Below are 72,089 nucleotides of genomic sequence, written 5' to 3'. Positions count from 1 at the left end.
GACTTCTAGAGAAAAATAATGAGGGGTGTCACGGGGAATGACTATATAGGTCTTGTAGAGGAGAAACAGGCGCTTCTGTTGCGCTAGGTATCGAAGGGCGCTATGTTCAAAAATCTGAAACTAGAGTTCAAAATTTGAAAAAAATGTCAAAAAATTAGGGGGGTCGGCCTATTCTAGGACTTCTAGAGAAAAATAATGAGGGGTGTCACGGGGTATGACTATATAGGTCTTGTAGAGGAGAAACAGGCGCTTCTTTTGCACTAGGTATCGAAGGGCGCTATGTTCAAAAATCTGAAACTAGAGCTCAAAATTCGAAAAAAATGTCCAAAAAATGGGGGTAGGGTCGGCCTATTCCATGAGTTCTAGAGAAAAATAATGAGGGGTGTCACGGGATATGACTATATAGGTCTTGTAGAGGAGAAACAGGCGCTTCTTTTGCGCTACGTATCGAAGGGCGCTATGTTCAAAAATCTGAAACTAGAGCTCAAAATTCGAAAAAAATGTCCAAAAAATTAGGGGGGTCCGCCTATTCTAGGACTTCTAGAGAAAAATAATGAGGGGTGTCACGGGGTATGACTATATAGGTCTTGTAGAGGAGAAACAGGCGCTTCTTTTGCCCTAGGTATCGAAGGGCGCTATGTTCAAAAATCTGAAACTAGAGCTCAAAATTCGAAAAAAATGTCCAAAAAATGGGGGTAGGGTCGGCCTATTCCAGAAGTTTTAGAGAAAAATAATGAGGGGTGTCACGGGGTATGACTATATAGGTCTTGTAGAAGAGAAACAGGCGCTTCTTTTGCGCTAGGTATCGAAGGGCGCTATGTTCAAAAATCTGAAACTAGAGCTCAAAATTTGAAAAAAATGTCAAAAAATTAGGGGGGTCGGCCTATTCCAGGGCTTCTAGAGAAAAATAATGAGGGGTGTCACGGAGAACGACTATATAGGTCTTATAGAAGAGAAACAGGCGCTTCTTTTGCGCTAGGTATCGAAGGGCGCTATGTTCAAAAATCTGAAACTAGAGCTCAAAATTTGAAAAAAATGTCAAAAAATTAGGGGGGTCGGCCTATTCTAGGACTTCTTGAAAAAAATAATGAGGGGTGTCACGGGGAATGACTATATAGGTCTTGTAGAGGAGAAACAGGCGCTTCTTTTGCGCTAGGTATCGAAGGGCGCTATGTTCAAAAATCTGAAACTAGAGCTCAAAATTTGAAAAAAATGTCAAAAAATTAGGGGGGTCGGCCTATTCTATGACTTCTAGAGAAAAATAATGAGGGGTGTCACGGGGAATGACTATATAGGTCTTGTAGAGGAGAAACAGGCGCTTCTGTTGCGCTAGGTATCGAAGGGCGCTATGTTCAAAAATCTGAAACTAGAGTTCAAAATTTGAAAAAAATGTCAAAAAATTAGGGGGGTCGGCCTATTCTAGGACTTCTAGAGAAAAATAATGAGGGGTGTCACGGGGAATGACTATATAGGTCTTGTAGAGGAGAAACAGGCGCTTCTGTTGCGCTAGGTATCGAAGGGCGCTATGTTCAAAAATCTGAAACTAGAGCTCAAAATTTGAAAAAAATGTCAAAAAATTAGGGGGGTCGGCCTATTCTATGACTTCTAGAGAAAAATAATGAGGGGTGTCACGGGGAATGACTATATAGGTCTTGTAGAGGAGAAACAGGCGCTTCTGTTGCGCTAGGTATCGAAGGGCGCTATGTTCAAAAATCTGAAACTAGAGTTCAAAATTTGAAAAAAATGTCAAAAAATTAGGGGGGTCGGCCTATTCTAGGACTTCTAGAGAAAAATAATGAGGGGTGTCACGGGGAATGACTATATAGGTCTTGTAGAGGAGAAACAGGCGCTTCTGTTGCGCTAGGTATCGAAGGGCGCTATGTTCAAAAATCTGAAACTAGAGCTCAAAATTTGAAAAAAATGTCAAAAAATTAGGGGGGTCTGCCTATTCTATGACTTCTAGAGAAAAATAATGAGGGGTGTCACGGGGAATGACTATATAGGTCTTGTAGAGGAGAAACAGGCGCTTCTGTTGCGCTAGGTATCGAAGGGCGCTATGTTCAAAAATCTGAAACTAGAGTTCAAAATTTGAAAAAAATGTCAAAAAATTAGGGGGGTCGGCCTATTCTAGGACTTCTAGAGAAAAATAATGAGGGGTGTCACGGGGAATGACTATATAGGTCTTGTAGAGGAGAAACAGGCGCTTCTGTTGCGCTAGGTATCGAAGGGCGCTATGTTCAAAAATCTGAAACTAGAGCTCAAAATTTGAAAAAAATGTCAAAAAATTAGGGGGGTCGGCCTATTCTATGACTTCTAGAGAAAAATAATGAGGGGTGTCACGGGGAATGACTATATAGGTCTTGTAGAGGAGAAACAGGCGCTTCTGTTGCGCTAGGTATCGAAGGGCGCTATGTTCAAAAATCTGAAACTAGAGTTCAAAATTTGAAAAAAATGTCAAAAAATTAGGGGGGTCGGCCTATTCTAGGACTTCTAGAGAAAAATAATGAGGGGTGTCACGGGGTATGACTATATAGGTCTTGTAGAGGAGAAACAGGCGCTTCTTTTGCACTAGGTATCGAAGGGCGCTATGTTCAAAAATCTGAAACTAGAGCTCAAAATTCGAAAAAAATGTCCAAAAAATGGGGGTAGGGTCGGCCTATTCCAGGAGTTTTAGAGAAAAATAATGAGGGGTGTCACGGGGTATGACTATATAGGTCTTGTAGAGGAGAAACAGGCGCTTCTTTTGCGCTACATATCGAAGGGCGCTATGTTCAAAAATCTGAAACTAGAGTACAAAATTCGAAAAAAATATCCAAAAAATGGGGGTAGGGTCGGCCTATTCCAGAAGTTTTAGAGAAAAATAATGAGGGGTGTCACGGGGTATGACTATATAGGTCTTGTAGAAGAGAAACAGGCGCTTCTTTTGCGCTAGGTATCGAAGGGCGCTATGTTCAAAAATCTGAAACTAGAGCTCAAAATTTGAAAAAAAATGTCAAAAAATTAGGGGGGTCGGCCTATTCCAGGACTTCTAGAGAAAAATAATGAGGAGTGTCACGGGGTATGACTATATAGGTCTTGTAGAGGAGAAACAGGTGCTTCTTTTGCACTAGGTATCGAAGGGCGCTATGTTCAAAAATCTGAAACTAGAGCTCAAAATTCGAAACAAATGTCCAAAAAATGGGGGTAGGGTCGGCCTATTCCAGGAGTTCTAGAGAAAAATAATGAGGGGTGTCACGGGGTATGACTATATAGGTCTTGTAGAGGAGAAACAGTCGCTTCTTTTGCGCTAGGTATCGAAGGGCGCTATGTTCAAAAATCTGAAACTAGAGCTCAAAATTTGAAAAAAATGTCCAAAAATTAGGGGGGTCGGCCTATTCTAGGACTTCTAGTGAAAAATAATGAGGGGTGTCACGGGGTATGACTATATAGGTCTTGTAGAGGAGAAACAGGCGCTTCTTTTGCACTAGGTATCGAAGGGCGCTATGTTCAAAAATCTGAAACTAGAGCTCAAAATTCGAAAAAAATGTCCAAAAAATGGGGGTAGGGTCGGCCTATTCCAGGAGTTTTAGAGAAAAATAATTAGGGGTGTCACGGGGTATGACTATATAGGTCTTGTAGAGGAGAAACAGGCGCTTCTTTTGCGCTAGATATCGAACGGCGCTATGTTCAAAAATCTGAAACTAGAGCTCAAAATTCGAAAAAAATGTCCAAAAAATGGGGGTAGGGTCGGCCTATTCCAGGAGTTTTAGAGAAAAATAATTAGGGGTGTCACGGGGTATGACTATATAGGTCTTGTAGAAGAGAAACAGGCGCTTCTTTTGCGCTAGGTATCGAAGGGCGCTATGTTAAAAAATCTGAAACTAGAGCTCAAAATTTGAAAAAAATGTCAAAAAATTAGGGGGGTCGGCCTATTGTAGGACTTCTAGAGAAAAATAATGAGGGGTGTCACGGGGAATGACTATATAGGTCTTGTAGAAGAGAAACAGGCGCTTCTTTTGCGCTAGGTATCGAAGGGCGCTATGTTCAAAAATCTGAAACTAGAGCTCAAAATTTGAAAAAAATGACAGCATAACACAAAAAAACTCATCATAAATACCAGACGCGCGTTTCATCTACAAAGACTCATTAGTGACGCTCGAATCAAAATAATGATTGAAAGGCCAAAATAAAGGACGAAGTTGAAGAACATTGAGAACATAACATTCCTAGTAGTTTTGCAAAATACAGGTAAGGCAGTCTATTCCTGGTGTAGAAAAACCTTAGTTTTTTCAAAAATTCAAAACGGTGTTAATTTATAAGATAATATCAATGATAAGCCAAGTCAACACAAGTGCTGACTACTGGGCTGGTGATACCCTCGGGGAAATAAATCTCTACCAGCAATGGCGTCGACTCAGTGGTTGCATTTTAAGTTTTAACTCATCATAGATACCAGTATTTAAATATTATATTTACGCCAGACGCGCATTTCGTCTACAATATATCAGTGAATGTCATGTGAAGGGAAAACAGGCGCATCATTTGCGTAAGACTTTAAAGGGTGCTATAGAAAAAGGAAGATGTGGTGTGAGTGCCAATGAGACAACTCTCCATCCAAATAACAATTTAAAAAGTAAACCATTATAGGTTAAAGTACGGCCTTCAACACGGAGTCTTGGCTCACACCGAACAACAAACTATAAAGAGCCCCAACATTACTAGTGTAAAACCATTCAAACGGGAAAACCAACGGTCTAATCTATATAAGCAAAACGAGAAACGAGAAACACGTATATATTACATAAACAAACGACAACTACTGTACATCAGATTCCTGACTTAGGACAGGTGCAAACATTTGCAGCGGGATTAAACGTTTTAATGGATCCAAACCTTCTCCCTTTTTCTGAAACAATAGCATAACATCACAACATAGAAAAACACACGATAAAATATCAATTGGTAGACTTAACTCAATCAAAAAACGTATGATTACACAATGAACGAATATATTTGATCTGCAATATCTGAATACAAATGCATAGTTAATTAAATATTAGAGACAAAAATTCATGAACAAAAAGCTAACAAACAAATTTAAACAAAGCCATTGCAGGACATCACTGAGAAATATTTAACCCTTCAAAAATATTGATCAATATTCACTTTAGAAAAAAACCGGTTTAAAAAAAAATAATTATAATCTTGAAGTTTATACAAATGTAGTAAGAATAATGCTATGTTCAATTATGTCGAAAGGAACTAAAAACTTTTAATGAAAAACTCAACTGTCAGACAAGAACGCGAAAACCAAAAAAAAACATATCATAGTCAGCAAAGACTAATTTGCAATTTCTTGTCATATTAAGTCATAATTTCCCCATCCGAATAACATGATAAAAGAGTTTGTAAAATGTGTTATGTAAATACTGATAAAAAAATGCTGATTACTGGCTGATTTTCTTTTTCATGTCGAAAAGAAAACGCGAAGATAAAAAGAACTTTAGTGCGAATGGCAGCTGGTATATAACCAAATTGGAATTGAAATTAAAAAACACTCTTTATTTTTTTATGATATAATTTGTTAAAATAGAACTAGTTAAACACTATTTAAATATCACCTGAGTTTGATCAATAATTATCGACTCGATAAGTTCTTATCTGCACATGCAGCTCCTGTACCCGTACACAGCAAAACATGTTTCATCCTCATTGTTTTCAACACTTTAAATAATCAAGTTTATAAAGTTATGTGATTGACACCTTGAAATAGGTCCTCCACAACTCATAACAGCAGCAAGATGGCAGATTATGAGCATGAGAGAGGCAGGAATGTCGCTGTGACAATTGCACGTATTGTCGTTCATCACTTTTCCATTATAAGTCTTTTAGAGAATAAAAATTAGGCAATACACGATATAAAAGACTATCCGAGATCAAAAGGACCCCCTATGTCACCTGCTAGGGAAAATCAAGCATGATGAAGCTTAGTCAGAAAGAAACCCATTGCATACAATACAATCCTGAAAAGAGAGAGGTGGGCATACAGGAGCCTTTTAACAATAATTGTTCGAGATTGAATCATCTCTACTGGTTATTGTGCGATAAGACCATTTCAGGGACGTTTGCTTACGAACAGACACACAGTTATCCGTATCAAATGTAGTGCAGAGCTCGCCAAGATTGGAAATTAACATCGTGGAGGAAGATCCAATGTTCAAATGGAATTCGGTTCATCTTCCTTGGCCAGATCGTAGCCCGGATTTGAACCATATCGAGCATATTTAGGACACCATTGGGCGGAAAGTGCACAAAAGGACACACCAATTCAAATACATCATGAAATAAACAATGCCCTTCATCAGAAATGGTTGCTGCTACCTTAACAACATTTTAGCCGATTCATGGCAGGAATCAAAAGACGTTGAGATGCGGTAATTCGTTTGATTGGAGGCTGCGCAAAAATTACTAATTCTTTGGCGTATAACGACCAACCATGATGCGAACAGTCATCTGAAGATTAATTTTGAAATACCTGACATTGTAAAGTTCGACTACAGTAAAAGTTGAAAAATGCATTTTTTGTACAAAAAACACTACATTTTGTTATTAAAATTGTGGTTGCCAATGTTATCATAAACTATGTTTCAATAATATCCTTCACATATTTTATTATATTTCATCCAAAAAAAGAGGCTGATTTTTAAAGTTTTAAAAAATCAAGGTGCTGCAATACTTTTTTTCCATGTGTATATATAATACAGCCGTGCGTAAGATGGGTCCATTAGGGTTGTTAACTAAGCGTCTTTTTGAAATAAGTCACTCGCCTATTGCAAATAAGCAGTCGATGCTCAACATAAGAAAACAACGACTCGCAACTATGTGAGTTAAAGAACATAGGTTGTTAACTATGCACTATATAACCGACTTCATCTAGTCAGCCGTTTAACAAACCTCATCTTCACAAAAGTACAAATCGGTCTAGGTGTCTCTATAGAAAAGTTTGTTAAACGGATAAAATATTTCGACGTAAATTCGAGAAACGATGCTTGATCGTTGTTCGTTTGAGTGAAACTTGGATTACAGTTCTGTTTCAACAGAATAAAGAATTCACGTTTATTATTCGCATCATTTATGTTTTACTTGCCAATATGACTAAGTGCCGCCCAAGACCAAGAAGTTGTGATGATCCAGGTTGCTTTTCATTCCATATTCAAGTCAAGCATTTTCATAAAACTATGGACGGAAAAGATTACCGAATTCAACAACAAAGAGATCAAAGTACTATGTATAATACACTGCGTTGATGTCTACTCTATCGATCCCGTAAGATTTGAGGAAACTCGAGTTTTTCTCGATCACTGAGATCATACCATGATGGGGAAGATGAACTAATACTTTAAAGCCAAATATATTCGCACTTGCGTGATTGGTACTTTAGATGATCTCTTAACCAACAAAAACACCACCAAACAGAGACCGACTTAGGACATGTGGCCGCAACTTATAAGAAATATGAAAGATAATAAGGTGAAGTGTAACTTGTATGCAGACATACTAATTATACAGCAGGGTCAGTTCCGCGTGATTATCAATTCCAGAATTTTAACAATGAGGAAAAACAGGGTTCCCGAACTTCTGAATACCGCGTATCGCATCTATAATCGTATAATTGGGGTGATGTAAATGATCTCTTGGAGGAATGGAAAGGTATTCTCAGTCATTTATTTCTTGGTTCAAACAATAAGACATGGAGTCACAACCTCTATTTTCAAACACAAAGGTTCGTGGTTCCATCTCCGTTTCTTGGAGACAATTTCAGGGACCAAATTTTCGGCTCTTCATTCACACCATTTGCGAGTATTATCTTCTGGAACAACGATAGTCTGTCGGTAGATACGCGACTGATCACGTGTTAAAAGAGAGCCATACCACTTGCACGTAAAAGACAACTTGTTAGCTTCAAAAAAAGAGCAGCACTCGCACAATAAAAGTAGAAAGGGGTATGATTACTAGTAATTTAACTCATAATAACTTGTTTCCGAAATAACTATGATTAAACTAACATCTGTAGAAGGTCTATATTCTTGATGATTCTCCAAGACTGTAAATGTTATGAGAATGTAAAGGTTACTACTAGTAACCAATGGTTCAGCGGTTTTCTCTGATAAATCAGAGTAACTACTATGAATATATGCTGCATTCTATTAAACAAGAGATGTCGACATGCATCAATTTAATTTGCGTGCCGGTGCTATTGAGAGGAGTGACTTGCGGGTACACATTGTCTAGCCAAAATATGACCAAACCTCAAACTAATTGCAACAGAATGTTCTTCTAGTTTTTCTAGCTGCTTAAAAAAACATAAAAAAAAATCGAAAATGGTTGGATAAAGGGAAATTGTTAATTTTGGGTGAAAACCTGGATTTTTGAAAAATCGCTCAAAACTGGTAATTTGCCGTGACTCAAAAGCAAAAATAGCAACTTGCATAATTTTTAATCAAGTCGATAGATCTTAAAACAGTAATGAATTTTTAAAACTATGATGAACTTCAAAGTACAAGAAGTTGAAAATTTTGGGTGAAAAACTTGGATTTTGATGAAAAATCGCCGAAAACTGGAGATTTGCCGTGACTAAAACATTAAAACAGCAATGTACACAATTTTTAAGCAAGTCAATAGATCTTGTAACAGTTATCTTTTTTTTTAAAGTTTGATGAACTGCAAAGTTCTGGAAATCGAAAATTTTGGGTGAAAGACTTGGATTTTGATGAAAGAAATCGCTGAAAACTGGAAATTTGTTGTGACTAATAAACGAAAATAGCAACGTACATAATTTTTGATCAAGTCAATAGATCTTATAACAGTAATGAATTTTTTTAAACTATGAAAAATTTTAAAGTATAGGAAATAAAAATTTTGGGTGAAAATGTTAGTATTTTAGCGAAAAGTCATTAAAAACTGGGACTTTATGATTTCGTAATAAATATCAAATTACTAGTATATCATGAGTCTTCAAATTAATTTTATATATGTTTAAAAGTGTTTAGATGGATCAAATAATGATCAATTCGTTATTTCAATAGATCTTATAACAACTATAAAAGCCGATTGACAGATATGATACTTTTTTTTTGAAACCAAAATATTTACTCTATATGATAACAAAAAAATGCAATGTTTGACCAAAACCCCTTAATTGTGCTAATAATGTTTTTTGCGTATTCTACATAAATCTTTTGAAGTTGATTGTCACTTAATCTTCCATGTCAACTGTTTTGCTCGAATTTGTACAACCAGTTCCTTTACATTCGCCACAAGCTACTGAACATTTAAGTCCGTTTTTTCTACAAGTAAATCATTTAGATTTGAAAGGAGTTCTATCTGTGAAAATTTTGTGCCTATGATTCCTTTGGTGCGCCGCTGGTGAATGGCACTTTTATTATCTGGACCCGAAGCATATCCATCTGACAAATACAACTATAGTATTACTGTATTTCCGTTCAACGCTGTCAACGTACCTTTGACAAGTTTCACCGAAAGAAAGTCCGCTTTGCCAGTGTATACGATGGAGAAGAGAGCCGCCATCAATGACATACTGAGTTTCGTCGTTTTCGTTCATTTCAATTGAGGGAACGTAGGTGGTTTGTTGTAAGGCAAAATTGCTGTCCCTATCCAATATACCCTCATTTTCCAGTGGCAGTCGAAATTTCCCCGACTATCATCCCTTATGGCCTCTATTATGACAAGACCTACCTCATTTATTGTGAACTAGTTCTTGGCCTGAATATGCATGAAATACTTTCCACTGGACGTTAAGCAACCAACAATCAATCAATCAATCTTGACGTAAGAGCTTTATTTATCAGAAAATGTGCCCTATTGCTCGTGCAATAGCCTTTCCGCTAGTCATATGAGTTACTGCATTTGGTGCAGACACTGTTTCAAGTAGATCAATAATTCCTGATCCTTCCATCAAGTGACCAATGGCGCCTACAAAACTCATTTCTAAATGAAAGCCTTCAAGTCTTAAGATAACTGACTTTAAAGGACTGTTCGATGGTTCATTTTTAATAATGGTTATTGTCTTCAATAGAGGGGTTGATCCAATGTCAAAATAGGTACACCCTGTTGAGCCTTTGCTTGCTTGCCTATGAAGGTAAGTGTTGAATTTATACATGTGAGATCACTAGGATTCATGTTTATCATTGGCAAAAAAACAACAGATGATTTTCCCGGGTAGTCACCGACCATCACTTTTTGCATAGTTGCTGACCAACTGGGTCGGTTGCATGTCAAAGGCAATCATACTTTTGACAGAAGGTCTTACTTCCACGTTGTATCTATCATATTTGGCTCATAATTCATGGTTACGAACTCTGCCTGTAACGATTGTTTAGATTGCATCTTATGACATTCTATGTTAAATTTTGCAAGGTCAGAGACTTCCTTTTGTGTGCGAGACAGCCTAGGGACAGCTTTGTCAAGTCTGAATCCCGGAGTGACAGCTGCAATCATATCCATACCATGAAATGTTCCATGACCACCATCTAAAGTTCGCAGATTATGGTATACATTATCAGCTATGTACTGGACGAAAGTGCCGTTCCCAAACTGTGTGTCGGTTATGTCATGAGCAGCAGCAGCAGCAGCAGCATTAAGTTCAAAACGTTGAACACATGTTTAGAACGAAGCAAAACCAAGAGTGTTCAAAGTGTCCAATTAAAATCATGATCCAAAGTGATGTTGCATTTGTACACTGAGGGTAATTTGAAGCGGTGCAATAAGTGTTCTAGGTCGGGAAGCCTGAATAATAGCCTGGCCAACAGATGCAACTTTAACAGTAGAGTCGTTTTGACTAAATAATGCACGTAGTAATTTTTGTAACGAATCTGGGACAAAGGCAATGTTTTGCTCTGAGTTTATATCAACAAAAGACGGATACACAGCTTTTGAATCGATTGTACCATTTCTGATTTGGCTTGCCCTATTAACAGTGTCACATCCTTTTTCTCTTAGTTGTGTTATTTCTTCACCATTTTTTAGAGACACCCGACAAAAAACACAAGCAGCCATCATTACCTAAAATATGATAAAACTGTTAAGTTGAGATTCAATTATTTTGATTTTGCTTGCATATTATTTTTATCATATGAGATTTGTTTTGAATACAATATCAAAAAAGATATATGTTGATTTATAAACAATTAATTATTCCGATGTAGTGTCTATTCTCAGTTGAAATGTATAATGTTTTTTTTTAATGGAAATTGTCTCATTCTGTCCTCCCCATTTTTTTTAATTTTATCCCAGCCTCCATACAAACATGAAAAATTAAAAAGTAGCTCCCTAACACAACTTGTCTGCATCGATTTTAGTTAGATTGTAGCCTTTTTGGTACTAACGGCGATCCATACTTTTTTCCGTCAGCAGTAAGATTAAAATTTTTTTTTTAACGGGGTTATTTAATTTGTATAATGTATATATACTGAAGTTCAAATATAAAAAAAAACAGAGCTGTTTTATATGTAATTTCTGGTTAAGAGACCTCGACGTCGAGGCAAACCGAAATGAACTCATTTTTGTCGTCTACTACATTTTGACGTTTCCCGTGTATCTACACCTTTCAAAAAACATCCAAAATATGGTAGCTTTAACTCTGAAGAATGTTAAATACGTATAAAACTTTAATATATAAGTTTTATATTAACTTACCAGAATGAAAAGGATGGAACCTAGATGCGTCGTCTGCAGCTATTGACCATTACGAGTTGTCTCCCATATCGTCATTCTCAATCTACGGGCACCTTATCTTTCCATGATATTTGAGGTAAAATCTAGATTTTTTTGGGGGCAAAATTCACGACTTTCCCCTATTTCGATTTTTCTCGATTTTTGATATGTTTCTTATACGTTATGTTTCTATCGAATTCCGCAAAAAACATTTCTGTTGCAATTAGTTTGAGGTATAACCATAGAATGACTGGACTATAGAGGCAGTAACATGGCTATCTTAAAAAAACGATAGTATTGACGGGTAAGTTATAACTAGATGATTGTGAGGATTGAATAAAAAAAAATATAATTTGACGGATTTCTTAATCTTAACGAACATTTACGGATTTGTTTGCTAAATCTCTTCCACCACCTTTTTATAAGAGGAATCTTCTGCAATTTTATCATGATGACCTATATAAATGTCATTTTTTGTGAGTATGAATCTAAAATTTCTCAATTTTTATATCGAAACTATCCAGTTATGTATCCAAAATTCTTCTAAAGTCTTGTAAGTGCTCGTTCATTTCCGGAACAAATGGCTTTTAGCTTTGTATTACTTTTCCTTTCTTAAAATAGAAATAAAGGACTTCTTAACTATGTGAGAGATGTATTAATCATAGAAAGATGTCAAAGTGACGTGACATTACATTGAGTGCGGCACATAGTAAACGCCATGTGTGTGGTATTTACGAGAGGTATGAGTATGATGCAACGTATTACCCTCAATTTTTAAGGTTTCAATATCTACTCTAGTTTGTCTCAACACATCTCACTCCGTGAATCTATTCAATTTCTCTTTCTTGTTCTTCTTGTTTTCCTTACCAAACATTCATCACCTGGATCTCAGCTGCCGTTTTATTTTCGTGAAGTGAACAAATCAATGGTTCTGCATGTTTGAATTTGTGGTCATACTTGTCCAGCTTGTTCATTATTTTATTTTCACGTTTTTTTATTGCTGCATCATATTTTATTTGCATCCATTTTATATCCGTTTCATACGTGCTTTTGAATGAACCAACATTTCATTACAGAATCCGAAATGGCCCTCAGAGGTTTCAGGATGGTGATATTGTGGTTATTCATGTTCCAGTATCTGAAGAAACTATTCTTGATCGTCCTTTTTATCAATGACCCTTTCTGTTGTTACTTTCCCTGAAAAGTATTATTCAAGTTGGATGACCGTTTCCGATGGATTTGGGCTCTTTTTGGTGAGTCGTCCAAGTTCGTCCCAAAGATGTCCCATTGGCGATAATCTGAAGACAATACTGGCCACGGCAACACTCGAATGCGATTATTCTCCAAAATTCATTAAAATGTGTTTACAACGGGCGTTTTCTGTTTAAAATGTAGTTTAACGATGCCTTCGCAGAAACGGAAGAACTAGTGGAGCCAGAATTTCGTTCCTATACCCTTTTGCATTTAGGTTTCCTTCACTAATTGTCAGATCGGGGCGTTCCTGGTAGGTTATCCATCCCATACCATTAATTCGCCACCCTAAAGCCAATTTGTTTCCTGTACGCACGCATCAAAAAGCATGCCTTGTACCTGCGGCAGACCATGTCTTTGCCATCGATAAATGTCAAGTTGAATTTCGATTTAGCGGTAAAAAAGATTAATCTCCATGTTGGTCTATGTCATCGAATCCGTACCCTCTCCATTCAACTCGCGACATCCTTCGATTCTGCGCAAGGATAGATCACTTCAACGAACGACGAGCTCTTAGGCTGCCCAGATGAAGTCGGTTACAAACTGTTTGCGCATATAGCCTATTTTTGTTTCTTCCATGAGTTTCTCCAAATCGATTACGGAGATAAATAATGCGGATTTGCCAATCTTCACATAACTTCGTTTCACGTGAGTTGCAACCTCGGGGACGTTAAAATGTTGTACCAGTATCTCTAAGACGAGTCTTTAGCGCCTTTCAAAGTCATTCTAGAGACATTGAATAGTGCTCGATACATTTAATGATCAAAAGGACAACTCAGTTCCATCTCTATAAAGGTAAATGGTTGAAAAAATGCGTATTTGTTTGAAATCGGAAAATGGCGTAAAGTTATCTTCGAATTTAAAAGAAAATACTAAATGATCATGAATAGATTATTCAGGTCATTAGTCTTAATCGTGAAAATATTACAAACTAATATATTAAATATATTGTACTTAAAAAGCAAAGTAATGTTTCTTTTTTTATATATATACATGGAAAAAAGTATTGCAAAATATTGATTTTTTTAAAACTTGAATAATCAGCCTTTATTTTGGATGGAATATGATAAAATATTTGTAAAATAACATTGAAACATAGTTTATGAAAACATTGGCATTTTAACGAACAAAAAATGTTTGAAAAAAAAAAATATTTATCTAACCACAATTCTAAAAACAAAATGAGGTGTTTTTTTGTACAAAAAACTGCATTTTACAACTTTTACTGTAGTCGAACTTTACAATGTCAGACATTTCAAAATTAATCTTAAGATGATTGTTCACATCATGGTTAATCGTTATACGCCAAAGAAATAGCACTTTGTGCGCAGTCTCCATTTAAACGGTCAACCGCCACTTAACGTCTTATGATTTCTGCCATAAATCGACTAATTTGTTGCTTAGGTAGCAGCAACCATTTCTGATGAAGGGCATTGTTTATTTCATCACGTGTTTGGACTGGGGTGTCCTTTTGTGCAAATTACGCCCAATAGTGTCCCATACATCCTTGATATGGTTCAAATCCGGGCTATGATTGGACCAAGAAAGATAAACAGAATTCCATTTGAACAATGGATCTTCCTTCACGATGCTTATTTCCAATTTTGGCGAGCTCTGCACTACATTGGATACGGATAACTGTGTGTCTGTTCGTAAGAAAACGTCCCTGAAATGGTCTTATCGCACAATAACCAGTAGAGATGATTCAATCTCGAACAATTATTGTTAAAAGGCTCCTGTATGCCCACCTCTCTCTTTTCAGGATTGTATTGTATGCAATGGGTTTCTTTCTGACTAAGCTTCATCATGCTTGATTTTCCCTAGCAGGTGGCATAGGGGGTCTTTTTGGTCTCGGATAGTCTTTTATATCGTGTATTGCCTGATTTTTATTCTCTAAACGACTAATAGTGGAAAAGTGATGACCGACAATACGTACAGTTGTCACAGCGACATTCCTGCCTCTCTCATGCTGATAATCTACCATCTTGCTGCGGTTAAGAGTTGTGGAGGACCTATTTCAAGGTGTCAATCACATAACTTTATAAACTTGGTTATTTAAAGTGTTGAAAACAATGAGGATAAAAACACATGTTTTGCTGTGTACGGGTACAGTAGCTGCATGTGCAGATAAGAACTTATCGAGTCGATAATTATTGATCAAACTCAGGTGATATTTAAATAGTGTTTAACTAGTTCTATTTTAACAAATTATATCATAAAAAAATAAAGAGTGTTTTTTTAATTTCAATTCCAATTTGGTTATATACCAGTTGGCAATCGCACTAAAGTTTTTTTTATCTTCGTCGTTTTCTTTTCGACATACCCTTGAAAAAGAAAATCAGCCAGTAATCAGCATTTTTTTATCAGTATTTACATAACACATTTTACAAAATACTTTTTTCCATGTGTATACATGTACATCTACTTTTATCAGACAACACCCGTACGTGGACGAGGGTACTTATACCGTCTTTAAGGTTGTGGCGCTTGTATTGTCATTGATAAAGTTAACTGGTCTGTATGTAGTTTTACTATCATACTTTTTTAACAATGCAGTATTCTTTGCTGATTTTGGTTATCTGGTACAAAACCTCTGATATGAAAAAAACTTTTGAAAGAATAAAAAGTAGACTGTCTATTAAGTATGTAAGTGTATATAGAACTTTAGGTTATATACCAGCTGGTATTCGCACTAAAGTTCTTTCATCTTCGTCGTTTTCTTTTCGACATACCCTTGAAAAAGAAAATCAGCCAGTAATCAGCATTCTTTTTATCAGTATTTACATAACACATTTTACAAACTCTTTTATCATGTTATTCGGATGGGGAAATTATGACTTTATATGACAAGATTTTGAAAATTAGTTTTTACTGACTCTGACATGTTGGTTTTTTTTTTTTGGTTTTCGCGTTCTTGTCTGACAGTTGAGTTTTTATTTTTTTTTAGTTCCTTTCGACAAAATTGAACATAGCACCTTTTGAAGTCTTACGCAAACGATGCGCCTGTTTTCCTTTCACAGGACATTCACTGATATATTGTAGACGAAACACGCGTCTGGCGTAAATATAAAATTAAAATACTTGTATCTATGATGAGTTAAAACTTAAAATGCAACCTCTGAGTCGATGCCACTGCTGGTAAAGATTTATTTCCCCGAGGGTATCACCATCCCAGTAGTTGGCACTTGTGTGTTGACTTGGCTTATCATTAATATAATCTTATAAATTAACACCGCTTTGAATTTTTGAAAAAAAACTAAGGTTTTTCTACACCAGGAATAAACTGTCTTACATGTATTTGGCAAAACTGCTAGGAATGTTTGGTTCTCAATGATCTTCAACTTCGTCCTTTATTTTGGCCTTTTAACCATTATTTTGATTCGAGCGTCACTAATGAGTCTTTTGTAGACGAAACGCGCGTCTGGTATTTATGATGAGTTTTTTTTGTTATGCCGCTGCTTGGTGACCCCCCTAATTTTTTGACATTTTGTTCAAATTTTGAGGTCTAGTTTCAGATTTATGAACATAGTGCCCTTCGATACCTACCGCAAAAGAAGCGCCTGTTTCTCCTCTACAAGACCTATATAGTCATTCCCCGTGACACCCCTCATTATTTTTTTTCAAGAAGTCCTAGAATAGGCCGACCCCCCTAATTTTTTGACATTTTTTTCAAATTTTGAGCTCTAGTTTCAGATTTTTGAACATAGCGCCCTTCGATACCTAGCGCAAAAGAAGCGCCTGTTTCTCTTCTATAAGACCTATATAGTCGTTCTCCGTGACACCCCTCATTATTTTTCTCTAGAAGCCCTGGAATAGGCCGACCCCCCTAATTTTTTGACATTTTTTTCAAATTTTGAGCTCTAGTTTCAGATTTTTGAACATAGCGCCCTTCGATACCTAGCGCAAAAGAAGCGCCTGTTTCTCTTCTACAAGACCTATATAGTCATACCCCGTGACACTCCTCATTATTTTTCTCTAAAACTTCTGGAATAGGCCGACCCTACCCCCATTTTTTGGACATTTTTTTCGAATTTTGAGCTCTAGTTTCAGATTTTTGAACATAGCGCCCTTCGATACCTAGCGCAAAAGAAGCGCCTGTTTCTCCTCTACAAGACCTATATAGTCATACCCCGTGACACCCCTCATTATTTTTCTCTAGAAGTCCTAGAATAGGCGGACCCCCCTAATTTTTTGGACATTTTTTTCGAATTTTGAGCTCTAGTTTCAGATTTTTGAACATAGCGCCCTTCGATACGTAGCGCAAAAGAAGCGCCTGTTTCTCTTCTACAAGACCTATATAGTCATACCCCGTGACACCCCTCATTATTTATCTCTAGAACTCATGGAATAGGCCGACCCTACCCCCATTTTTTGGACATTTTTTTCGAATTTTGAGCTCTAGTTTCAGATTTTTGAACATAGCGCCCTTCGATACCTAGTGCAAAAGAAGCGCCTGTTTCTCCTCTACAAGACCTATATAGTCATACCCCGTGACACCCCTCATTATTTTTCTCTAGAAGTCCTAGAATAGGCCGACCCCCCTAATTTTTTGACATTTTTTTCAAATTTTGAGCTCTAGTTTCAGATTTTTGAACATAGCGCCCTTCGATACCTAGCGCAACAGAAGCGCCTGTTTCTCTTCTACAAGACCTATATAGTCATACCCCGTGACACCCCTCATTATTTTTCTCTAGAAGTCCTAGAATAGGCCGACCCCCCTAATTTTTTGGACATTTTGTTCGAATTTTGAGCTCTAGTTTCAGATTTTTGAACATATCGCCCTTCGATACCTAGCGCAAAAGAAGCGCCTGTTTCTCCTCTACAAGACCTATATAGTCATTTCCCGTGACACCCCTCATTATGTTTCTCTAGAAGCCCTGGAATAGGCCGACCCCCTAATTTTTTGACATATTTTTCAAATTTTGAGCTCTAGTTTCAGATTCTTGAACATAGCGCCCTTCGATACCTAGCGCAAAAGAAGCGCCTGTTTCTCCTCTACAAGACCTATATAGTCATACCCCGTGACACCCCTCATTATTTTTCTTTAGAAGTCCTAGAATAGGCCGACCCCCCTAATTTTTTGACATTTTTTTCAAATTTTGAGCTCTAGTTTCAGATTTTTGAACATAGCGCCTTTCGATACCTAGCGCAAAAGAAGCGCCTGTTTCTCCTCTACAAGACCTATATAGTCGTTCTCCGTGACACCCCTCATTATTTTTCTCTAGAAGCCCTGGAATAGGCCGACCCCCCTAATTTTTTGACATTTTTTTCAAATTTTGAGCTCTAGTTTCAGATTTTTGAACATAGCGTCCTTCGATACCTAGCGTAAAAGAAGCGCCTGTTTCTCTTCTACAAGACCTATATAGTCATACCCCGTGACAGCCCTCATTATTTTTCTCTAGAACTTCTGGAATAGGCCGACCCTACCCCCATTTTTTGGACATTTTTTTCGAATTTTGAGCTCTAGTTTCTGATTTTTGAACATAGCGCCCTTCGATACCTAGCGCAAAAGAAGCGCCTGTTTCTCCTCTACAAGACCTATATAGTCATACCCCGTGACACCCCTCATTATTTTTCTCTAGAAGTCCTAGAATAGGCCGACCCCCCTAATTTTTTGGACATTTTGTTCGAATTTTGAGCTCTAGTTTCAGATTTTTGAACATATCGCCCTTCGATACCTAGCACAAAAGAAGCGCCTGTTTCTCCTCTACAAGACCTATATAGTCATTCCCCGTGACACCCCTCATTATTTTTCTCTAGAAGCCCTGGAATAGGCCGACCCCCCTAATTTTTTGACATATTTTTCAAATTTTGAGCTCTAGTTTCAGATTCTTGAACATAGCGCCCTTCGATACCTAGCGCAAAAGAAGTGCCTGTTTCTCCTCTACAAGACCTATATAGTCATACCCCGTGACACCCCTCATTATTTTTCTCTAGAAGTCCTAGAATAGGCCGACCCCCCTTATTTTTTGACATTTTTTTCAAATTTTGAGCTCTAGTTTCAGATTTTTGAACATAGCGCCTTTCGATACCTAGCGCAAAAGAAGCGCCTGTTTCTCCTCTACAAGACCTATATAGTCATTCCCCGTGACACCCCTCATTATTTTTCTCTAGAAGTCCTAGAATAGGCCGACCCCCCTAATTTTTTGACATTTTTTTCAAATTTTGAGCTCTAGTTTCAGATTTTTGAACATAGCGCCCTTCGATACCTAGCGCAAAAGAAGCGCCTGTTTCTCTTCTACAAGACCTATATAGTCGTTCTCCGTGACACCCCTCATTATTTTTCTCTAGAAGCCCTGGAATAGGCCGACCCCCCTAATTTTTTGACATTTTTTTCAAATTTTGAGCTCTAGTTTCAGATTTTTGAACATAGCGTCCTTCGATACCTAGCGTAAAAGAAGCGCCTGTTTCTCTTCTACAAGACCTATATAGTCATACCCCGTGACAGCCCTCATTATTTTTCTCTAGAACTTCTGGAATAGGCCGACCCTACCCCCATTTTTTTGACATTTTTTTCGAATTTTGAGCTCTAGTTTCTGATTTTTGAACATAGCGCCCTTCGATACCTAGCGCAAAAGAAGCGCCTGTTTCTCCTCTACAAGACCTATATAGTCATACCCCGTGACACCCCTCATTATTTTTCTCTAGAAGTCCTAGAATAGGCAGACCCCCCTAATTTTTTGACATTTTTTTCAAATTTAGAACTCTAGTTTCAGATTTTTGAACATAGCGCCCTTCGATACCTAGCGCAACAGAAGCGCCTGTTTCTCCTCTACAAGACCTATATAGTCATTCCCCATGACACCCCTCATTATTTTTTTCAAGAAGTCCTAGAATAGGCCGACCCCCCTAATTTTTTGACATTTTTTTCAAATTTTGAGCTCTAGTTTCAGATTTTTGAACATAGCGCCCTTCGATACCTAGCGCAAAAGAAGCGCCTGTTTCTCTTCTATAAGACCTATATAGTCGTTCTCCGTGACACCCCTCATTATTTTTCTCTAGAAGCCCTGGAATAGGCCGACCCCCCTAATTTTTTGACATTTTTTTCAAATTTTGAGCTCTAGTTTCAGATTTTTGAACATAGCGCCTTTCGATACCTAGCGCAAAAGAAGCGCCTGTTTCTCCTCTACAAGACCTATATAGTCATTCCCCGTGACACCCCTCATTATTTTTCTCTAGAAGTCCTAGAATAGGCCGACCCCCCTAATTTTTTGACATTTTTTTCAAATTTTGAGCTCTAGTTTCAGATTTTTGAACATAGCGCCCTTCGATACCTAGCGCAAAAGAAGCGCCTGTTTCTCTTCTACAAGACCTATATAGTCGTTCTCCGTGACACCCCTCATTATTTTTCTCTAGAAGCCCTGGAATAGGCCGACCCCCCTAATTTTTTGACATTTTTTTCAAATTTTGAGCTCTAGTTTCAGATTTTTGAACATAGCGTCCTTCGATACCTAGCGTAAAAGAAGCGCCTGTTTCTCTTCTACAAGACCTATATAGTCATACCCCGTGACACCCCTCATTATTTTTCTCTAGAACTTCTGGAATAGGCCGACCCTACCCCCATTTTTTGGACATTTTTTTCGAATTTTGAGCTCTAGTTTCTGATTTTTGAACATAGCGCCCTTCGATACCTAGCGCAAAAGAAGCGCCTGTTTCTCCTCTACAAGACCTATATAGTCATACCCCGTGACACCCCTCATTATTTTTCTCTAGAAGTCCTAGAATAGGCCGACCCCCCTAATTTTTTGACATTTTTTTCAAATTTAGAACTCTAGTTTCAGATTTTTGAACATAGCGCCCTTCGATACCTAGCGCAACAGAAGCGCCTGTTTCTCCTCTACAAGACCTATATAGTCATTCCCCATGACACCCCTCATTATTTTTTTCAAGAAGTCCTAGAATAGGCCGACCCCCCTAATTTTTTGACATTTTTTTCAAATTTTGAGCTCTAGTTTCAGATTTTTGAACATAGCGCCCTTCGATACCTAGCGCAAAAGAAGCGCCTGTTTCTCTTCTATAAGACCTATATAGTCGTTCTCCGTGACACCCCTCATTATTTTTCTCTAGAAGCCCTGGAATAGGCCGACCCCCCTAATTTTTTGACATTTTTTTCAAATTTTGAGCTCTAGTTTCAGATTTTTGGACATAGCGCCCTTCGATACCTAGCGCAAAAGAAGCGCCTGTTTCTCTTCTACAAGACCTATATAGTCATACCCCGTGACAGCCCTCATTATTTTTCTCTAGAACTTCTGGAATAGGCCGACCCTACCCCCATTTTTTGGACATTTTTTTCGAATTTTGAGCTCTAGTTTCTGATTTTTGAACATAGCACCCTTCGATACCTAGCGCAAAAGAAGCGCCTGTTTCTCCTCTACAAGACCTATATAGTCATACCCCGTGACACCCCTCATTATTTTTCTCTAGAAGTCCTAGAATAGGCCGACCCCCCTAATTTTTTGACATTTTTTTCAAATTTAGAACTCTAGTTTCAGATTTTTGAACATAGCGCCCTTCGATACCTAGCGCAACAGAAGCGCCTGTTTCTCCTCTACAAGACCTATATAGTCATTCCCCATGACACCCCTCATTATTTTTTTCAAGAAGTCCTAGAATAGGCCGACCCCCCTAATTTTTTGACATTTTTTTCAAATTTTGAGCTCTAGTTTCAGATTTTTGAACATAGCGCCCTTCGATACCTAGCGCAAAAGAAGCGCCTGTTTCTCTTCTATAAGACCTATATAGTCGTTCTCCGTGACACCCCTCATTATTTTTCTCTAGAAGCCCTGGAATAGGCCGACCCCCCTAATTTTTTGACATTTTTTTCAAATTTTGAGCTCTAGTTTCAGATTTTTGGACATAGCGCCCTTCGATACCTAGCGCAAAAGAAGCGCCTGTTTCTCTTCTACAAGACCTATATAGTCATACCCCGTGACACCCCTCATTATTTTTCTCTAAAACTTCTGGAATAGGCCGACCCTACCCCCATTTTTTGGACATTTTTTTCGAATTTTGAGCTCTAGTTTCAGATTTTTGAACAAAGCGCCCTTCGATACCTAGCGCAAAAGAAGCGCCTGTTTCTCCTCTACAAGACCTATATAGTCATACCCCGTGACACCCCTCATTATTTTTCTCTAGAAGTCCTAGAATAGGCCGACCCCCCTAATTTTTTGACATTTTTTTCAAAGTTTGAGCTCTAGTTTCAGATTTTTGAACATAGCGCCTTTCGATACCTAGCGCAAAAGAAGCGCCTGTTTCTCCTCTACAAGACCTATATAGTCGTTCTCCGTGACACCCCTCATTATTTTTCTCTAGAAGCCCTGGAATAGGCCGACCCCCCTAATTTTTTGACATTTTTTTCAAATTTTGAGCTCTAGTTTCAGATTTTTGAACATAGCGTCCTTCGATACCTAGCGTAAAAGAAGCGCCTGTTTCTCTTCTACAAGACCTATATAGTCATACCCCGTGACAGCCCTCATTATTTTTCTCTAGAACTTCTGGAATAGGCCGACCCTACCCCCATTTTTTGGACATTTTTTTCGAATTTTGAGCTCTAGTTTCTGATTTTTGAACATAGCGCCCTTCGATACCTAGCGCAAAAGAAGCGCCTGTTTCTCCTCTACAAGACCTATATAGTCATACCCCGTGACACCCCTCATTATTTTTCTCTAGAAGTCCTAGAATAGGCCGACCCCCCTAATTTTTTGGACATTTTGTTCGAATTTTGAGCTCTAGTTTCAGATTTTTGAACATATCACCCTTCGATACCTAGCGCAAAAGAAGCGCCTGTTTCTCCTCTACAAGACCTATATAGTCATTCCCCGTGACACCCCTCATTATTTTTCTCTAGAAGCCCTGGAATAGGCCGACCCCCCTAATTTTTTGACATATTTTTCAAATTTTGAGCTCTAGTTTCTGATTCTTGAACATAGCGCCCTTCGATACCTAGCGCAAAAGAAGCGCCTGTTTCTCCTCTACAAGACCTATATAGTCATACCCCGTGACACCCCTCATTATTTTTCTCTAGAAGTCCTAGAATAGGCCGACCCCCCTAATTTTTTGACATTTTTTTCAAATTTTGAGCTCTAGTTTCAGATTTTTGAACATAGCGCCTTTCGATACCTAGCGCAAAAGAAGCGCCTGTTTCTCCTCTACAAGACCTATATAGTCATTCCCCGTGACACCCCTCATTATTTTTCTCTAGAAGTCCTAGAATAGGCCGACCCCCCTAATTTTTTGACATTTTTTTCAAATTTTGAGCTCTAGTTTCAGATTTTTGAACATAGCGCCCTTCGATACCTAGCGCAAAAGAAGCGCCTGTTTCTCTTCTACAAGACCTATATAGTCGTTCTCCGTGACACCCCTCATTATTTTTCTCTAGAAGCCCTGGAATAGGCCGACCCCCCTAATTTTTTGACATTTTTTTCAAATTTTGAGCTCTAGTTTCAGATTTTTGAACATAGCGTCCTTCGATACCTAGCGTAAAAGAAGTGCCTGTTTCTCTTCTACAAGACCTATATAGTCATACCCCGTGACAGCCCTCATTATTTTTCTCTAGAACTTCTGGAATAGGCCGACCCTACCCCCTTTTTTTGGACATTTTTTTCGAATTTTTAGCTCTAGTTTCAGATTTTTGAACAAAGCGCCCTTCGATACCTAGTGCAAAAGAAGCGCCTGTTTCTCCTCTACAAGACCTATATAGTCATACCCCGTGACACCCCTCATTATTTTTCTCTAGAAGTCCTAGAATAGGCCGACCCCCCTAATTTTTTGACATTTTTTTCAAATTTTGAGCTCTAGTTTCAGATTTTTGAACATATCGCCCTTCGATACCTAGCGCAAAAGAAGCGCCTGTTTCTCCTCTACAAGACCTATATAGTCATTCCCCGTGACACCCCTCATTATTTTTCTCTAGAAGTCATAGAATAGGCCGACCCCCCTAATTTTTTGACATTTTTTTCAAATTTTGAGCTCTAGTTTCAGATTTTTGAACATAGCGCCCTTCGATACCTAGCGCAAAAGAAGCGCCTGTTTCTCCTCTACAAGACCTATATAGTCATTCCCCGTGACACCCCTCATTATTTTTCTCTAGAAGTCCTAGAATAGGCCGACCCCCCTAATTTTTTGACATTTTTTTTCAAATTTTGAGCTCTAGTTTCAGATTTTTGAACATAGCGCCCTTCGATACCTAGCGCAAAAGAAGCGCCTGTTTCTCTTCTATAAGACCTATATAGTCGTTCTCCATGACACCCCTCATTAATTTTCTCTAGAAGCCCTGGAATAGGCCGACCCCACTAATTTTTTGACATTTTTTTCAAATTTTGAGCTCTAGATTAAACAATGACATAAAAGGTGCTATATTTTACAGGGTAGGACTACTTTTACATACGTTCTAAATTGAAGAGGGTGCATAGGTGGCCCTACACCTACAAATAATCCGTTGATAGATGCATAGTTATTGTGGTACTGAATATTAGCCTAAAAAATTATGCGACTTGTTAAATCAATAGATTGGATAAAAACCATTTCAAAATTGAGTTTAAATTGCTATATTTTAACTGATTTTCTGCCTTTTTAAATATTTTTTTATTTAACGGCCGTTGTTGTCTTATTCTGTTTTTTGGTTTCTCGATATATCGCCTTATTGTTCGCTGGCTTATTGTTCGCTAGCTATTGTTCGCTAGCTTCTGCCTGGTCATGTACGGTCCGTGTATATCTGCGTCCATTCGTTTTTCGTTTTGAAATATCAAAAACAAAAAACAAAAAACGAAAGTGTTTTTATTTTTCGTTTTTGATTTCTTAAAAACCAAAATGAAAAACGAAAGTGTTTTCATTTTTCGTTTTTGATTTCTTAAAAACCAAAATGAAAAACGAAAGTGTTTTCATTTTTCGTTTTTGATTTCTTAAAAACCAAAATGAAAAACAAAAGTGTTTTCGTTTTTCGTTTTTGATTTCACAAAACGAAAAACGAAAAACAAAAGTATTTTCATTTTTCATTTTTGATTTCTCAAAAACTAAAATCGAAAAATGAAAGTGTTTTCATTTTTCATTTTTGATTTCACAAAAACAAAAAACGAAAAACTAGAAACGAAAGTGTGTTCAATTTATCTTTCCCCACACTGTTTTTAATTGTCATTCAAAAAATGACAATGTTGTCATTTGTCATTCATTTAAAGCTGCTTCAGACAATGAAATTATAACAATGTTGTCGATTTTTGTTACATACCAAAAGGGTGAACATAAAGTTTTGTATATATTAATTTTAATTATTTCTCGATTTATAATGTAAAATATTTTCTTTTCTTGATGTACAGTCATTGATAGTAAATGTTGCTTATGCAAACACTCCGGTTATTTTTTACAACAAAATGTAGACAAAATAGACCGCATGACTTCTGAATTGAACTACGGTGATAAAGTAATCAAAGACTTTCAAATTACCTTGTTTATATCTTTGATAAAGAATTAATTATTATATTTAAATATTAAACGAATCACAAATTTAAATTGTACAATATAATATTATATAAAGGTGGTACAAATAAATAGATTGATGACAACATCACACTAACAAGGGAGGTAACTACTTTTAAAACTAACAAGAAAACTAGCCCGGTCGTTAAAGTACACATGAACAGCGGTTGTCAGATCAATATTATTCTAATCGAAGAAAATGTCGACGGATGCAAAAGTCTTTATCAATCTGAACAATATGGGTGGGTGAACTTTACTTTTAAGTTTAGAAAGGTCGATCCAAGATTATTAGAATTGATTACCAAGGTCCATCTGCCAGTATTTTACGAACATCGAGGACGATAATGTATTTTGCTTGATCAATTGATTAAAAAACAAATTTCTGCAATTTCACAATTCAAACCGGGAAATTAAAGCATTCAATTAGTTTGCCATTTGGAGCCTATTCGGTATTAGTTTTGCTTATTTGTGAAGACTATAAGGTGATATTAACCAGAGGCCGTTGATTGGGGATATTGGAATTGAAAATAGTGGACAAAAATATAAATGATAGAGACAATGGACCAAGAAATAAATAAAATAGCTAGAATAATGGTGTTAAAATGTAATGTAGTTTGTCTCTGGGAGATTGTTATTGGTTATTATACGGTTTCTCTTTATTTCTATGCCTATTAATTAAGAAGCGTGCTTTCATTATTTGCCAACATATTACTTATTTTGCAAACTACCATAGATTTCAGGTAATTGTTCTGCATAAAACCACATTGGAGTCCCTGCATTTTTGTTTCTCAAGTGGACCTCAGTTACCCAACCTATCCCATCATTACATAAAAGTTAATAAACAAATTTCTACGGCAATACTTTTGTCCGCACAATGTGTAAAGGGGAGCTGGGAAGCTGGATAAAAAAAATCGAGGTTGCTGTTTGGCTTATTTTTTCAAAGATAGGTCCAAAGTTGGGGTCGAACACCCAACCCCACCCTTACCGAAAATGTAATAAAAATTGTCCCCACTAGGTGCAAAGGGAAGCTGGGTAGCTGAGGTCTACAGTAGAAAAATCCAGGGTGTTGTTCTGCTTAGTTTTTTTTCTAAAGTAGGTCTAAAGTTGAGGTTGGATACCCTACCCAACCCTTACCGGACAGTTAATAAAAAAAATCTGCGGCAATACTTTTTTCTGCACTAGGTGAGAACGTAAGTTAGAGATCTAGGGCCTACTTGATCAAAATTACAAGTTAATTTATAACACGGATTAATCTTTTTTAGCTAATAAATAATGTTCTTGCCCACCTTACTTCGAATACAAAAAATAAACCTTTTGTCCAATCATATTTAAGCGGAATCCACTAGTTCAGAGGTAGAATGTTTTGTAAAAACAGTTTTGTGTGGCAAAAAGTTAAAGGTTTCTTTTAATGCAGAATAATTATTATTCAGTTTCATGAACTATTTGACAGGATGCCGATAATAAGGAAAGCTTTTTCACACAATAGTGCAATTTTGCCATCATTTAAAAAAAAATCATTATTATTTACGATTCTATAAACACTCGTAAGTGTTGACTATTTAAAACGTAAAGCGGGCAGTACGCTGTGTAATATATCGAAAGCGATTGATTTGATAATATAGTGGTTATTTATTAATTAAAACATTTGAAGTACGTTTGAGTCTTATGCAACATTTGTGTTTATATAAATATTTGAAAACTGGCTGCTACCGACTGGCTGCTTGAGCCTGGTCTCACAAACTCCGCATTTTCATTACAGCTGATTACATTGAGTGTGTAGACAAATGTTATATCTTTTGTTTGCTTGCTTGTTAGCTGAACCGTGAAGTCATTATTAGGTAAGGTATACTACCCTCCTGTAGAAGGATCCTAGTCCTACAGACAGATTGATTGGTTACCTGTCGAAGTAGTCTACTCTGAAAGGAGGGTAGTTTACCTAATCTAATAATACAAGCAAGCTAACCAAGGATGCTACCTTTGCCTACACACTCAATGCAATCGGCTGTAACTTCTTTACATAAAAGGTTGCAACACCTTGCCAAATTATTGGGTTCCAATAAACGTTTGGAAAATGAAGTCAATGTGCTTTCCCATAGGGTTTTATGCCGAACAATTACCGGAAATCTATTATGAAAGCTTGCAAAAACAATATCAAAATCGAAATCTAACTGAACAATGAAGTTACTCACATTAAAAAAGGTTGAGACATTGAAGGCCAAATAAGTTTTCATATTTCATATTCTTGCGTGTCTTATTTTAATCAGACGGTCATTGCAAAGAAATTTAATATTAAGACAAAAATTAATGTAGATTTTCGTTGGTGAAATTAACACTACGATACAAATAAAGGATTCTCAAATGATCATGACTTTGCTTGAAGTAAAATGATCAATCAATCAATCAATCAATTATTGATCAATCAATAAAATTGAGAATGGAAATAAAAAATGTGTAAAAGAGACAACAGCCTAACCAAAGAGCACAGCCGAAGGCCACCAATGGGTCTTCAACACAACGAGAAAATCCCTCAACCAGAGGCGGGCTTCAGCTAGTCTCTAAATAAAAATATATACTAGTTATGTGAATGGACGTCACACTTAACTTAGATAAAAAAAAAAAAAAAAACACACATCAAAAACTAACAAAGACCGGATTCTCCTGACTTGGGACAGGCGCAAAAATGCGGCGGGGTTAAACATGCTTTGTGAGATCTCAACCCTCCAACTATTCAATTATAGCCAGCTAATGTAAAATAAACAAACACACACAAATATGTACAGAAAAACTCAGTTTAAAGGAAATCCGAGTCCGATGTCAGAAAAGTAAACAAAAGAAACTACGCAAAATAAATATGATTCATAAATTGACAAAGAACTACTAGCAGTAACTGACATGCCAGCCCCAGACCCCAATTAAACATATCGAAATGACATATAGATATAAGAAGATGTGGTATGAGTGCCAATGAGACAACTCTCCATCCAAGTCACAGTTTGTAAAAGTAAACTATTATAGGTCAAAGTACCCTCTTCAACACGAATCCTTGGCTCACACCGAATAGCAAGTTATAAAGATCCCCAAAAAGGACTAGTGTAAAATCATTCAAACGGGAAAACCAACGGTCTAAACTATATAAAAAACGAGAAGCGAGAACCACATCAACAAACGACAACTACTGTTTTTTGTGTGTGATTATTTGATTACTAGACCAAATATTTCATGATTTTTTATTATCTAGGACTGTATTTTTTATTAATGATTGATTACCAAGTTTAATAAAAACCTAGTGTGTGTATAGCAATCATATTAACTTTGGCTTGAAAGACGTTTATTTGTTTTTGCCTCGGCCAAATTGATAAGAATAAAATCCTAAGATTGAACGCGTTCGTTCAATAATCTTATTAAAATTCATATCTATATTAATGTTCTCATACACATAAGTATAACGAAATCAGAGATATACCTTTTTATTAGATTAGTTCGTCTAATTTACAAATGTAGTAATAGTATTTTTATCTGAAGTAAATTTACTAACTTCTTTAATAAAGAATTTGAATAAGAATATGTCCATAGTACATAAATGACCCACTCGCACTATCATTTTCCATGTCTAGTGGACCGTGAAATTGAGGGTCAGAATTCTATATTTGGCATTAAAATTAAAAAGATCATATGATAGAGAATATGTGTACTGAGTTTTGCGAGAAATATGAATACCTACTCAAATCCAATCTATTAAAAAAATCGAGTTATTACAGAAGAGTGTCCACCATGCAATTGCACTGTACTATTATTAATATAGTAAAATAGAATGATATACAAATGGATGAAAATCATATATACAAGATGTAGTAACTGTAATATACAAATATTAATATAACATATACAAACAAACCAGAATGTACTGATTTGTATCACTACAATATACTACAGGACATATACAAGATATTACGTTGAAGTTGATTCCCCGTCATTTATTCACCATACACGCAAGAACTTGTCTCAGAAATTTTTTTTATCTGTATATTAACCTCACTTTCAGGTATAGAGATGTGATATTTTTTTCTGAAACAAGTGCTTGTGACAATCCAAAAGAACTTGCAGTCATTCGATGTTCAGTACTTCAGTACTTTGATTGTTTGAAAACGATGTATAAATACCCTGCCACATTCGGTATGTGTTTTTGTTAGATGTTTATTTTCATTTGTTTTGTATCGATCTCATGCGTTAAGCCCTTTTCCGATGATTTGTATAGTTTGTTCTTATGCTGTGCTGTAACAAACTGTTTCAGGTTCAGGGGGGGGATTGAGCGCTCACAAACATGTTAAACTCCGCCATATATTGCATGTGCCTGTTCCAACCCAGGAGCATGTAGTTCAGTGGTTGTCGTTTGTTGATGTCTTCATATTTGTTTTTCGTAATTTCTGTTGTTTTAAAATAGGCCGTTATTTTTCTCAATTGAACTGTTTCATATTTTTCATTTCATGGACTATTGTAGCCGACAATACCGTATGTTTTTTCTCATTGTTGAAGGTTATATGGTTGCTTGTATATAACTGCTTACATCCACTACATTTGAACTTTGTGGGATAGTTGACTCATTTGCAATAATACCATATCTCCTTATTAAAAAGTTGAGGGGGGGGGGGGGGGGGGGGTTGTATTTCTTTGGAAAGTTTCAATGTTTTTCTCCCAGGTCACCCAGTTTGAATAGAATATTTTGACATTTTGCTGTGCTCTTGGATTTGAATTAAGAGCCAACCAGAGCTCACGGCCTGTTGGTGGGTAGTTGATGACTATGGTAAGCTCTGGATGTCTTTTTGAGTATTACATACATGTACGGTGATTTGGTGATGTCTTCATGTCATGCATTGTCCCATTATAGACAGCTTATCAGTCAACTTGATCTATCAAAATAGCTCTCCTAGCCTTTTGTATAGTCAGACGAGAAACAAGATATAAACTGACTTAGCTTGGTATATACATGTATATTTAATATACTCATATAAATATAAAAAAGAAGATGTGGTATGATTGTCAATGAGACAACTCTCCACAAGAGACCAAAATAACACAGAAATTTAAAAACTATAAGTCACCGTACGGCCTTCAACAATGAGCAAAGCCCATACCACATAGTAAGCTATAAAAGGGCCCGAAATAACAATGCAAAACAATTCAAACAAGAAAACTAACGGCCTAATTTATGTACAAAAATTGAATGAAAAACAAAAATGTAACACATAAACAAACGACAACCACTGAATAACGGGCTCTTGACTTGGGACAGGCACATACATTTAGAATGTGGCGGGGTTAAACATTTTAGCGGGATCCAAAATTCAAGTCAAATTGATATTTTAAAACAACATAAAAATAAAAAAGTGTAAAAAAAAATTATTTTAATAATTGTTGAAAATATTATTGTGTTTGTGAGTGGAAAACTGCTTGAAATTGTAGAAATATTCGAAAGTAGCTCTCTCGTTTTGTTCTGCAGCTACGTTTAAGGAACACCAATCAAGTAATCGATCTTTATGACTATGGATTCAATATTCAATGGTATAAAATATCATGTTCTGCTTGTCGTACACTCAATAATACTTAAGTTGGAATAGATCTACGAAGACTCAAGAACGGGCATGTGTGGTTTGGTAATTGTACATGCCCACGGCACAGATGTCCAGATATTGCTCGGAAGATGTTTTGAGAAGTTACGATGCTACCAGACATGGAAAATTAAACTGTTACAGTATATTACAAAACACAAAACTGGCTATCTTTGCTGTAAACACAAGTTAAAGCTGACAAGGGTTACATTAAAGCTAAAAATCCCAACCCCACGGCATCAAATAATTAAAAAAAACATATGACCTAGGCCTTTAGCATTGGAGGGCTAAAACTAGCATTGAGCCGTATCCAGGTCCTAAATAGAAAATAAAGAGATGTGGAGTAAATGTACCCGGGACAAAATCGCACACAAAGTCAATATATAGAAAAAATACAAATTATTAATGAACAGGGCTTTTATTCCTGTTCTTCATCTTGAAAGTAGCGGGAGGGTCTTCAACGAGGAACCGGACCATTGATACTCATTATACAAAAGTAACATGGGTTAGTGCATCGGACTACAAAAACAGAAGTTCCTGGTTCGATTCCCGTTCCGGGGAGAACATTGCCTATCCACTATTAATAAATATGTTTAAACTAACAATAGCCACACACTTGACTATGTAGATTACATTGTTTTTTCTTCATCATACATATGTCTTTTGATATTGCTTCTACATGTAAATACTAAAAGTCTTACACTGTATCTATATATTTTGCTCCGAGACCAGAACATGATAAAATAAATAAGACAAAACTTGCGCTTTAGATTAAGAAAAGGTCCGAAAATTTTGTAAAATTTTTCCAGTTCTTCCGGGTCCTTGAGCCCTTCCCTCGCCAAAATATAGTTTGCTTTATTTGTAATAGAGGCTAGTTACGCTTCTATATTATCATCTTATATCAACCTCTCCAAACTTAAAAGTTAAGATCACGCATCCTTAGTGTTTAGATTGATAATGACTTTTGCATCCGTCGACATTTTCTTCGATTAGAATAATATTGATCTGACAACCGCTGTTCATGTATACTTTAACGACCGGGCTAGTTTTCTTGTTAGTTTTAAAAGTAGTTACCTCCCTTGTTAGTGTGATGATGTCATCAATATATTTATTTGTACCACCTTTATATAATATTATATTGTACAATTTAAATTTGTGATTCGTTTAATATTTAAATATAATAATTAATTCTTTATCAAAGATATAAACAAGGTAATTTGAAAGTCTTTGATTACTTTATCACCGTAGTTCAATTCAGAAGTCATGCGGTCTATTTTGTCTACATTTTATTAAAAGAATACCGGAGTGTTTGCATAAGCAACATTTACTATCAATGACTGAACATCAAGAAAAGAAAATATTTTACATTATAAATCGAAAAATAACAAAACTTTATGTTCACCCTTTTGGTATGTAACAAAAATCGACAACATTGTTATAATTTCATTGTCTGAAGCACCTTTAAATGAATGACAAATGACAACATTGTCATTTTTTGAATGACAATTAAAAACAGTGTGGGAAAGATAAATTGAACACACTTTCGTTTCTCGTTTTTCGTTTTTTGTTTTTGTGAAATCAAAAATGAAAAATGAAAACACTTTCATTTTTCGATTTTAGTTTTTGAGAAATCAAAAATGAAAAATGAAAATACTTTTGTTTTTCGTTTTTCGTTTTGTGAAATCAAAAACGAAAAACGAAAACACTTTTGTTTTTCATTTTGGTTTTTAAGAAATCAAAAACGAAAAATGAAAACACTTTCGTTTTTCATTTTGGTTTTTAAGAAATCAAAAACGAAAAATAAAAACACTTTCGTTTTTTGTTTTTTGTTTTTGATATTTCAAAACGAAAAACGAATGGACGCAGATATACACGGACCATGTACATGTACATATCCGTATTACATTTATTACTAGTATATGAAATAAAAGCGGACAACGATCTTGACCCCGAATTAAAACAGTGACGAAAGAGAAAACATAACTTGAAAAAAATCATTCGATCTCAACAGAGACAAAAGACAAAGGGGACTATAGTGCATCGGTTCGTATTATCTGAACACCTGTATTTGTAAAGTAGAAAGGTCAATTGATGAAAAAAATATTTTAACACTATCAATTAAAATCGTTCTAGTTTTTATCCTCCTGTCTTAAAAGAGAGGGGCGAAAGATAACAAGATGGACAGTCAAACTCATAGATCGAATATAAACTGACAACGCCATGTCTACAAAAAGAAACAGACAAATAATAGAACACAATTCACAACATAGAAAACTAAAGACTAAGGAACACGAACCCAACACAAAACTTGGGGTGATTTCAGGCTTGAAATTTTGTTTATATAGATTAGACCGTTGGTTTTCCCGTTTGAATGGTTTTACACTAGTAATTTTGGGGCCCTTTATAGCTTGTTGTTCGGTGTGAGCCAAGGCTCCGTGTTGAAGGCCGTACTTTAACCTATAATGGTTTAATTTTTAAATTGTTATTTGGATGGAGAGTTGTCTCATTGGCACTCACACCACATCTTCCTATATCTATTGAAAGTATCCTTATTATCAGTTTAAAATGACGTGACTGTATAGTTGTTTTGATGATGTAATTTTTTATTAACTTTAAACGACACGTTTTTGTATAATAGTAGAATGGTCGATGGATGAAGAAATTCGTTTCACGCTTTTAATTAATAATTCAATTTTGGATGTAACGCGTCTTCTGATTGGCTGACGTTGTTTGTTTATCAGCTCATTGACAAAATTTTGTTATGTTATCGTTCTAGCTTTTATCATACTACATGTATATAACGTAAAAGGATCTTTACTATTGGCTTTATATATTGAGGTGTTTTGATGATGTTAAAACTCTTTTTTTTTTAATTTATAGTAGAAAGGTCGACGGGTGTAGAAAATCTGTTCACACTATCAATTAAAATCGTCCTAGTTTTTATCATCCTATGGCGTAAAAGGATCTAGACTATTAGCTGACAATAACGTGTTTTGAGCATGTTGACATTCTTTTTAATGGACAAATAAAGATATATGTGTGGATCCCTTTACCCTACTTTTTTGTCTTAATAATTGCTGAGCCTGAAGTGTTTGGTTTTTGTCATTTTTCATTAAGAAATGTAAAAGTCAGAATGTTGCTCTCATATTGACTAAATGTAAAAAAAAAAATCCATACTTACCTACCCTTACTTTTTATAAATGTTACTGTAGCTACCAATACTATTGTATTTGGCCTAACTTTAAACAACACGTTTTAAGATAACCAGATAGGCTGAATAACGTTATGAAATACATGTAGCTAGGCTTCAGAGATTACGAGGTGAACAGCCTTGTCCTTTGACATTTTTATCTAGTATTGTAAATGTTTTCTTAAACCGTTAAAACCTTATTATATGTCACCTTATTTTTATATTATCGTTCACCGATAAAAAGAGAATGTCACACTGTCTACTCGTTAACGAACCCTTTCAACATATCTTGCAGGAGTCTATAATTGGATAAACGAAAATGTGGTATGAGTGCCAATGAGACAACTCTCCGCCTAAGTCACAATTTATCAAAGTAAACCGTTATAGGTCAAAGTACGGTTTTCAACACGGAACCTTGGCTCACACAGTACAGCAAGCTTTACACAGCCCCAAAAAATTACTAGACTAGTGTAAAATCATTCAAAAGGGAAAACCAACGGTCTAATATATTTAGAAAACCGAAAAACGAGAAACACGTATGAACCACACCAACAAACGATTACTAACGAACATAAGTTCCCTTTTACATGCAAAAATGTATGTACATATGAAACGCATCCCCATTTACCAGTGGTAATCGAATTGCCGCCGTCCATCCTTGTCGAATTTGTTAATAGTTAATTTGTTCTTTTCCTGAATATAAATGAAATATTTGCTACTGGACTTTAAGCTAAGCATAGCTATGGAGAATTTTAAAAATATAGGGGATAAAAAAAATGAATAATGCACAATATCATTATATAGTGGAATAAAGTTCAGTAAATACTGATAAGTTTTTTTTTTATGAAAAGCCATTACATAATTATGTTCTTTGCATAGCAATTTAAAAGGACAACTGGACAGAAACCTATTGTCACTACATGCATTAACCCTCTGCTTGAAAGGCGAGACTTTGGTCTTTTGGTGTGTCAGTTTTTCTGTTAGGGATGCATGGGTGCTGAATTTATGATTTAATGTTGAGTGACTGAGAAATATGAAGACAATACATATTATATTCAGGATTAAAGTTACATGAATGATAAGATTGTTGATCACACAACACGTGCGAACATAATAGAGGGGGAGGACAGGGGGGTACCTTTCTCCCTTCTCCCATCCCTCTTCTCCTTTCTCCTACCCCCGTTCTCCTTTCTCCCATTAGAATAAAACATCTCCTTTTGAGATATTTTTTTCTTGAAATATTAGATCATTTTTTAAAAGGAGAGATATTTTATTTTTTCTCCTTTCTCCAACTTTTTCTCCTTTCTCCCAGCCTTCCTCTCCTTTCTCCTACCTCCTTTCTCCCACCCTCTTTCTCCTTTCTCCTACCCCTTTCTCCTTTCTCCCACCCTCTTTCTCCTTTCTCCTACCCCCTTTCTCCCTGTCTCCCTTACCCCTGTCCTCCCCCTCAGAATAACTTTCAACAGATACGACCGAGAACGAAAGTTGAGAAAGTAAAAATTATACCCGAAAACAAACTGGTATAAAAAAGGCATGTTGTCTAAATTAGTTCTATCAATATGTTATCAAAATTGCAATAATTCGTTTAATACTAATAAACGACCGCCTTCCTCTACATTTTCAGTGATACAAAATGTATCATGCTGGGATTAAAATATATCCTATAAAATCAACACAATGAAGGTAATTTGAAAAAAGAGACGAGACTAAAGGTACCAAACAGAAATATAAAACTCATAAGTCACAGAGAGAATGACAAAAATATGGAAATGACAACAACAGAGTGAGTCTACAAAACACAACATGACTGAAGAGGAACAAAAGATACAATGATATTCAAACTGATAGATCGAAAATAATTTGACAATGCTATAGCTCAAAAAGAAAAAAAACCCAAACAAAACAGACAAATAGTAGTACACATGACGCAACATAGAAAACTAAAGACTAAGCAAAACGAAACCCACCAACAGTGGGATTGATCTCAAGTGCTACGAAAGGGTTAGCAGATCCTGCTCCACACGTGACAGCGTCGTGTTGTTCATGATGTTACTGTATCGGTAAATTGTATAATTCGATAGGTCACATTTATGAAAAGGGATATGAAGAAACATGAACCAAACAGCTCTGGTAAGGCACATCATTCTCAACATTTTGCACTGTTCTCATTACATGTTTTTTTAACATTGTGTGCTACGTTTCATTTGTTGATGTCGTAATCGAGGAGAAATTAAAGAGAGAATTATTACGACAATTGAGCAATGTTGTGGTCATGTGGGTCACAATTGTTTCATTATTTTACAAAACAAAAAACAAAAAACTCTACATGGCGCGCGTAAACATTTCTAGAATAATATACCATCTGAGAGCTATATATATATACCATATCCCCATTTGACGAGCAGGACAATGTCAAATGTATTGCTAAGGAGAAAAGGATTAAACAAGTAGAAGAAAGGCAACTATCAATTTCAAATCGAAGGAAAATCGGACCATAAACTGGGATAAAGTTAGATGCTACGAAAAGTGCCTGTTCCAAGTATGGTACCTGTGGTGTTTACATTAAAGCATTTGCATTATTCACGTATCAGGATACGGACACGGATCGACGTATACGTATTTGGTAGATTTGCTTACAATAATGATTTTACCCCGATCTCAATAAAATTTTAAGGCATTAGGAAATATTTTCATCGGGACCAGCTAGCCTTAATTTATCCTTTCCTCATATACGTGTTATACGATACGTCGATACGGATACGCCAGCAAATACTTGATTAATGCAAATGCTCTATTGACAGTTAAACATCTGTTGATAGCCGAAAATAAAACGTACGTGTACGTAGGTATATTATACAAGTATCTGAATTTTTAAAATTCCATTTGTGTTTTTTTTTTTTAGATTTTAATGAAAACAAAATAAACTCATTCATTACCCATTTATCAACTAAAACTTGACAAACGTATAAACTCCTCCGAAATTATGTATGAGGTTAAAACATGTCTTTGTTGACTTTGTTGCATATACATGTAGATTCTTATCAACATATCGGAATATATAGTCTGTTTATAGTATATTGATTGGATTGAGTACGCATTGGTACCGTATTTGAATTTTGAATGTTTAGCGGACGATTTTAAACAAAATCTTTGCCATTAATCAAATGGACTGATTTGATCTACTGGATGCAATTTGGACAAACACGGATTTCAATATCTGCCTTAATTCAGTCTTAATGGAATATGTCAATAATCAGTTATTAACTATATGAATTGCCACATCTTCATCTTCATTTGACTTTCGTTGAAGTTTCATAACTCTGCGATCTTCGAGGTTTTTAACGAGCGGTTCACAAAATATTACAATAGATGCTATCAGAAGTGCTGAACCCATTACATAAAAGGACACTGTATACGATCCTGTTTTGTCCCTTATATAACCTAAAATAATAAAAGATAAAAAGGGTTATTAATTAACCTATTAATTATCATGCTTTGGATAAAGTCACTGCAAGAATAGCAAATCAATATTTATTCAACTTAAATTGTTACACTAGCAAATAGTCTAAATGCAGTTGATAAGTAATGATGTGTTTCATAATGCTATTGGGATTAATATGAAAGAAACACAGCGTGGATGCGGTTTGTCTCATCGTTATCCAGTTAAATAAACATTTAATCACGACGTTAAACATGTTTTTATATTATCATTTATAACAATTCGTCCTACCAAATACCTGGTACCAAGTTGTATATGAAAGAAATGTAAAGAGATTTAACAAAATGGTATACATACCAGCGGCCATAAAATGCAATTCTATCTTACAGTGTCCTATTTTGATTTTTGCTAATGAATATCGCACAATGTCGTGAATTTAGGGTTATCTTCTTTTTAAGTAATGATTTCGTGTTTCCTTTTTATGTGATTATGCTTGATCAATTTGTAAGACGTCGGACGTAAAATATATTGTAAATACATAATGATATAGGTTTATATTTGTCCAACAGTAACCATAGTTTGCCGATGTTCAAATTTAATGAATCAATTATAGAAATACTAAAAAACAGCCAGAAATTGCTCCTAAAAAAGTGAGGTTAGTTCTATAATGAATCGGTGATACCTTGTGCAATTACAAAGCCATGAAAGTTGCATTCATGATATTGTCTTCAATAAAGAAGTACAACGATAAAGATGTTGAAAAAGGTTCATCTGGAACACGACAATGAACAGTAAGCCAGTGTAAAATAAAAAGAAAGAAACTTCGGCTCTTAAGTCCCGGTCACAACAGATCGTACGATTTGTTTTGTCGTGGAAGATCTAACAAAAATGTCATGGCACTGTCGTTCAAAATGTCAAACAAATATTTCGAGTGGTCTCATCAACTACGACATGTCCACGATTGTTCCACGATAGGTACAGTACATAAAAAAACCCAATTTATTATATTTTTGTAATTGTACTGTAACAGTTGTGATTTTATCGCAAGTGAGTTGTGCAAATGTCGCGCGAAAGTCGTACGACAATCGCGAGTTGTTTGATGCTATTTTTCAGGTTTTTATGTCATGGTATACGCGTGGTACTGTCGTGTCCCTGTCAAACGACTGGCACACAACAGTCGGTGGACGGAGAGGAGTCTTCGCACATTCCAGACGATTTGTATTTTCTAAATAAAACGAAACTATGGTGCACGACGAACGTACCACTGTCGTACGACATGCAATCAATGTTGTGCGAGCATCGTACGAAATTTTGTAATCGTGCGACTGTATCACGAATGTCTTGCGACAGTCGTGAGAATAGTTTATTTTGGTACCCACGACAATGTGTTTATTGAACGACAGTCGTACAACTGTGGTAAGACACTCTCACGACAGTCACAAGACAGTGACACGACAAAAATCCGTAGAGCAAAAAAGGTGCATGTTCAATTTTCGTCTCACGATACACGACAGCGCCGCGATGCTGAAAATATCGTGCGACTGTCGTACGACGATCACATTTGACCCACGATTTGACGAAATTGTATGTCGTGGCGCTGCATAGATGTGTCGTATGTTCGTTATCACCAGGGCAATATATCTTAGCAAAAAAGAAAATATATACATAAAAAGGTAAGCACAATACAAATAAAGTATTTGCTTTTAAACCAAATATCTCCGAGTGAATATTTTTTATATATATAGAAATTTGGTTAATAAAAGATAAATGCAGTCCACTTATTGTTCCTCTAATAACAGTAACTATCGAATGTTCTACTTAGATTTGCTGCAACAATATTTTTTAAAAATTAAAATCAAGGAATGTATCTCCCTCATGCAAAGCTCTGATTCCTTGTGTTAAGTCTTTGGATTTACATGTACTTTTGGTATTATTTTTTTTTATATTATATGACGCATTTTCAGGTATTTTGTCATCGATCATCACAGCAGAGACATTGATTTTCGACATGCCATCAATGTTGTCATAGTCGACTTTGTTTCTTAATTTGTAACCATACTCACCAAGTAAAGGTGCGAAAACAATGGATGAAATGCCATGGATAAATATCTGTAAGGATAATGCTGCTGGAAGCTTATCTGGACCAACACCTTCCCTCATCAACATTGTCATCAAAGAGAAATATAAACTCCCGAAAAGTCCATAGATCACAGAATATATGGCAAACGTTTGAAAATTTGTGTAAAATGGATTAAATAACGTTGCAACTCCTGTTACAAATAACGAAAATGATAAAATATTTTTTCTCTTTATTTTGTTGGAGTCTATCAATATTCCAAGTAGGATACGAGATACCAGATCACACACACCAGTAATGGTCAATAAAATTGCTAACCTATCCTGAGTGATCCCATTGTCGTTCGCAAAAGCTGGAATATATGCAACTATAAATGCTAGTCCGAAAAACGCCAGAAAGGCTGCAAATAGTGCTGCCTGTAAACTATGATTTTTCAGAAGATCTAAACCTAACAAGTCATGGCATGACACTTTAAATGAACGTTTATGCTTAACAGATTCATCATCATCTTCACTATTTTGCTGTAAAATACCAACACTATGCATCGAAGAAAACGTTTCAGCTGTATCTGTTGTGTTGTAAATGTTGAGTGCACTTCTAGAGAGTGTTTTGAAGAAGTCTTGTAGAGATGTGTTCACATGTACATCGTTTTTCGTAGCACCACTATCATGACTTTCAGATTGAGTTCGTGGTGCTCCTGAGTGATGTATTTTAAAATGAATCGGTTGACTTCTATTGTCAATCTGACGCTTAACATTGCTGTCTGAAACACTTAAATCTCTGTTAAATGTTGATTTTAGATCTTGCTCAGGATCAAGTAACTCTTGAAGTACTGCATCCTTACCTGTGCGTCTTTTCACTTTGGGTGTACGTGGTGATCGTATTAAAGCACCAGCAACGATATTATTTAGATGCATCCCTGAACACACTAATAAAGCACCTTGAAGACCATATTTATCCAATAAAGTTTGAATTAAGAGAGGTAAGGTAAAACTACCAATGCATCCACCCACCATTGCGATACTGTATGCTATACCAAGCCTTTTTTCGAATGACGCATTTAAGACTACAAACAACGGTCCTGTTGCGAAAGCACAACTTAAGCCTAAAACGAAATGACATTTGTAAGAAATATTTTGATTTCAACCCTGTTCAAATAAGTGATAAAGGATTTCCTTTATATGCGTAATGATTTTTCTTTGAATCTATTCTTCTTTTGACTTTCAGTTTCCATATGATTGAATTCAACGCGATATACACACAGTAACTGCTCGGACAATGGTTATTTTTATTAACATATCGCATTAACAACTTCATTAGAATATTCATTAACGTTATACTTACAATAATGGTAATTCTAGATGACACTTACATTTTACTGCATTTAAGGTTCATCATAGGTATATTTTTTTTTGAGACAGAATTTTCGTATAATATTAAAAAAAAAATAATTCTTAAATATAATAAAAAGTATGGGTTACCGTGCTATTTTTCAAGCTTTGAGTTGTTGAAAATTGCCTTAATTTGGTTAGATTGTTTATGAAAAAAACGCATTTGTGCGCATAAAAAAATTCCATGAGATAGATTTTTAAAATGAATTGTTAGAAGATAGGTTTTATTATATGTTTTAAGAAAATAAAAATACAAAATGGTGTTACTTAACTTTTTTTAAAGTAAAAAATAAAAAAAATCCCTATTACTCCAGTATATTTTGTTAATAAAAGAGTAATGTGCCCTTAAATAGGTCATTGAAAAAAATATTCTGAAAACAAAACAAAAGTATTCTTGTTTAAATATTTTTTAAAATAGAATACATCACCAAGTTTTCTTTATATAAATAAACAGTCTACCCATTAATCGGTCTCCAAATTTGTAAATTTGGTCAAATAACTGGACCGAATTTGATGGGAAACTCTAGGTGAACGACGATAAAGAAGGAAGTTACAATTATTCTATGATTCTCAACATAATAATGCACCAGTCTATCATTGCAATTTAATTCCACCAACAGTCTAAAGTACAGCTGTTTATCCATTACGTAATGGGACTGATATAATATACATGTATCCTTTATGTAGACTTTCATTGATCCAATAATCCTTCACACCTTCATCAATACGATTGTGTAATAATCTTAATGAGGTGACACGCGACATTGACTCTTGATGTAAATTTAAAACCGAACTGAAAAATCTTAAATTAAATTCAAAAGCCAAAATACCAAAACATTATGACTTTTGCAATCGTAAACTGAACATTATTTTGACACAAATTAGGTGCTCAGCTTCTTTTTTGAATTATTATCTTAACAGAGTCAACATTCATATCCGTCTTGTAGTTGTGGTGCTAAGTGCGAAGATTCCCGTCACTTCTTTTTTTATTGTCCTAATTATGCGAATATGAGAATCAAATTATTCAATAATCTACATTGATTACCAGAGAACTCTTTACTTAATTTGAACATCTTAACCTCCGGAAATACGTCTTTAACTAAAGTTGAAAATGAAAGATTTTTAAAGAATGTATGATAATTTATTAAAGAGTCTAAGAGGTTTCTAATTGTGTAATATAGCACATTATAAAATGCAAATACATGCATATTGTGTATAACCATTCACATCATCAAACAGCATCTTTTCACAGTTCCAATATATTTTATAAATATATATATAATGTATTGTTTGTATGCATGCTTTGTAAATATTCTATTGTTATAAATTGCTTTTGGAGAGGACTATATAACATGTATAAGTTTGATTAACTTGTGTATCATCCTTTCTGCATATTTAAGCAAATAAAATATGTTTAAACTAAACTAACCGATTTTGTACTGTGATTGGACAATACAAGCTGGTGGTATACCTTTCATATACATAAATACAATGAGAAAGCAGCAACAAGTGAATTCACAAAAAGAATGAACTCCGAGGAAAATTCAAAACAGAAATACTCTATTTAAATGGCAAAAATAAATGCACAAACCCATCATTCTGGTTTTTAATTTTCCTGGGCTTTCTATTCTTTTTTCAAATAAATTTAATTATCACCTACCGTATATGATACCATGTGAAAATACTAAGAATGTAATGTTTGGAGAAAAGGCATTTAACATATATCCAGCGGATGATAAAATGGCACCAATAATGATGATCGTCCGAACAGAAAACATCTTAGTTCCAATATTCAACACGAATAAAGCTGAAAATACAAAAATGGTATTGAATTTCTCCTTTATTATATTTATTTTATCTTCATTGTGCATTATTCAAGAACATTAATTTAATAAATTAATTATTTACAAGAAGAATGCACACGAACAACTGTGCATACATAAAAACATCATGTCTAGCTGTGAATAGAGTTTTCATCATGTATTGTGTCGATTGGTTACTTGTTTTGAATTAATGAAGAAATTTGTTTACATAAATAAATTTCTGTCAATCTTAATTTAACACCGTTTGTCGTCTCAATAAAATGGCGATTGAATGTAAGAATCATTGATAATTGCAACCGTGATATGGGTTTTGAATCACTTTGAACTAATGCCCACACTCGATACTTATTTAACTTTGAGCTAGATTTCATTCATTTGACAATAACAAGTCGTATTTCAACTTCATATGCGACTGATACAACATTTGATAATCACTCACCTTTAAACATGAATAACGAAGAACTAAATGTAGTTGAAAAGCACAAGCACTTAGGAGTCTATTTTTCTAATAATGGGTCATGGAATGTCCATATTGATTATATTGTACAGAAATCATACAAAAGACTTAATATATTACAAAAATAAAACACACTTAAGATAGAATGACCCTGAAAAAGATGTATATATATACAGTTTATAAGACCTATCATAGAAAATGCTGATGTTATCTGGGATTCCGGAAATCAATCGTTAATGAATAAACTTGAAAACATCAAGTTGGACACCGTTCGTATAGTTACAGGAGGGACTAAGCTCACAAGAACGTCGATGTTATATAAAGAAACCCAATGGGAGAAGCTTTCAAATCGAAGAAGTACCCACATTTATATTAATATTGCGTCATAAAATTATAAATAATAAAACCCCAAATTATTTGCAAGAGCTATTGCCTGGCTATGTAAGTGGTCGACTGGACCACAGTACAAGACAAAGTAATAATTTATTACAGGTCAAATCACGTACAAAACTTGATTCAGATTATTACTTTCCGTTATCCATCAAATAATGGAAAAATATAATGTTAAGTGTTAGAAATTGTGAATCTCTCTCTGTATTTAAGAAACAAATAAATCAGAACGATCGCGTCCCTTTATACTTTTATGCTAGATGTCGTAAAGGCCAAATTCTTCACGCTCGACTTATAATAGTAGTTCTTTAAACTGTCACTTGTGTCCAAGAAACTTAGTTTCTGCCCCTAAATGTCGCTGTGTTGAGGTAGAAACTAGCTCACATTGTTTATTATTTTTCCCATTATCCTCGGACATAAGACAAGAACTAATAATATCATTCCGAAGCCTTAAATGAACGGTACTAATGGACACCGAATTTCTATCAAATGGTTCAAATACAATTTCAAATGAAGAAACCATTTGTTTATTTCTCATGGTACAAAGGTTCATTATCAAAACTAAAAGGTTTATAAATTAATGATTCACACAATAAACCTATAAGCATTTCGTCTTATCAGTTGCATTTTTCTGTTTTTCAGTTCATTATGTAACTCAACTGACATTATCAATATTTTTATTATGTAACCTAGCATGTAGTTTTGATTTATTTGTGTATAATGTATTTAATTCATCAAGGAAACAGATTAATTCAAGCAATTGTTGCTTGTTTCTGGATCCTTATTGTGAATGTGTTTATGATTATACTTGTATTTTTTTCATAATAAAATGTTGTTTACACTCAGCACAGTAGTTTTTACATGGTATAGTTACGTACATACTGAATTTCAAATGGATGAATAATACGGTGTTCAGTTTATTGGTGTTTTTTTTACCAATTGCGGTAGCGAATTCCATAAATATAGGTCTACTGATACATGTGATAGCAAATACTGTTTATTATTTCTTTTATATTAAACAAACAAATCTCACTTTCGTACAATTGAGAAGTGTATCTAGGTATAAATCCGGGTTTCAGCCCCCATTTAGTTGATGTATCTGATCTTTTGATTTTGTCATTTGATCACGGACTTTCCGTTTTGAATATTAACCGGAGTGCGCTATTTTTGTGAATTTACATTTTCCTCTGAGAGATTACTACAAAAACGCTCGAAATGACTAAGAGGTTGAATTCGAAACAACTAAGAATCAGAATTCTAGATAACATGAAAGAGATGGAACGCATCACCAAGGAAATAAACAACACTTGATTAGCTCTATCGAAAGTGTTAGTAATTATTTTTATAAGAAATTAAAAAAAATAAACAAAACCAACATTATTTAATGTGAGTATATGCGACTGTCAAATACGTGAGAGGTTTGGCTAGCTATAAAACAAGATTAAATCTCCTATTTTCAACATGAGGAAATGTAAAGTCAGGAATATTACAGTTGTTTTTGATTCGCTTTGTGTGTTTGAGCTTTAATTTTGCCATAAGATTAAGGAGTTTCCGTCTTGAATTTTGCTTGGAGTTCAGTATTTGATATTTCTATTTTCGGAAGCAATGTGTGTTTTAAAAAAAAACATTGACAAAACCGGTCTCGTCTTGATTATGAAGTTAGAAATGAGCCCCATTTTGAGATGAAATACAACAGAAGAACCGCTTTGTTTTCGGTTAGATATAATTGTTTGCCTTTGTTAAATTCTATTGGAATAGGAATGATGTCATATATATGTACACCGTATCCTTTCTATCCCTATAATTGAAGAATATTGCATGGCCATATGAACTTGGCATTTTTTCTGTTAAATACATAAGATGGTTCTTTTCAGTTTAAAATTGACTGGTTACCTGTGTTTTATTCTTACATGAGATGCTAGTCACTAGCGTTTGTACTGCAATAATAACCGACGTCATAGACGAACTGGTTCCATAGACGTCTATGAACTGTACGAAAAAAAGTCCAAAGGATTTAGCAAATCCCACTAGTAGAAACACATGCAGAGAAGTTGCTGAAAAGTTAAATTAATAAAATGTATTCAGTGAAATATGTAAATTAAGTGCATGCAAATAATTGAACAGTATGATCAAGACATTTTATCACCTAATATTTACTTAGTATTTTTTTTATTCTATTCTCATATTATGTATTATATGCTAACAAGAACGCAATATGACGTCACATTTTTCGTTGTAGATACACGCATTGTACGAATTTATAGTCTGACCATGATTTCTTTTGCAAACAAATACTGAAGATCTCGTACCTTTGTTGTGGACTTTTATATCAGTTATATGGTTGTTTTTATAGATTTACTGTTTGCAAAAGTATGAATTATTCGAAATACTAAGAATTTTCTTATCCCAAGCATAGATTACCTAATCCATATTTGGCACAACGTTTTGGAATCGGTCTTCCACATTGATCAATGTTCTTCAACTTTATACTTGTTTGGATCTGAGTGTTACTGATGAGTCTTTTGTAGACGAAACTAGCGTTTGGCGTATATAATTATAAGACTGGTACCTATGCTAACTATTTACAAATAAGTTGACATAATACTGTTCCAGTTCTAGAAATGCAAGTTAATATAATACTTTTATAACGATTAATTTCTGTTGTCTATTGATCAACACATGTATGCTATTTATACAGGCGAAAGGTCGATCAATTTTTACACGAGTTAAGTGTTAAATTGTATTAACAGTTTTTAAATACAACCAAAGATAGCGCTTATATATTATTACTATCATTGGTTGAAACAGACTGTACTATTAATAATTATCAAGGTACCAGTACGCCAGACGCGCGTTTCATCTACTTCACATACAGCCATAAGGTACACATATATGTTCCTGAAAATGTATCATTAATTAATGTAAACTTACTAGTAACATGAGTAAGAGTGACTTTTATGTTGACTTGTATGATGCATAATATATTCCCTATTTTTGCACTACATTTCATGATCATATTACCCATCCATTGTACATGAAACATAACCGGTTTTTGATTTTTGAAGTTTGTGTCGCTTAGTGTTTAGTTTTCTGTTTTGTGATTTGTCAACCTTTGTTATTGTTTTTGGTCGTTTTTTCATTTTCGACAATGATTTAATATGAATTTGAAATCCCCTTTGGTATTGATCGCCTATATTTTATTAAAATTAGCTCTGAATCAAAATGTAACACAAACATTGGGACCGCACATGATTAAATGATTGGAAAAAAGTACATAGGTAAATACGTCTCGACAATTTTGCAAATTTCGGATAAAAATGAAAGCTTCAACAACATAATCACAGTTTTTTACCTGAAAAGAGAGGAAAGTTTTTCACGAATTGTTTTGTGAGGAGAAAACTTGATAATAATCTTAAAGCCACTTTTATTTTATTGTTAAATAAATATGAGTATACAGTTTATTAATTTCAATGTTTATCATTTCAAATTTAACAACTGAAATGAAATATCTGGTTACAATCTACTTTTTTCGCATGTAAATAACCTTTTTTTTTTTAGAAAAAAAACCTCTTATTTTCCAATGCATATGTACATGTACATTGTTATGCTATATGTATTGATGTTTTATATACTTTAAAAAAAAGGGTTATCACTTATTTAAAAGAAAATCAATGGCAATTTAGTGCATAACTTACCTAGAGCGATTATCCAAGCCCAGCCACTATCCTTTTCAGTAATTTCCTGTGTAACAGAAGTTTTCTCTTTGTTTTCCTTTGCTCCTTTGTAAAGATGATCTGTACCATTGTTGTCATCACCAGAACTAGTATTATCATGTGTGCATATACTTGTATCTCTTCTATCAAGCTTATCACTTTCCAACATTGTTATAATGAACCTATTGTCAGCAAAGAGATTGTATAAACTCAAAGCACTTATGTTTTAAAAATGAACTTTCTAGTGTTTTTCACGACATTTAAATCATTACTTCAGTAACACAACAAATAACTTCAGATCGAAATATAAGCAGAAGTCAATACTCTAACCATTGGATAAACTGGGGAGAATAATTAACACATGGTCTTCTTTTATGGTTAAGTATATAGATTTTTGCAAAAAAGGTAGTTATTCATAAAAAAATTATCATGCAGCGTTTTTTAAATGTGTCATTTTGACACCTCATGCATGTGAGACTGTGCGTTATCGTAGAAGCACGAGAGCAGAATTTTATTTTCATTTAACAACAAGGTTTGGAAAATCAAATAAGAGGCTATAGTAGTTCACAAATGTTTCTGAGTGTATTTTTTTAATCAACAATTATGAGAAATGTACCTATAATAATCTCACAATGAGCAAACGATGTGAATGAAGAAAGGCTTTGTTTTCTCTAGGCATGAATAATCCGCCATTTTAATTTACGTTCAGTCAAAAATATGACACTATAGCATGATACGCTATCATTTTGCATGACATCCCCTTAGTATGAATTTTGTCTAAAAATGTGATCAAGTAGTTCCAATCTAAAAAAAAAAAAGAAACGCAGTATTTGTTGAAATACTGAAATAAGAAAAGTAAATTTCCTCGTTAGCTAAACTATAAGAAAGAAAAACAGACAAAACCTACCACTGATACTACCGAGAACTTAGACATTCGGACAGATGCCAACAGCACAATGTCTGAACAAAATATCTCGACCCAATATAAAACAGCAAACACGCAAAAAGAGTTAACAAAGATTGGCATCATACACAAAGGTTACAGTTCTCGAAAGGAAAACAAAACATAGAAAACCAATAACCAAATTGACAATATCAGTTTGCTCCGAAAGATGTTTAAATTATCCAATTAAACCGTAATTACACAAAGTATGAAAGCCAATGAACCACGAATTTGAAGAGCATGGAAAACACGATACTGCTGAGGAAATCTATCCCAAGCAAGAGATAACATGATTCAATTAAACTGAAGGACACATGAAGGACACACAATTGGCAATAAATGTAACTGTATAGTCTGTATAGATCATGACAAATTCTTACAAACGGTCAAATTCTATGAAAGACAACTTCATGAACTTGAAAGGTATATACATAGAGAATATCATATGGCTTTTTCTATATCGCATCCGTATCAACCCGAGACACCAATATAATCCCAAGAGCTCTGCTCGAGGGATTATATTGGTTGAGGGTTGACATGGTGTGTGATATTGAAAAAATCCATATCATATACACTTTATTATACACATATACCTCAAGTAGATGTTTTTTAAGTAACATGACGTCATACAGATAAGGAGGTTTGAAATGACGTCATACAGATTATAGGTTTGACATGACGTCATACAGATTAGGGATTTGATAAAGCTTTTGCAACAGTGACTGCATTCGATGACGCGACGTCATACAGATTAAAGGTGTGATAAAGCTTTTGCAACCGTGCTGATATCGATATCATCACGGGTGGCTGATACAGCACGCTTGTCATTGACTGTATTACACATACAATTTATCTGTATTGACTACTAAGTATATAATAAATGTTATTAATTATCATGATTATTTAAAGCTTTATTTTGCATCAACAATCATGATGAACATTGGACGTTCTCCTGTGTACATAATACAACAATTAAATCACATCCTATTAATTTCTTGGTTGTTATAGGATACTATTCAAATCGTATTTAAATTAAAAAAAAATGTAATATTGTCTTTGTGCGTAATTTTTAATAATCCATTATATCAGGAGGTACATGATGTTCACTTAACTGGACTGACGGTCTAAGGGGTATATAATACATTTATTAAATTGCATTCATTTTATTTTCTAAAGACATTGGTGAAATTGTGTTGAAAATTAAATAAAGTCATAATATTACCTATTTAAGTTTTTGTTATTGTCCTTAAGCTTCGGATGTCACTTCGTTGTTAAATGTATTTATCTGTGTCTTCTTGAAGAAATTTACTTAATCATTCAAGATAACATTTTACAATGATAACCTTTTACTTGTTCAAACATTCTTAATATACTTTTGTGTACAGGTCACGTGCACGATGTATAACACTTGGTGCATGTACATGTAGTATATGCGCACTATTATATTATCAATTTAAATATAACGTAACATTATCTGATGACGAAACACTGAATATGAACCCTAACTGCATTTAACTAGATGTCTAAGACATGCACTATAAGTTTTATTAATAGTAATGTTTTTCATAGATTACAATACTTTTAAAGTCAAATGTCAATTGGTATGAAATTGGTTGAATGATGATAATATGAGGCCCCTCATGGGGATAGCAAAGTAATCACTTAATAACAAATGATTTGCCATTTTAATCACACTATCATTAATATTTTTTTTCAAAAAGATAATCAAATAATCAAAATTTCAATCCTAAATTATCAGCTAATCAAATAACCTTTAATGTTTTTTTCTGATATTTTAATAATCATTATAAAAACGGCACAGTAACCACATAATAAAAATCTCGTGTTTCGGATGATCAAAATAAAAGTACAAATTGTTTTATACCACAGGTTTATACCGATATTTGGAGTCTAATAAGAGACTCCCAAAGGCTAGATATTATGAAAGTCCACAACATAATCACATGTAGTACAGTCGTGACAGAACTGATAAAACAAAATAAAAGAAGAACCGAAAGTAAAGCCTTACTCGGACAAGGAGATACATTTTCATATTCAAAAAAATATATTGAAATTTAAGCCTTAATCAATTAATTAAGGTGGTACCCAACACTCAAAAACTGAAAATAATTTGGCTCGTTTAATTTTCATAAAATTTTGATAAAGTATTTACTTTGACCCTTTTACAAAAAATATAAAAAATTCAAAAAATTTGAACCAACCGTTTTATCAGAAAAATTACACTGGTTATATAGCAGTTTGCCAAACACTAATTTTGATCATTGAGAAGCTTGATATTCCCTTAACAACACAACGTAATTAAAACGTCGAGCTGATTTTACAGAGTTATCTCCCTGCAGTGTTAGGTACCACCTTAAATTGTACACATGGTTGCTTTTCATTACTTTCTAGAATATATATTTATAGAACAATGACATTCAGATTTTGCTCGTTTTTTTTGGTCCGTCTAAAATTTCAGAAAATGAAACATTATATGCTGTTGTTTAAAAAACTTGACGAAATCATTAATTTGAAAAAATATGGTTCATTCCCCTTGAAGTCAGTAAGAGATATGCATTTTCATCTTTGTCTTCAACACTTACGAGCTCGTTATTCACGGAGGTCTTTCACTCATTAGAGAACAAAAAGAAGCCATCCAAATCATAAAGGGAATGATAAAAACAGCATGTACATGCATTGCAAAAATGTATTACACTTTAAGTGGATATTTTGATAGACACTTTGTGACAAGATGGCGGTTAAGAAGTAGATACTACCAGTGCTTGACATGTTGATATTTTTAAACATAAAGAAATAACGGCATTCCGGATACCCTCACCAGTAATATCTGACTAAACCGAGAGATCCAAACAATCGCGCAAAAGAGCATTAAACAAAATTTGTTGACATCAAACATCACTGCAAGGAATTCTCTTGTAAAGATGGAGATATGATGCAATCAAATTGGCACGGTTTGCTTCGCATAATCTCTCTCATGTATCATATTTGGAATTCGCAACCTTTCTGGGTTTTATATAAGTGAGGAAGTGTTTGTGACAATAACGAAAACTCACAAAATAAAAACGAATATCATATTTCATTATATTTTCTACAATATAATGAATTATAGACGAATTTTGGACCTCGACAGCGTAGTAGTTTAAGACGTTAAATGAACTGTGTCACTAGTCTACCACAACGAAGAGGATATTGCAAATTCATATTCAGCATGTGGCTTATACATTCGACAATAATCTTAACTGAATAGGATTGTTAGTTATCTCTTTGCACTCCGCATTACATCACGACAAATAATGGCCAGTGATGTTCAAGGAATGCTTAACACCATTCAATCAATATATCAGTTAATCATAACGATAATCGATATTTGCAAAAGTATAAACATTTAACTATCTCTCGATACTTTTATTTAGTGCATTGTATTTTTACTTCTGTAAGGCGTTTTGGATACTTCTGAATTTCGACTGTTCATGTGGTGTCTTTCTACTTCTTTATAAAAAAAAATCAGAGATATTAAATGAAGTATCCATATTTTAGGTGCCCTTCCTCTTGTCGACTTGTTTCTTTCTTATTATGAGGCTGACTTCATACAAGAACTTCTTAGGAAGAAAGATAAGAAGTTAGCAATATCCATTAACCCTACTTTCCACTATATAGATGATGTTCTTAAGCTAAATAATTTAAAACTTGGTGACTATGTCGAACGCATCTATCCCATTGAACTAGAGATAAAGGACACAATGTATTCAGTAAAGTCTGCCTTATATCTTGACTTACATCTAGAAATTGACAACGAGGGTCGATTGAAAACAAAACTTTACGACAAAAGAGATGATGTCAGCTTTCCAATTGTGAACTTACAATTTCTAAGTAGCAACATTTCAGCAGCACCTTCATACGGTGTATATATCTCCCAATTGATACGGGAATCGATATTCCCGTGCTTGCATTTCCTATCATGATTTTCTTGATAGAGGGTTGTTGCTCAATCCTCGGTCACACCTTAACGGATAGCTCGAACGGATGCCTAACGTACAACTCTTTTTCAATTTGCTCATGTCCGTTAGACGTCCGTTCTTATCCGTTAGACGTCCGTTCATATCCGTTGCATGTCCGTTTAGCGTACGTTTTATCCATTGACGTCTGTTCTGTCCAGTGGAAAATTTTGAGCATGTTCAAAACATTGAACGGACGTCTAACGGATGAAATGTCCGTTTAACGTCCGGTAGGCGTCCATTTTGTACGTACTTGTCCGTTTCGTTTCCGTTTTGTATCCGTTTCGTGTCCGTTTTACATCCGTTGGAGGTCTAGCAGATAAATTCACCAACTGACTTCTAACGAACGAAATCTAACGGATAAAACGGATGTTGAACGGATGGGAAACGGACTACTACCAGACGTATAATGGATAAAACGGATAATGAACGGATCTGAAACGGATAAATGCAAACTAAAAATTTCGCGTCAGAAATGCCAATTAGATTTCTAAAGATTCATGAATTCTTATCATTCATAATCGATCTTAGAGTGAGGGCACATCTTCAAAATCAAGCAGCTCTTATTCAGGCTAGACACTGCCCTTTGTCGGCATTTTGAAGAACAAACCAAACCAGTTACACAGAAACATTTTGAATATTTATGCGATTTACATGTATTATTATTGCCGCCTTTAATTTTTCTGTATATCTTGTTCATTCTTTTTATCCGTTTTATGCGGTACGAAATATGTAAAATCCAAATCTTATATAAAAGATTAAGAGCTATAATCCAAAAGTTCCAAAAGTATAGCTAGATCCGTGAAAAGAAACAGAGCTTTGCATGAGCGAGATACATGTGATCTAGACTTCAAGACAGCTTTAATTTTAATTATACCAAGGGCATTTCTCTGAATGTGTACAGTCATTATGTATGTAGTGATCGTTGTGAGAATCTACAAGAGACAAAAAGTCGACCAGGTTCCTCTAACAACACCATGTTGGCACAGCTGACGGCCAATAATCTCAAAATACTAACTGTAGTGATGTTTATCACACTAATTGCTAACGCAAAACGAACAATCGGAAGTTCATTTTAAAAGAGGTAGGGTCAATGTGTTCTAATAGAAAACGAGTATTAAACAAGTATCAAACGTTTTAAACAATATAACTTAAACACAAACTGCCATCATCTGACTTCTTCGATGGACGTATATAGACAGGAAAAAGACGAACACACATAAAGCTACTTACATCCAGAAAGGCTAGCGTTGGACAAAAACAATACATTGTACATTCTCAAAAAATATATTATGGATAAACCTTTTCTTTTTTTAATTTCCAAAATATGAGATGATAAGAAAATTAAATACAAAGGGTACTATTATACAATTTCATGTTTTAAAATTAGTTCAGATATTGTCGATAAAGAATGTTAATTTAGGATATTACTTGTAAAAATATTCATCTCCAAGAAAATCAAACGGTCTGTCCTTAATCGCTTAACGTTTTTTTGTTTGTTTCATATGTAGGTGTAATACCACCATTGATTTTTCCCTATTAGTTTTTGTTAAATTTGCATCTTAGAAAAAAGTCTGTAGAATGTATCTTTGTTTCAAATAAAGATTTACTTGGCATGAGTAAAGTTGTACAGTTCAGTACAATATAAAAAAATTCACATAACATTTCATTGCATATAAGAAAATAACGATCACTGGAAGTTAACCAATCAAATTTCTCCCCTTATTGTATCTGTGTACAAGGTATAGTCGCCATGTAACGTCAATATTACAAAATATTCTATAGAAATCCCAAATAAAAAACATAATGGTGCTTTGAAATACCCAAGACATATGTTTATGGCACAGATATCTTTTACTGCAATAAAATGTAGGATTAATCACCTACAACTGTCAAATTCAAGGGAATATTTTTTCGACCTCTTTTCGTATACAACCGGATATGACGTACCATGATTTGGTGCTATTACACCTGTAACGTGGCTCTGTACATCCCGTCGCTGTGTTGTATTTTTGACAATATTTGCTTGGTCTGTGTGCCGTTTTGTGCTTCTTTATTACATGTTGTATGTTTTTTTAGTGAGTAGAATTAAAGCACACTGTTGATACAAAATTTAGTCTTGGTATCTATGATGAGTTTGTTGACTGCTGTCTTATTAACATTTTTAACTTTTATGTATGTTAGTTTTGTTCACGAATCATTGTCAATATAATCGAATTTGATGCGACTGTCATACACATAAGAAATTTAGCTAGCTATAACAACAGGTACAATCCACCATTGTCTACATAAGAAAATGCATGTACCAAGTCAGGAATATGACAGTTCTTGTCTATTCGTTTTCGATGAGTTTTGTCGTTTGGACTTTCCGGTTAGATTTTCCTCTGAGTTCAGTATTTTTGTGATTTTAATTTTTTTGGAGCTACTGAACAGCGTGTTCATTTTTACATCGTTAAAAAGAAGCATTCAATTCTGACATAAGCAAGCAATAGAGACCTTTGAAAGGAGTACATTATATGTCGTCTTTGAGAAATAAACAATCATACAAAAAAGTATCTGTCCGATTTTGTTATCGTCTCAATATAAACAAGTTTATAAAATTGTATTAATAAAGATACTTTAAAAGACAAATAAAAGCAACAGTAATATACCACAGTTTTAAATACATAAGAATTGAGAAAAAATCCCAAATCCGGGTTGCAAACTAAAACCAAAGGAAACACATCAACGAAATAAGAGAACAACGAAACAACAGAAACGCTAAAGTGCATAAAAAAGAAACGATTACGCAACACACACAGAAACTAACTTTAAGATAATAACTGCAATTGTCCTGACTTAGTACATGATATTTCAAGAAAAATGGTGGATAAAACCTGGTTTTGTGGCTAGCCAAACCTCGCGCTTAATATAACACTAAAATGACAACATTACAAATTCTCCTTCAACAACAACAAAACTTCAATAAAAAAGAAAACTATAAAACATCTTACATGCAAAGAAATGTAATAATCAGAATATACTATATTGATGAACAACAATATTTTAAACAGAAGCGGTACAGCAATAACTGCTAAAAATATTCCCTCTAGAGAATAGATAAAAACAAATTAGGAATAATGTGTTATGTGATTTTAACAAAAGACATTTCAGCAGAGTCATCGTTTGATTAATCAAGATCAACTTATATCGAAATGATATTTTTTTAAGATATAATCATTAAAAAGACTTCAAGCCACACTGTGTTGTTACGATGGAACCAATCAGAATACGTCAAGAAAAGATGTTAAACAAAATCATGCTAAGCGAGGAAATACTTTATTTAAAGACGAAGACAATTACAGTCACATAAATCGTGAATCTGTTAATAACAAATAAAAAAAAAACATGCTGTTATCAGGAATTCTATTGAAAGTTGTTTCGTCTTTCCCTCTGCTTTCACATATCATTTCGCTCATAATATTGAAAACATCGCTCAAGTTACGAAATTTGAGGTTTGATAAGCTAGTTATATATTTCAGTATAAGTGACATTATTTTTCTTGTAGGCGTTATCGTTTACACTATGGTGGTAGAATTGGATACCGGACTAGATATAGTATATACGTATGCATGTCACGTGGTAACAAACTTAACAGCAGGAACATATATATTGGCACTATTCCAATGCTTTCTAAATGGCATAGAGTGTCTTAATGCATACTTTGCTGTAGAAATTAGTTTTGTTAGAGGAATAACATCAAACAAGGGAGTTGGTATTGGGTGCATTGCATGTCATCTATGCTCAGTTCATCACTCAACAGTGATTGAACTATTCCTGTTTCAAAACAGTTTATTATTATGTAATATAAGTGATGAATCTGTCAAGAAGCTTTAATTATACCAATGATATTTATGTGTATGTGTACAATCATTATGTATGTAGTGATCGTTGTGAGAATCTACAAGAGGCGAAACAGTCGACCAGGTTCCTATATCAACATTATGATTGCACAGATGACGATCAATGCTCTAAAAACAATAACTGTAGGGATGTTGATCACACTAGTTTCTAACGCATCAAGTTGTATAATTGAAATATATTTGGCATTCTATGGCCGTTCAGAAATCATCAGAAGATTGACATTTTGCTTTAGATCTTTAATAATGATAAATCCACTTTTAGATCCAATTATTCATGTTTTTTGGTCTTGATAATTTTCGTCAACAGATTGCAAACGTAATATGTAAGAGAAACGATTTGCCAAATCAACCGTGAAGTGAAATCACAAAATTAACTCTGGATTCCAAATTTCGGACACTGACAATTCCGTTCCGGATCTCTATTTCTCCTTTGTAGCAATCAATGTATAAAAACATATGGGTTAAAACTGCCGAGGAGTTTGGGTCAATTCATGATTTCCATCCTGTATATATGTATATATGAAGTGAACAATCGAAGTTCTTTTTAAAAGAGGTAGGGTCAATGTGTTCTAATAGATAACGAGTATTAAACAAGTATCAAACGTTTTAAACAATATAACTAAAACACAAACTGCCTTCATCTGACTTCATGAAGGGACATACATAGACAGGAAAAAGACGAAAACACATAAAACTACTAAAATCCAGAAAGGCTAACGTTGGACAAAGCAATACATTGAACATTCTCAAAAAATATATGAAGGATAAACCTTATTTGTTTTTTTTAAATTTCCAAAATATGAGATTATAAGAAAATTGAATACAAAGGGTTCTATTATAAATTGCGTGTTTTAAAATTAGTTCAATTGTTGTCAATAACGAATGTAAAGAAATTGTCTAATTTAGGAAAATGTTGAAAAAATACAGATATGAAAATTTCATGAATATCCTTAAAATTATTTATACTGTGTTTTCTTGTCTCTGATAAAACTTCAAATGTTTTGTCATGATATTCATGTATGTATTTATGTTATTCCTTTTTAAAAGTTTTATAGCATTTAGTTTGAATAAAATAATATTTTCTCAATTTTTATGTGTTTTATATATCAAAAATCGATAAGATTTTCATTGATTTCTTCTTTTTCTTCTTTTTAAAGCATGTATTTCAAGGTCCGTCTAAATGCATTTTCTGTGTCTATATCAGTAATAACAATAACCTATACAGGATCTTGTAAAATAAAAAAGGTTTTCATGGTTTCACAATTATTATACTGTTTGTTATTAAAGCTATATCAATGATGTCTTTTTTTGTGCCTTGCTGTTTCATGATATTTTTCAAATTGCTGTTGAAAACACAGACAACACACACTTTCTTAGAATTAGGGGCCAGCTGAAGGACACCTCCGGGTGAGGGAGTTTCTCGCTGGATAGAAGACTTATTGGTGACCTTCTGCTGTTTTCTGTTCTTTGGTCGGATTGTTGTCTCTTTGACACATTCCCATTTATATTTTCAATTTTACTTGGAAATATTTAAACACTTTATTAACTCAATCTATAGTATTTGCATCATCATCGTGCATCTGTGTACTCATTGTGATAGCCGGGTCTTACAACTCCTTTATTTCATATGATAAAATAGTTGCCTGGCAATACAAAAGAGTTAAGCTGATGGTCCTTGTTTGTTTGCTGTATACTATTTGTAAATATCTGATTCAAAGTCATATAAAACGAGTTTCTTGAGACTATAATAGTATGGAAACTGTGTTCTTCAAACTGGAATATCCCTCTTTTAAAACAGTTAATCGTATTGTAATACATGTGCTCAAGGTATCATCAATTAAACCCTATGGGTAGTGATCCACAATTAATGGGGGAATATAAAAGAAACTGAACTGAACTGATCAATAAAGTTTTAGTTCAAGCAATGGCATTTTTGAGCATGCTTACAGTCCTTATTGATGTTGTGATCATTGTAAGAAGGTAAAAAAAAAAAATAGTCGACCAGGTTCCTCTAGCAACACTTTAATGACACAGATGACGATCAATACTCTCAAAACACTAACTGTAGTGATGTTGATCACATTAGTTGTATAATTGCAACAGTATGGGCTTTTGCATGATGTAATGATGTCGATCATACTAATTAGCTGTTTCAGAATCTAATGAATTTTGGGTAATATTTTCAGAAATGTACACTTAAACGTCGTGATTGGTTGAAAACGTCCAAAACAATGAAAATTCAACCAATGCCGTGACGTTATTTTGATTTTGAGGTACGAACAATGAAATTACCCATAGTCCTTTAGATTCTGAAACCGTAAGGTAACACATAATTGCGTTTTATTCGAAATTTGGAAACTATCATAAGATGGACTTTTGACTTTAAATCTTTAATAAATTCCCTATTAGATTCAATTATTTATGTTTTTCGTCTAGAAATTTTTGTCACCAAAAAATGAGTATTTTTATTAAGGTATGTATCTGTTTTACTCGTTATTGTATCATGATATTATTCAAATTGCCGTGGACAATACAGACTTAACTGTTAATTATATTTAATTTAACTCAATCAGACGCATTTGTATAGTCATCATGCACAGTTGGATGTGTTTTTAAAATGCATTTATATCTATGGTGAATTTTTTTCTATAATTTTGGTATCTTTGGTAAACTGTGACAGTAGATGGTATTGTAATAGTCATGCACAAATGATGCTAGAGTGGGTGTAGAACGACATATTGAATAAACATCATATACTGTGGATTCATTTCTTTTCGTGGAAACCAATTTTCGTGGACTGAGGAAAACTTACATGTTCGTGGATATTTCATTTCGTGGTTTTGCTGAAGTATGCATACAAGCCTATAGAAAATTTTGTATTCGTTGAACATTTTATTTCGTGGTCCAACTGTTCTCACGAAATCCACGAAAATTGGTTTCCAATGAAAAATAATAAATCCACGGTAAGTATTTCAATAGACCTTCATATTCAACTATAATGGTATGATATGTGTAACTGAAGTTACAATTTTCAGAGTATTCCTATGCAGATTGCAAAGAGAAGAACTGTTCAATTTAGAATACAATATGTGTCATATTATCTTTTGAGTTTTGTAAAGATGTTTTGTAATGAATGGGTTGGTTGAGGCGACGATAATTTAAAGAATGTGCGATTTTCCATTTTTTGGTAAGCTATGATATTCCTCAGACAAAGTGGCCGTCAGTAAGAAACACTAAATTCATTGGATGTGTAATGAATACTTCTTTAGTCTTGGAAAACAGGGTAAACTTATTAGCTGTACCTGACTTTAAGTGAATGTGAGTAATTTTATTTCGGTTCTGTACATTTTTGTACATGTGTGTACCATTTTATTTTAATGTTTTTTTAATATTCAGACATATGTTACATTGTCTTTTTTATAAATTTCATGTTACAAAACTTTTTGAATTTTTTCGAGAATTTTTCTTATCCCATGAATAGATTACCTTAATCGCATTTAGCACATTTTTCTTGGAATTATGGGTCCTCAATGCTTTTCAACTTGTACTTGTTTGGCTTTGTAACTGTGTTGATCTGATAGCGTCATTGGTGAGTCTTATTCAGACGAAACGAACGTCTGGCGTATTAAATAATAATCCTGGTACCTATGATAACTATTTACAGTGCTTTCAAGTGCTTTTAATACACTATTACCATGCTATTATCAAATGATCAATGATTATGATTAGATTTTATTTAACCATGTAAATATGAATTAATCTTTATTTGAAAAGAAATACTTCATTAAAAATCTGAATTCAATGTAAAGTCAGAAAACTGCAACGTTTTATATTTATAAAAGAATAGTTGCAAAAGATACCAGAGGGACATTCAAACTCATAAATTGAAAAGAAGCTTACAACACCATGGTTAAAAAAGAAAAAGACAACATAGAACATTAAAAACTAAGCAACAAAATTGGTCCAGAAAAATTGGTTTGGTTAATGTTTTTTCTTTAAATACTATTCATTTTTTTTTATTTGATTTAGGTAACTTTCGGCTATTTCTAGTCCTGATCAAATAATTTCTAACATTTACAAAAGAGCAAACATGCTTGTTATGTATGCTTCATTATGAAGATGCAATCAATATAATTCAAGGGCAGTAACTCTCATGAGATTATATCAGACTAGGCGTACGTTTTATGAAAAACGCTTGCATACCAATAAGTCAAATAGAGCCAGGCATATATAACTCCGAGAAGATACAATTGGATCTCTTTGCTCAGCTTACTAAGCTTCAAACGCACTCCCTAATTGCAAACCTTCAGCCTGATACTGTCATTTTGGTCTGATCGGGTCTCCATCGGCTAACTCCTCACACAACCTTTAAAAAAAGTCATATTGTCATTTGTTGAATTTACATATAGCAGAATTAAGATACATCCAATGTATACACCTATAGCATGTTTATTAATTGATTCATTTAATTTACAAAATCAGATAACTATTGATGTTTAACCATCATACTTTATTCATCAAAGGTTTTGATTCCCTTTCTTCTGCTGTAGCACATATATAACTTTCACATTGTAAAGCGTCATCATAACACTGATAGGCTGTGTCCTCATCATCAGATATCTTATGACATACTCCAAGTATTGTTAAAGAACTAGATAAGGCATTAGAAGACATTAAATTTCCATCACTCACTGTTAAGTTTAAATCACATAAAGCCTGTTGTCTGTTAAACATATCTCCGACATGATGATAGCAAAGAAATGTAAGACAGTGAGACATAACAGTAGGAGGTATCAATATAAACTGGTCTTTCACCTCCAACAGTAGTTCCTGTGGTATTAAAGAAGAGCTTTGTACGAACTCAACATTGCTTACAACTGCCATTCTCATTTTTTCCTGAAGTGTCATGATGTAATGTTCACGATTTCTGTAAAACTTGTGTTTGTGTCGGTCATCCTGATTTTGATTATTTATAATTACCATATCAGGTGAACATTTGGTCAGAACATAATCCGTAAGTTTTAGTGTAACATTAAACTGACCTGAAACATAATAAAATGACGCGTGTAACAACCAGCCTGAAACAGAATCTTTTTAATACCGACCTGTAAATGTCTATGATAACGTTTGTGTATGTTGTATCTATCAGTCAATTTAATTGGTACTGGTAGTAAATGTAGTTGCGCTGCATATTGACTTATTTCAGCATGATAATATTTACATATACCAACAATGAATGAAAATGTTTTGTCTTACATAAACATTTAGTAAATTCTAGTATTTCCCAACATTGTGCTATATCAAACGGAGGAACACAATTGAAGTAAGATGCCCAGTAAAATAGAAATTCGAACATAAAAGATGAATATTCAGGTTGAGTTTTTAGAAAACGATATTGTGCAGGGTAGTGTTGATATAAATTCTGTATCAATCCATCAATTCCGTCACACTTTATGCTTTCAAATACATTTATAAGTATTTTATTGTTATCTGGATTGAGTTTTCCGAGGAGCATGTTCTGCTCAGGTATAAAATAGTTCGGACAATAACAGTCTTTTATCCATAATAATAATTTACTTAGGCAGTGAGAAAAACAAGAATATACATTAGACATTTGAAATGTGTCGATATCAAGTTCTTCTGAGACCAGAATAAAGCTGTTTTCGAAAAGTAGGAACACACTAAGCCTTCGGCATGTTTGTTTATGTTTACAGTGTGTTTTGATGTTATTTTGAGAAGACAGTAACATAACATTTGAGTGTAATTAAACGAGTGAACAAGTAGTTTTTCGGAAACAGAGAAAGACAATCTCCATAATACTTTACAATCTGACAAAGTTTTTGGTCCAATGGATACTAATTAGCATCCGTATTTTTTAATCTTGTCAATTACAGAATTTGGCGGCCATTGGAATCGGTTACTTGAAGCCCATTGTACATCATTGTTAGGTAAATATTTACTTCGTAGACAGAATGCATAGTCCACGTATTGATCGCTATCCGATAAACAGGGGCCCTGGGATGATAACATATGACTTCGAAATTTCTTTTTTTATATTACAAATATGTACACTGATAAATATAAACCTTTTCTTTTACTTTCAAGGCATTTAGGTTGTACAAAAAAAGAGTCCAAATTGCCTCCTTTTACTCATCGGAGATGAGTAAATCCAGGATGATCATTATCGGTCTCCATAACTAATGTTGTCCGTTGTACTGAGTGTCTGATGTTCCGTACCTTCCGGTTTACGTCTATGTCTTGGATGACGAACAATATATCTATGTCACTACTTGGTAAATCAAGTCATTCTGCTAGACTTCCACTCAGTATTTTTTTTTATCTTATAACCTACTTGTAATTGCATTGTGTATCATACAGATGTCCATTTCAGTACCAGCTGTATTCATTAAGTGCTCATATAAGTATCTATCGTTTGAATTATTTCCCGTCCATGACACGTAATCTATAAAACATATATTTATAAAACTATTCATCTTAATATTTGGATGACTTTTGTGTACTTTTATTCGAAAATCAATGGTGAGTTAAACATGTTTAATGTAGACTTACTGGGTACATTTGCCGTGAATCGTAAGCCAGAACTAGATATGCAAATCATATAAGAATAATAACGCACACAAAAAACGACAACCACTGATTTACAGCATTTATTCGTTGTGTAGTCCTATCATGTAATGTTGTCATGTTAGTGTTATATTTAACATTGGCATTTAAGTCCAAGGTTTGGCTAGCTGCAAAACCAGGTTCAACCCATCATTTTTTTCTTAAAATGTCCTGTACTAAGTCAGGAAAATGGCAGTTGTTTTATAGTTCTTTTCTGTGTGTTGCATTCACGTTTATTTTTTTATTGCATTTCAATGTGTCTTTTGTTTTGCTGTTTAGCTCTTATGATTGATGTGTTTACTCGTTTTAGTTTGTGACCCGGATTTGTTTTCTCTCAATCGATTGATGACTTTCGAACAGCGGTATACTACTGTTGCCTGTATTTCTGACTTGATCATGTTATATCGTAAACACCTTGAAGTAAAAATATTAATTTTAAATATAGATTTGTTAATTACAAGCAGAATGTTTCTTCCCAACACACTAAAATTGATAAACGACGGGTGCCACATGTGGATCAGGATCTGCCTACCCTACCGGAGAACCTGAGATCACCCCCAGTGTTTGGTGGGGTTCGTGATGATTAGTCTTTAGTTAACTATGTTATTTCTTCTGTACTATTATTCGTCTGTTTGTCTTTTTGTTTTAAGTCATGGCGTTGTCAGTTTATTTTCAATTTATGAGTTCGACTATCCCTCTGGGATTTTTTTTCATCTATAAAGATAATAATCACAGGCCTATAATGATTAACTTCTACAAATTCTGACTTAGATGGAAGGTTGTCTAATTGGCACTTATACCATATCTTCCTTTATCTATGTAAACATCCGACTAATAGTGGAAGATATTAGCAAGCAATACCAAAGGATTGTGCAAATGATGATAAAAGCATAAAAATTAGCACGAAGCATCATTATTATATACTTTATAAGAAAAAACTGCTGGCCATAAGAACATTTTATTTTTCAAGATGGCCACCACCTTTTCTAAAATGGCTCCTTTTTCAAGATTGAAATACTTATTTGACCTTCTTTGAGTAAAAATATTATCAGATTTGGTGGATACCTTCTTTATATGTGACGTATATACTAGAAATTAATATTTGACATGTTCTGGGTTTGCGCATGCGTGAAAATATTACAAAATTCACACACAGACATTTGAACTATTTATCATATGCTTAGCGTTTTTGAATGTTGAATGACAATGAATGATGTTATGAATTTGATTGATGACATTTGTTAAGGTTATGGTGCACATTAACAATTTCGCGCATGCGTAAACTATTTACAAACAAAGAACAAAGAACACGCACTACAAGGGTCCAATGATGGAAATCATAGTTCATCTAACAGATGAGGATTTGAATTTCTTAAACATATCTTGAATTGGTCGTCATCCATTCCTCTAAGTGTCTAGGCTCTTCTCTTCGAGTATAAAGTATTACTTCTTAGATGCCACTGTTTGAAAGCACGCCCTTTCAGTTGCAATGATCAAGCATTCGATGGATATGGAGAAAAAGGTGGTAAACTTTCATAATATCGGGTAAACATCAATTATAGCTGCAGATAAACCCTTTGGTATTGGCTAAGCAATTTCAGTTGAAATGGCCAGATTTGTACGGAGAACATAAATTTATCGTCATGTTTGGTGGATTGTACATTAAAATGGCTTGTTTTAAAATTCTGAGTGACATATTGCGTGATAGTGGATGGACATGTGCTCTCACTGAAGCCGATACTGCAACACGAAGAATGGGAGATGCTTTCATGTATGTTCAAATGTAATTAGAAATAGACACGCGCATCAGATAACTACAAGTGGTTTGTTTGAATTGACAATGCCAGCCGTTATGAAAGCGTTAACACATACAATATATTTCATGATTCTAAATCTTTGACGTTCAAGTATATGTGATCAACGGATATAAGGAAAGAGGGTCATATCGATCACAACTTAATTTCTTGCGTTTAATTATGAATTAAGAAATTCATGTGCCTTCGGCAGTACGCTCACTTCGCGAGTCATATATCGTACTTTACAAACAGTCCATATCAAGCATGATACCAAATGTTGTCTTGATCGTGTAAATTATGCTCGATAGTAATTGCCGATCCATCTCCAAGATATGGCTTCCCTCCACGAATATCACCCATAGGTGCAAAGAAATTTGCAAATGGCAATTTTTACTGTATGCAAGACTAGCAAGTTGATTTCTTATATTACAATTGATAAGGCACAAATAAAGAATAATGAGTCGTGAACAGCGATGTTGATACCATACGATTAATCGAAGATCCCTTCAAGATGATGGGTGTTAGCTGGACCAGAAGTCAGTAAACTGGTAGATGTACGATCTTTTGAAGCACATGCGAAACAAAGGAGAATCTGCTTTTTTATCGATATAAAAAAAACGTTTTCATGTAAAAGACTTACAATGAAACTGGAATTTTGCAATCTTTTTTCTAGAATTTTCATTTTTTCTTAAGCCATGAAAACCAAACTACTCCTATGTCTTTGTGTCAGGATGTAGTATTAAATCGCAGCAAATGGGTTTACTTGAAACATTCTGCAATTTGCCATCAACTGATCCAAATTCTGACGCATTTATCGTTGGTGGGGCAGCAATGGTTAATTTATTGCCACCTCAAAAAACATATTTGATGATTATGCAAATGATATCATACTGCCTTAAATAAAAATTTTGCTTCGATAACTATCCAAGAGAATACATCGAGTTGATGTTTACTAGTTTAGTTATTTAAAGACTAGGACTAAAACAAAAGACAAAGTACTGGTGCTAGACGGAAAGTTGTTGGTTCTGATAGAACGCCAATTAGTTTTTTTCTGTGAAGATGACAACAAAACGGAATTGTTCAAGTTTCTTGCCGACAGATCTATAATTACTGCTTTAAAGACTAATGAAAATGCTTATGCTACTCAAGGTGAAAATATTCTTTACAATTTCAATACGGATACATGTACTTCCCAGCTATCCCCTTGTAACCACGAAAAAGCAGATAATGATTGTCCATGATAAGCCTGCTGTTGAGAACTGTTGTTAAAAGTAATCTTAAGTAGTACTGACATAAATGTAGTAGTATTAGAAATTGCAGTACTTGCAAGATTAGGTGTGGACAATTTTTGGATAGGTTTTTGAAGGAATAAAGACTTTTGATGGCTTTCTGTACATGTCAAATCAAATACGTTCGGTCCTCGGGTAGCAGCTTTTCCTTTCTTCAATGCATTTAGAGGCTGTGACACTGCGTCGACATTTCATCGGAAAGTGAAGGGTCAGCTTACCATACATTGGAAGTATTCTCAGATGTAACGGACATTTTTTGCCCGATTTTGTATGGAGACACAGACATGGACATTATAGAAGTATTTGTTTGCATCATGTACGGAAACATCACCGTTGCTGTTAAGGAGGCAGGATTAAAATAGTTTGCAAGGAAGCAGCGGCCTTTTGATGCTATTCCGCCTACCACAAAATCATACACTACCTGTGGTAGGCGGAATAGCATCATATCATAAGGCCACTTCCTTGCAAACGAGTTTAATCTTTTTCTGGAGCACATCAAAAGAGAAGCATATCAAGTTTGACATGTTTTGGTTCCTCCGGATTTATGCATTTGACAGGTTCATGTACCAAGTCATGAACACAGGAGTTGGTTTAAAGAAAAAACCCAATGCCAATTGGAAACCAAAATGACATTCTTAAGTGGCTGCTGATCCTCGTGTCATGATTTTTTGAAACGAGAAGCAAGAAATTCAGCTGTGTTGGTAACTGAAAATGCTACCGTTCTGGCCTGCCGTGTACCGGTTTGTGTATTGGTTACTGTCAGATAATTATAAGATAAGCAACCTGTCTTTCAAAGCAAACAAACTATATATGCATTTGAACTGAGCAAAGTCAGTGTTGTCTTTTGTTATGTTCATAGAAATGATAAAATTGACATTTTCCACGTTTTACCGCCATTTTGGGACCGGAAGTCACTTTTTTTCTTCCTTTAGGTCTTGTTTGTTCGTACTTTAGGGAGTGTAATTTATGTTTTATCAAAACTAGCATTGGATTATACCTATTAAACAATTTTCAGAAAGATTTACGAAATGTAACAAATTGGATATGATATAAAAAAAGAAGTTGTGGTATGATTGTCAATGAGACAACTCTCAACAATAGATCAAAATGACACAGACATTAACAACTATACGTCACCGTGGGCCTTCAACAATGAGCAACGTGTATGACGCATAGTCAGCTATAAAAGGCCCCGGTAGGACAATGTAAAAAAATTCAAACGAGAAAACTAACGGTCTTATTTGTATAAAAAAAAAATGAACGAAAAAAATTATATAAAACATAAACAAACGACAACCACTTAACTACAGGCTCCTGGCTTGGGACAGGCACACATAAATAATGTAGCGGGGTTAAACATGTTAGGTGGATCCCAACCATCCCCTAAACCTGGAACAGTGGTATAACAATACAATATAAGAACGAACTATAAAAATCAGTTGAAAAGGGCTTAACTCGTTAGTTAGACAAAATGACGTGGCCCTCTACTTCTACATCCTGACAACAAAAAGATGCTAGGAACAGATCTGAGAGTACTTGCACTTATCCGAAAGCTAGTTCAAAGCCACTAACAACTAATAAAAAATCATGCATCTTAAACTAAACTATCAACACGTACACATCTAACATCCAATGGATTTAGTGTAAAGACGTCATAAACAGTCAGAGAAAAACATGACCTTGTGCAATGATCCATGAATGTGTATATGTATATAATATAAAAATAATATTTAGTTTGTTTTTAATTTATTAATAACAAAATCAATATTTATACCAATAAAAACAATATTTAATGATCTTATTACAGTGTTGAGTTGGTAACCTTTTAGAATAAGTTTATTTAAAGAAACGATAAGTTTATAAGGATCATTTCTAAATTTCCGGGCACGGTTAATAACATTTTCGCAAAAATGAAGATGTGCTATCCCGTTTGAAATAAGTTTTAAACAGGTACAACCAAACTTCAAAACCAAATCTTTATATCTATTGAAAAAATTAGTAAAGGTTGTATGTAATTTATGGTAACGATATCCCTGGTTTAATAATTTACCCGTAATACATAGATTGCTTTCGTCAAAATCAAAAAAGTCACAACAGACACGGGCATAGTGAAAGAGCTGTGAAATATAAACAACATAAGATGGTCTCAAAGGAACATCACTATCTAAAAATGGAAAATTAACAATAGGGAAAAAAAATCGTCCCTTCTGTCGTAAATTTTAGTGTGGAGTTTCCCGTTTAAAACCAAAATATCTAAATCCAGGAAAGGACAGTTATTTTCGTATGAATTTGATTTATTTAAAGTTAGTTCCTTGGGGTACATTTCAGCAGTATATTGAGAAAATTGTTGATTATTTAACAAAAAAATATCATCAACATAACGGTAAGTGTTGTTGAATTTATCAATTACATGCAATTTCGACGGGTTTTTACAGAGTTTAGTCATAAACTGTGATTCGTAACAGTACAAACACAAGTCTGCTATTAAAGGGGCACAAATAGTGACCATGGGGATACCTACAACCTGTCGATAAACTTTGTTGCCGAAACGTACATAAATTTTGTCAAGGATAAAATTAACAGCTTCAATCATCTCATCACACCTCCAGTAAGTTTATCTAGCATATTTACCTTTTTCATTAGAGAAGAAGACTTTAAATGAGTTGCAGAAAATAGATCTTTATTCAGTTTTACCAAACGACCATTTAATTAAATAGGAAACTTTTTGTTTAATAATATAGTGTGGAAGTGTAGTGTAAAAAGTAGAAAAATCAAAACTGTCAACAGAATTAAAAGGACCATCAAAAGCACGTAATTTATCTAAAAGATTTAAAGCTTATTTTACACTCCAAAAATAGTTCATACAACTATATAGATATAGGAAGATGTGGTGTGAGTGCCAATGAGACAACTCTCCATACAAATAACAATTTAAAAAGTAAACCATTATAGGTTAAAGTACGGCCTTCAACACGGAGCCTTAGCTCACACCGAACAACAAGCTATAAAGGGCCCCAAAATTACTAGTGTAAAACCATTCAAACGGGAAAACCAACGGTCTAGTCTATATAAACAAAACGAGAAACGAGAAACATATATGTTCATATATTTTATTACAAAAGAGGTACGAAAGATACCAGAGGGACAGTCAAATTCATAAATCGAAAATACACTGGCTAAAAAATGAAAAGGACAAACAGACAAAAAATAGTACACATGACACAACATAGAACAGTACAGAATAGACAACACGAACCCAACCAAAAACTAGGGTTGATCTCAGTGCTCCGGAAATGTAAACAGATCCTGCTCCACATCTGGCAATAGTTTATGATAAGCTCTTTAATAGTTGTTAATGAACTTGCTAAAAGCACTGAAAGATTAGTTGTAGAACACTTACTAGAGGCCGAGATGAAACGATATTTAAATGGTTGTTTGTGTAGTTTATGTAGCCAATACATAGTAGGGGCCTTCAAATGTTCAGAAGGAGCCATAAGCTTTGATGTGGTTATGATATGCTTGTTTACTTTATGACTCTCTGTGTAGCGGATGGACTTGAATGTAGATGAATTTAAAATTTCATTCTTAAGAACTTCCGTGTAGTATTTACGGCATACCACCACCACATTGTTGGCTGCTTTGCTGGCCGGTACAAACACAAACTGCTTTGAAAGTTCTTGAAGTTTACTTCTTATATTGAGAATAGTTGTATTGTATACTCTATTAACTACTTCTAAATTAATTATTTTCAAAATGTGATATTCTATTTATCTACCACATTCATACATTTATTTAAATATGACGCGGTGGCCATCTTGAAAAAAATAAAATGTTTTTATGGCCAGCAGCAGATTTTTATTTAATTATCATTTAGACCACCCATGTACCTTATTTCATGCTTGTATCAAGATTTGCACAATTATGTCCATACTATCTCCAACTATAAAGCTTACATCATATATTGTTTACGCACACTATTTTTGTTCTGTTCTGTCTTTTGGTTGATATTGTGTATAAAATATCTTCTTTATACCTGCAAAGGCGTACGATTAATCAAGAATACAAAACTAAAGTTAACAGCGAGAGATAATGTTATATGTATAGTTAGCGGAACAACAGTTCAGCGAAGAAGTCGTTTGATCTACCACGATCGATTTACATCCATTTATTATTATAATAATTTTTCAAGATTTAATTATTAAAAGGCGGTAATAATCATTCTTTTTTATAAAATAACCAATAAGAAATCTTCAAGAAAAGATGTAAAACAAATACATATTCAGTGATATTTATAAAACGTTTGGAAGCATAAACTCACATTATAAGTTAAGCTCTGTTAATAAGAAATAAACATGCAGCCCTCAATAATTATATCTTTAGTGGTTTTGACTTTCGCTTTAATTTTACATTTCATTTCGCTAATGGTGTTGAAAAATACACCTGAGTTACGAAAGTCGAGATTCAGAAAGTTAGTTATTAATTTGAGTATAAGTGACATAATATTTATTGTTGAAGTTATCATTTACATTGTAGCGACAGAAATTGCTACCGATCTGGATATAGCATATAAGTATGCATGTCTTAGTATTACAAACTTAACAGCAGGGACATATATATTTTCCGTATTTCAATGTTTGCTGATTTGCTTAGAACGTCTGAATGCAACCTTTTCTGTAGAACTAAGGATTGTTAAAGGAATAACTTCAATCAAAGGAATTGTCATTGGATGCATGTTATGTCATCTTGGCTCGGTTCTTCTAACTGTGATTGAAATATTCCTATTTCAAAACAGGTTAACAGAGTGTAATACAAATGATCAAGATATTAAGACAGTTTTCGTTATACCAATGGCATGTCTGTGTATGTGTACAATCATTATTTATGTTGTGATCGTAGTGAGAGTCTACAAGATACAAACTAGTCGTCCGGGTTACTCTAGCAACACTATGATGCCACAGATGACGATCAAGGCTCTCAAAACACTTAGTGTAGTGTCGTTTGTAACACTAATTGGTAACACACCAGGTACTTTTATTGCATTGTATTCAGAATTCTATGAACGTTCGGAAAACATCATCAGATGGACTTTTTACACCAGACTTTTAGTAATGATTAATCCATTGTTAGATCCATTTATTTATGTTTTTTGTCTTGAAGATTTTCGTCAACAGATTGCAAAGGTACTCTGTAGAAAACGTGATTTGCAAACGGAACCATGAGGTGAAAGTGCAAATGGAAATGTCGATTCCAAACCTCGCACAATAATTGATTCCGATTCGGAACTATATTTTTTTTCCTTTCTTGGTAGTATGCGAATCGGAGCTGGAATTACCCGGGCAGTTTGGGTTGATTCATACATTCAAATCATGTATATGTAAGCCTCGATTCTATGGCGGATTCCAGATCTATGGCAGACTTAAAATTCCTAATAAATTTGACGTCAAACCGTTTCTAAATAGATGTCAGAATTTAAAGAATCCACATCTATGACAATTTTCCTAGCTTCTTTTTAATGGCGAACTAGTCTTGTATAAAAAGTCAATATATATATTTTAACAATGTAGACAGTACCTTTGCGTTTCCCATCTAAAACAACATGATACTACGTTATATATATATATATATACAATATAGTTTACTCTTTTTACCCGGCTATTACGCAATTTCAAAATATGATATAGATTTGGAGAACAAAAAAAGACTGCCATAATAAACTTTAATTTGTATGGCGATTGTGACATTATATTTGCCATAGATTTGAAACCTGCCATAGTTTTGGAACCTATCTTAGATACAATTGAATGTTTTCGAATTATTATTCAGACAGTACTGTTTTTCGTCCAATTGTATTTAAATGTTGTGTTATATTGTCCATGTTTTATATATGATATACCTGTAATATACTTTGTATCTAGTTTGAATAAGAATAAATATCTCGAAATCGTTTTAAGTTTTATGCCGAGTGAATATGAAAGTGATTATATTAATTTAGAAAAAAG

General features: G+C 34.3%; 1 protein-coding gene across 1 annotated transcript; it reads right to left on the bottom strand.

Moving 5' to 3' along the window:
- Positions 1–37,212: 37,212 nt before the first annotated feature.
- Positions 37,213–49,807, bottom strand: LOC139499420 (monocarboxylate transporter 12-like). The gene is made up of 6 exons (XM_071288095.1): positions 49,686–49,807; positions 47,503–47,702; positions 45,718–45,861; positions 42,798–42,944; positions 39,733–40,851; positions 37,213–37,671 (listed from the first exon to the last, which is right to left on the bottom strand). Exons 2-6 carry the CDS (start codon positions 47,687–47,689, stop codon positions 37,484–37,486), a joined length of 1,785 nt encoding a protein of 594 aa, XP_071144196.1. The 5' UTR covers positions 47,690–47,702; positions 49,686–49,807; the 3' UTR covers positions 37,213–37,483.
- Positions 49,808–72,089: the final 22,282 nt, after the last annotated feature.

The sequence above is a fragment of the Mytilus edulis genome, chromosome 12 (assembly GCF_963676685.1).
Source record: "Mytilus edulis chromosome 12, xbMytEdul2.2, whole genome shotgun sequence".
Taxonomy (NCBI): Eukaryota; Metazoa; Mollusca; class Bivalvia; order Mytilida; family Mytilidae; genus Mytilus; species Mytilus edulis.
Note: the sequence above shows the minus strand (reverse complement) of the source record. Positions and strands in the feature narration are given on the sequence as shown.

What these genes read in the sequence shown, in the direction of transcription:
- LOC139499420 (XM_071288095.1), bottom strand. Translation starts at nt 47,689, where the DNA reads ATGTTGGAAAGTGATAAGCTTGATAGAAGAGATACAAGTATATGCACA. An exon ending in GGCTTGGATAATCGCTCTAG is followed by an intron (nt 45,862 to 47,502) that starts GTAAGTTATGCA and finishes TTAACTTTTCAG; the next exon opens with CAACTTCTCTGCATGTGTTT. An exon ending in GCTAGTGACTAGCATCTCAT is followed by an intron (nt 42,945 to 45,717) that starts GTAAGAATAAAA and finishes TTGTATTTTCAG; the next exon opens with CTTTATTCGTGTTGAATATT.